The sequence below is a fragment of the Oncorhynchus mykiss genome, chromosome 2 (assembly GCF_057628025.1).
Source record: "Oncorhynchus mykiss isolate SJ-2025 chromosome 2, ASM5762802v1, whole genome shotgun sequence".
NCBI lineage: Eukaryota > Metazoa > Chordata > Actinopteri > Salmoniformes > Salmonidae > Oncorhynchus > Oncorhynchus mykiss.
In genome coordinates this window covers 47437693-47509781 of record NC_143023.1, presented here as the reverse complement: position 1 = coordinate 47509781, position 72089 = coordinate 47437693, and the positions used below count along the sequence as shown (strand labels likewise).

General features: G+C 41.7%; 1 protein-coding gene across 1 annotated transcript; it reads right to left on the bottom strand.

Moving 5' to 3' along the window:
• Nucleotides 1-42471: 42471 nt before the first annotated feature.
• igf2b (insulin like growth factor 2b) lies at nucleotides 42472-47976 on the bottom strand. The gene is given in 4 exon segments (NM_001124697.1): nucleotides 42472-43117; nucleotides 44637-44818; nucleotides 46711-46861; nucleotides 47815-47976. Coding segments are annotated over 4 exon segments (645 nt in total). The 5' UTR covers nucleotides 47890-47976; the 3' UTR covers nucleotides 42472-42880.
• Nucleotides 47977-72089: the final 24113 nt, after the last annotated feature.

The window sequence follows — 72089 nt, the reverse complement described above, 5'->3', positions numbered from 1 at the left end:
GACTATGCATATTTGATGAACAGAGAGTAGCAGTAGCGTAAAGGGGGGTTGGCGGGTGGTGGGTGGTGGGTGGTGGGACACAATGCAGATAGCCCGGTTAGCCAATGTGCGGGAGCACTGGTTGGTCGGGCCAATTGAGGTAGTATGTACAGTTAAAGTGACTGTGCATATATGATAAACAGAGAGTAGCAGCAGCGATAAACAGAGAGTAGCAGCAGCAATTTATGAGGCATTCTCAGTTCAATTCAGAATTGAGCACAACCCTGATGGTGTACAGGGTTCGATCAGTATAATGAAGTATATCGATGTATAGTGGAACCTCATGTCCCATTTCCCAGCTGTGTTTGTTGGTGCTTATCAGTTTTGACCAAGCAGATAGAGTAGATACTGAAAGATCCTCTAGACCCGAAACTATGTACTTCTCAATCACTTCGGTAGCGAAACAGAATCCCAGGTCATCTACTTAGTAAAATGTAGAATGGTCAGATGCTTTGACATGAGTAGTCAATGGCTGCAATCCATGGGATGCAAATGTTCAAATAAGAGACCATGTTTTAATATTGTTTTAATAATTCAAGTGCAGTCTATCTTTGCTTCAATAGCATTCTCAATATTGAAACCTTGTTCAAAGTATCTCTGTTTTTCCCATGGCTTTCTTGAGAGAGAGGTAGTGAATGCATCATGGCGAATGCTGGGTTCTTTGATGTTTTCACAGATCTGTAGGCTCTCCAACAAAATGTTCCCGAAAAGGTTATCATATAATTTACATTGTATTTATAAAAAAAATGATAGCTGGATAAGTTGAAAGAAACAAGGTGTACGTACGGGAGGAACTTGACCAGAAATGAGAAATAGATGAAACAATGTTTTTGATGGAGTACATTTTTTAAAACCTTCTGTACAAAGATAATTTTTGTTAAAGGAAAAGACAATAGATTAATTAAATAATAAATAAGCCTCATGGATATCCCTCCTCAGTGTTGATTTCTCAGCCTCCTCCCATTCATCATCTGCTGGACTTTAGACATGTCTGTACACTGCACGGTTATTGCTGCCAAAAGCACTGAGCAAATGTTGATGATGTCAATTGGCCCACGAAATATGGTACTTTATCATTTGATAATAAAGAAGAGAAATATAGGTCACAGCCAAGCAATACTTTCAGCTGGTTCATTTGAATGGGTTCTTGCATCACTGTTTGCCAGTGTGTATGTTCTCTGCAGTAGCACAGTTTACTCTCATACTTAAGGCAGACGATTAATTGCTTGGCGCCTCTCTTTAAAAAAATGCTAACAAAGAAACAGTTTTGTTAATAGCCTCTGTTGCAGTTGGCTGGGGATTTGGCCATTCTAGTAATGCCCATTTTTTTGTGGAACACACTCGCACACACAACATGCTGCCACCGATCATTAGTAAGCCTGTGTGTGTGCTTCTCTGGAACTGAAAAGACTTCATCAGCAGTGCGCCAGACTCCTGGCGCTTCTTCTAACTCTGTATTGACTGAGGCACACACGCACACACACACAAACACACACATACAGTCCTGCTGGCCATGCCTCTGTGTTGAAACATTTCTGGTCGCTCTCCTGTCCACATTACTGAAGCATGAGAATGAAATTGACAGTCTTGGGCTGAAGGATGGCACAGTAGAAACCAGCGAACACACACTGTCTGCCAGATTCTTCAGGCTGGTCCCAACGGACAATGGTTTTGACTAGCCAAATGGCAAAGTTGCATACACAGTTGCAATGTCCTTCTCGAGCAATTTCACCACAAATATGTGTGCGGTTGGATTTGGGGTGTGTGTGTGTGTGTGTGTGTGTGTGTGTGTGCTCTTACAAAAAAAAACATGTGAACCTTTTCAGTTTCACATGTGAAAATCTAATTTTCACATTTGAAATTCCATTTTTACATTTGCAATCACATTTTCACATGTGAAATAGCTATTTTCACGTTGATCTTAAATTTCACGTGAAACCATATTTTCACATTACATTTAGAGTTCACATGTTAATACGACCTTTTCACATGAGGAGAACAGTACGTTTTCACCTCACGCTGTGAAAAACATTCACATGTGAAAATCCCATTTGCCTTTTCACATGTGACAATCACTCAAGTGAAAGAAATATAATTTGCAGGTTCCCATGTAAAAACTCTACATGTAAAATTCACCTTTGCAGTTTGATATATGAAAAAGAGATTCACATGTGAACTTGCAATTCCACATGTGAAAATTTGATTTTAACATGTTTAAGTGTTTCACATATTAACCTGCAAATTAGATGTTTTACATGTGATTGTCTTTCACATGTGAACTTGAAATTCGAAAATGTGAAAATCAAATTTGCAGTTTCTTGTGTAAGAAACTCCACATTTACTATATTGTTTATAAGCAAAGTAGATATAAACAAACACTGTATAGCCTAAATGCATGGTTAAAACTATCATTTTTATATAATGTGTGGTCAGTCCTTGCATTCATAGCATAGTCATGGATTTGAAAATGGTTGCATTTCTCCAGCCCCATCCCTCAGCTTTTTACCGAAACTGTGGAGGGGACAACACTTTAATGTTTAAATTAAGTATTGCTTCTTTAAACTCCTCTAATAGCGTAATAGTGTTATTATATAGTGTAATCCTCTAGTGAGCGAGTTACTTTTTTTGTAAGGGTGTGTGAGTGTCAAACAAAATCATATTGTATTAGTCACATGCATCGAATACAACAACCTTACAGTGAAATGCTTACTTACGAGCCCCTAACCAACAACGCAGTTTAAAAAATACAAAAAAAAGAGAAATAAAAGTAACAAGTAATTAAAGAGCAGCAGTAAAATAACAACAGCGAGACTATATACAGGGGGTACCGGTACAGAGTCAATGTGCGGGGCACCGGTTAGTCGAAGTAATTGAGGTAATATGTACATGTGAGTAGATTTATTAAAGTAACTATGTATAGATGACAACAACAGAGAGTAGCAGCGGTGTAAAAGATGGAGGGGGGGGGGGGGTCAATGCAAATAGTTAGAGTATCCATTTGAATAGATGGTCAGGAGTATATTAGCTTGGGGTAGAAGCAATTTAGAAGCCTCTTGGACCTTGACTTGACGCTCCGGTACCGCTTGACGTGCGGTAGCACAGAGAACAGTCTATGACTAGGGTGACTGGAGGGGGCCTTCCTCTGACACCGCCTGGTATAGAGGTCCTGGATGGCAGGAAGCTTTGCCCCAGTGATGTACTGGGCCATTCGCACTACCCTCTGTAGTGCCTTGCGGTCGGAGGCCGAGCAGTTGCCATACCAGGCGGTGATGCAACCAGTGCTCTCGATGGTGCATCTGTAGAACATTTTGAGGATCTTGAGGATCTGAGGACCCATACTCCTGAGGGGGAATAGATTTTGTCGTGCCCTCTTCATGACTGTCTTGGTGTGCTTGGACCATGTTTATCCCACGTGTAACTCTGTGTTGTTTGTGTTGCACTGCTTTGCTTTATCTTGGCCAGGTCGCAGTTGTAAATGAGAACTTGTTCTCAACTGGCCTACCTATTTAAATAAAGGTGAAATTAAAAAATAAAATAATTTTTGAAGCGCTCATCCTGCTCTACTACAGCCCCGTCGATGAAAATAGGAGCGTGCTCGGTCCTCTTTTTTCCTGTAGTCCACAATCATCTCCTTTGTCTTGATCACGTTGAGGGAGAGGTTGTTGTCCTGGCACCACACGTCCATTTCTCTAAACTCCTCCCTATAGGCTGTCTCGTTGTTGTCGGTGATCAGGCCTATCACTGTTGTGTCATCGGAAAACTTAATGATGGTGTTGGAGTCGTGCCTGCCCTTACAATCATGCGTGAACAGGGAGTACAGGAGGGGACTGAGCACACACCCTGAGGGGCCCCTGTGTTGAGGATCAGCGTGGCAGATGTTTTGTTAACTACCCTCTGGTTGCACATTTAACCTCGGGACGGTTGAGCTAATGTGCGCTAATGTGATTAGCATGACGTTATAAGTAACAAGAACATTTCCCAGGACATAGACATATCTGATATGAGCAGAAAGCTTAAATTCCTGTTAATCTAACTGCACTGTCCAATTTACAGTAGCAATTACAGTGAAAGAATACTATTGCTATTGCTATTGCTAATGCTATTGTTTGAGGAGAGTGCCCAATTATGAGCTTGAAAATGTATGAATATGTGTGTGTGTGTGTGTGTGTGTGTGTGTGTGTGTGTGTGTGTGTGTGTGTGTGTGTGTGTGTGTGTGTGTGTGTGTGTGTGTGTGTGTGTGTGTGTGTGTGTGTGTGTTAATGATTTGTTCTTGTGAAGCTGATATTTTTCTTGTTGGTGCATTTGTCATTACCAAGAAAGGGTTATTTTTACAGAAGAGTGAAAGTTAATTATGCACAAGACAATGTAATATGACCAAGGCCACCACTGACACAGCCCAATACTACAAAACAATTTTTGTGAATATAACTTAATTAATAATCAAATAACAATAAATAAATAACTGGAAGCCATTATTAAACTTTTTTGAATCCTAAAGATCTTTTTTTCCGAAATGATACGGTACATGGTGAAGAAGTCCCTCCTAAAGTCGTCTCTTTATAGTCATGCCAGACAGAACAAATGTGAAAATATCGCTGAACATTCAGCCAAGTAGGCATTGTTTTGTTATGGCATTTCTGGCTAAAGGGTCAAGTTTTGGTGTAAATTTCAGACCTTTGTAGCACCGCTGGATGGTGATGACAAGCAGGGTTCCTCTAACAGACACGCCCAGGAAATACATCAAAGACTCACCAGCCACCATCATGTTCAACATTGTGAATGTTGTTTGCGGATTATTGCATGTGTGTGTGTGTTTCTGTGTGTGTGTGGGTGCATGCACTTAATCACCAGAAATGTGAATAGTGTGAAACACAGGATGGAATGGGGGAAGGTAGTGATTGAAAAAATGGGAGGGGATGCAGAGAGAGTGTGAGAGACCGAGGGAAAGAACAGAGAGATAGCAAAGGTGAGGTAGGGAACTCAATAACTGTTGAGTTTGCAGAGCCTTGGAGGGCCAATAGACTGGCCTTATCTTGTTTATGTGGGATAGATAACATGTTCATCTGTTCTGCTCCCCTCTCCTGCTGTTCCCCTCTCTTTCTCTAATTGGGGAGAGGAACCTTCTTGCAATGCTTCTGATTGACATTGAAATCTCTCCAGATTGTGAATATGTCCTGCTGAATCTACATACAGTGGGGCAAAAAAGTATTTAGTCAGCCACCAATTGTGCAAGTTCTCCCACTTAAAAAGATGAGAGAGGCCTGTAATTTTCATCATAGGTACACTTCAACTAAGACAGACAAAATGAGAAAAAAAATCCAGAAAATCACATTGTAGGATTTTTTATGAATTTATTTGAAAATTATGGTGGAAAATAAGTATTTGGTCACCTACAAACAAGCATAATAAGACAAGAATAATTTTGCACGCCCAATTTTTCAGTTTTTGATTTGTTAAAAAAGTTTGAAATATCCAATAAATGTCGTTCCACTTCATGATTGTGTCCCACTTGTTGTTGATTCTTCACAAAAAAATACAGTTTTATATCTTTATGTTTGAAGCCTGAAATGTGGCAAAAGGTCGCAAAGTTCAAGGGGGCCGAATACTTTCGCAAGGCACTGTAAGCAGGGGGACACGTCTGGCACTGCAGGATTTGAGTCCCTGGCGGCGTAGTGTGTTACTGATGGTAGGCTTTGTTACTTTGGTCCCAGCTCTCTGCAGGTAATTCACTAGGTCCCCCCGTGTGGTTCTGGGAATTTTGCTCACCGTTCTTGTGATCATTTTGACCCCACGGGTGAGATCTTGCGTGGAGCCCCAGATCGAGGGAGATTATCAGTGGTCTTGTATGTCTTCCATTTCCTAATAATTGCTCCCACAGTTGATTTCTTCAAACCAAGCTGCTTACCTATTGCAGATTCAGTCTTCCCAGCCTGGTGCAGGTCTACAATTTTGTTTCTGGTGTCCTTTGACAGCTCTTTGGTCTTGGCCATAGTGGAGTTTGGAGTGTGACTGTTTGAGGTTGTGGACAGGTGTCCTTTATACTGATAACAAGTTCAAACAGGTGCCATTAATACAGGTAACGAGTGGAGGACAGAGGAGCCTCTTAAAGAAGAAGTTACAGGTCTGTGAGAATCAGAAATGTTGCTTGTTTGTAGGTGACCAAATACTTATTTTCCACCATAATTTGCAAATAAATTCATTAAAAATCCTACAATATGATTTTCTGGATCTTTTTTCTCATTTTGTCTGTCATAGTTGAAGTGTAGCTATAATAAAAATTACAGGCCTCTCTCATAGTTTTAAGTGGGAGAACTTGCATAATTGGTGGCTGACTAAATACTTTTTTTCTCCACTGTATGCAGTACACTATTCTGCATTCTGCATCACAGCACAGCACACCACAGTGCACAGAAGAGTTCAAACACAGTGAAGCCTGCACAAAATAATATAATTTCCCTGCTGATGATGGGTGGAATTTGTTATTTCGATTTAATGCATTTCTTTTTTTTCAAAGGTGATTTTGAGCCAGGTGAGTGTGGCATGCTGTGAGCAAAAAATGTACATTATACATAAAGAAAAGGACTAGGGTGGACTGTAGGGCAAGGGAGAGGAATGGTGATTATCGTAGTGAGTTCAGGTGTGGTTAGTTGGCAGGAGACAGGGCATGTCCAGAGGGTAATTGGAAGTTGGTGGAATTGGCATGATCCTTTAGATTACAACAATAAACAATTGAGTTTCAATTCATTTCACTCTATCCATGTTTGTGCCTGGTTCGACATAGGTCCTTTGTCCTGATCTTGTCCGCATTATGATCGTGCCTACTTTATTAGACGGGTGTAGACGATTAAAAGATGCATTGTGATCGTCTACGCCTGTCTACAAATGTGGGCACAATCAGAATGTGGACAAGATCAGGACAAAGGATGCGTGTTTGTAACCGGTATAAATGAGGCTACTGTAAAGATTAACTAAACCCAGCGCAAGAAGGATCATATGTGTCCCCTGGATTGATAAATTGAATGGGGTCTAATCTTATTTCAAGTGATGCCTTAGGTATGGATAAGAGCTTACCTTGTGTTTAGGAAAGATTGCTATTTTCCCTCAGAATGAGCTTTCACTCTCCTGATCTTCAATTACACGCTGTTGAAACACAGAGGGGAGTGGGACTGTTGCATTGTTGCCTGGCACAGTAACATTTAAGTAATTTAGCAGATGCTCTTATCCAGAACAACTTACAGGAACAATTAGGGTTAATTGCCTTGCTCACGGGCATATTAAAATATTTTTTCACCTATTTCTTCATCTAAATGGCTTGGGGATTTGAACCAGGGAAGAGAGGAGACTTGAGTCGGAATCGTGCTCAAAAAGACTTGAGACTTGGCTCAGACTCATGCTCAAAGACTTGCCTCAGACTTGCGCTTAAAGACTCAATACTTAACTCAGACTCGTGCTCAAAGACTTGAGACTTCACTCAGACCTCATTAGTCCATTGTTGACAAAAAACGTTTTGCTTGTCAGCGATCAAGTTTTCAAGATATGTCAAATCAAATCAAATCAAATGTATTTATATAGCCCTTCGTACATCAGCTGATATCTCAAAGTGCTGTACAGAAACCCAGCCTAAAACCCCAAACAGCAAGCAATACAGGTGTAGAAGCACGGTGGCTAGGAAAAACTCCCTAGAAAGGCCAAAACCTAGGAAGAAACCTAGAGAGGAACCAGGCTATGTGGGGTGGCCAGTCCTCTTCTGGCTATGTCACTTTCAAATATAGAAATCATCAGATTATTTAGTCATTATAAGCATCTTTAACACAGGCTTAATACCTAACTCTTGGTACCTTTTTAAACAATTTTATCATAGGCCCGGCTCTGGACCAAGATGACGCCAAAAAACATGGCTGACGTTTTACATTCTCCCAACCAATTGTGCTTTTTTTTTTGCGTTATGTGTAACATATTTTTTTTACTTATTGTGTACATAATGTTGCTGCTCCATCTCTTATCTCCGAAAATAACTTCTGAACATCAAAACAGCGATTACTCACCGCGGATTGGAAGAAACTTTAACGAGTCTGACGAGAAGGATATCCTGCTTTCACTGGAACAGTTCCAGGACTTTTGTGTGAAGAAAAGACGCAGGAAAAGGGGACGCAGATTGGGCAGCCTTCTGAGAATCCGTAGGCAATCAAGTAAACTCCCCCTGCCATCCATACTTCTTGCTGACGTGCAATCATTGGAAAATAAAATTGATGACCTACGATTAAGATTGTCCTACCAACGATACATCAAAAACTGAAACATCTTATGTTTCACCGAGACGTGGCTGAACAACAATATGGACAATATAGAGCTCGTGGGATTTTTCATGCACCTGCAGAACAGAGACGCTACATCTGATAATAAGAGGGGTGGGGTTGTGTGAATATTTGTCAATAACAGCTGGTCTAATACTGAAGAAGTCTCTAAGTATTGCTCGCCTGAGGTAGAGTACCTTATGATAAGCTGTATACCACACAATCTACCAAGAGTTCTCATCTATATTATTCGTAGCCGTCTATTTACCACCACAGAACTAAGCTGACACTAAGACCGCTCTCAATCAACTTTATAAGGCCATAAGCAAAGAAGAAAATGCTCACCCAGAAGCGGCGCTCCTAGTGGCCGGGGACTTTAATGGAAGCAAACTTAAATCAGTTTTACCAAATGTTTACCAGCATGTCACATGTGCAGCCAGAGAAAAGAAATCCACACACATAGATGCATACAAAGCTCTCCATTTGGTAAATCTGTCCATAATTCTATCCTCCTGATTTCTGCTTACAAGCAAAAACAAAAGCAGGAAGTACCAGTGACTCCCTCAATACGGAGGGGTCAGATGACGCGGATGCTACACTACAAGACTGTTTTGCTAGCACAGACTGGAATATGTTCCAGGATTCATCCAATGGCATTGAGGAGTACACCACCTCAGTCATTTGCACAGTGACTGTACGTACATTTTCCAGCCAGAAGCAATGGATTACAGGCAACATCCGCATCAAGCTAAAGGCTAGAGCTACCACTTTCAAGGAGTGGGAGACTAATCCGGACGCTTATAAGAAATCCTGCTATGGTCTCAGACAACCATCAAACAAGCAAAGCGTCAATACAGAATTAAGATCGAATCCTACTACATTGGCTCTGATGCTCGTTGGATGTGGCAGGGTTGAAAACTATTAAGGACTACAAAGGGAAACCCAGACGTGAGCTGCCCAGTGACGCGAGCCTACGAGACGAGCTAAATGCCTTTTATGCTCGCTTCGAGGCAAGCAACACTGAAGCATGCACGAGAGAACCAGCTGTTCTGGATGACTGTGTGATAACGCTCTCGGTAGCCGATGTGAACAAAACCTTTAACCTCTTGCGATGAGCAATCCCGGATCCGGGAGCGTAATCATAGCCTCAAACGAATTAGCATAACTTAGCGGACATAAATACCCCTAGTAACTTTTCCTATTCATGAAAATCGCAAATGAAATGAAATAAATACATTCAAACACAAGCTTAGCCTTTTGTTAACAACACTTTAATCTCAGATTTTCAATATATGCGTTACAGCCAACGCTAGACAAGCATTTGTGTAAGTTTATCATGGCATAATGCTATGCTAGCTCTGCTGGCAGCAGGCAACATTTTCACGAAAATAAGAAAAGCAACCAAATTAAATAATTTACCTTTGAAGAACTTCGTATGCTTTCACTCAGGAGACTCCCAGTTAGATAGCAAATGTTCCTTTTTTCCAAAAATATTATTTTTGTAGGCGAAATAGCTCCCGTTTGTTCATCATGCTTGGCTGAGAAATCGACCGGAAAATGCTACCATTACAACGCCAAACTTTTTTCAAAATTAACTCCATAATATCGACAGAAACACGGCAAATGTTGTTTAGGATCCGTCCTCAAGGTGTTTTTAACATATATATTCGATAATATATCCGTAGAGGCAATTGGTTTCTCATAAGAAGCGATTGGAAAAATGGCTACCTCAGTATTTTACGCAAGATTTTCTGCGGGAGACACCATGTGACCACTTGCTAAATATGCTCCCTTACGGCTATTCTTTAATGGAAATGCGTAAAAAGACGTCACAATGCTGTAGACACCTTGGGGAATACGTGGAAAACGTAAGCTCATTCGTAGCTCATTCACAGCCATATAAGGAGTCATTGGCATGAGGTGGTTTCAAAAAATGCGGCACTTCCTGGTTGGATTTTTATCTGGGTTTCGCCTGTAACATCAGTTCTGTGGCACTCACAGACAATATCTTTGCAGTTTTGGAAGTCAGAGTGTCTTCTTTCTAAAGCTGTCAATTATATGCATAGTCGAGCATCTTTTCGTGACAAAATATCTTGTTTAAAACGGGAACGTTTTTTCATCCAAAAATTAAAATAGCGCCCCGTAGTCGCAAAAGGTTAACAAACAGTTTCTCATTTGTTCTATCTGATTATATCTTTAACTTCTATACCTACTTGTTAGCTAAAAAAAAAGAATCTTAGTTTATTATCCAGTAGGTCACATCCTATCCTAGAACACCATTTACCCATCCCCCCTTTGATACCTGGCTCTGCCCAGGTAACAACCTTGCCTACTCTAAACAATGACTTAGGTAAGATTAGTAAATTATCCTTATGTCTGACATCATCACGTAGGAGCGCCCCTTTCATTCTCCACATGTCCAATTCTCCCTTGGGTGTCCATTCATGTCAGTCTTGTACCAATTCTCTGTCAAGTGTCTTATCTAGTTTAATAAGTATCTGTGCTACTTATATATTTTCTTAAATATATTTTTATTGATTTAAACAGTAACCCTTTTCCCTCCTATCTCTCAAATACCACTAAGCGTCTCACTGTTGGACTTTATCTAAAATCATTGATTTTAGAAGAAACATGTCTATGAGTGGCAATCTCTAAAGTCCTTACATTTCCTTAATCAATCTATCTTAATCCTAACAATAATCCTAAATCATCACAGATGTCATATATCCCTTTCAAATGTAATACTATAAAAACCTCCTAATAGTCAAACAAAGCCAAAACAAATCCTAACCATATCAAATCCTTCCTACACTAATAAGCTCTATCCTTCAGGGATCCACAGTATTGTATCTGACAATAACATGAATTAACCTTAAAATCAGTTTCATCAATAATGTAATATATGTTGCATGGTGTGGAATACCTTATCTACAGTAATTTATCACCCCTAAGAACTGAAACTTATTTTTCTATGTAATTTCCTGCCCTATTGGCTTAATAAATCTCCTATCCAAACCTCAATGTATCTTATCTTCCTCTATTTATTCTCAATGATAAATAGGATTTTTTTCTGTTGTAATACCAAATCAATAATAGCTCATTCAAAAACTTCACAGCTAATGTTGCAAAACAGAATCCTGAACCACTTTCTCATCTGCGGTTCAAACTATAATTCTAACCCAAAACTATAACTCCATTATAATTAATTTACCTTAAAACTAGTAACCCAAATTACCACAAATTCATTATACAAATGGCTCTCCCCTGAGGCTGATCAGACCCTAAGAGATAGCCATGATAAGGTCAAAGGTCATACCACCCTTTTATAGTCATGTTCCATACCACATTAGACATATTAAAGAACCCTTTATCCTTAAAATCAAAAAAATTCACTGCCTTATCTAAAACACCCAAGAGCTCAGTTTCGTCGGTTCAACCATAGGTTAAAACGGGAACGTTCACAAATGAAAATACTGCCCCTAGAGTTGCAACAGGTTAACTACTTCATCTGTTTACTTAATCCACAAACCATTCCTTTCTTCCTAGTTAGAATGGTGTTCATTAACTTTAATTACTCCTTGTCCGTGTCACACAATCCCTTCTTATGAACTCATATTGTTAATCAGATATAATAAAACAGAGCATAAGTTTACTTCGTTACAGTTTCATTTAAAATAAGTATATTGTTCAGTCATTATATCATAATTTTCAGCCGTACCCTCATCCTACTCTTCCTCTGTTCCTCTGGTGATGTAGAGGCTAATCCAGGCCCTGCAGTGCCTAGCTCCACTCCTACTCCCCAGGTGCTCTCATTTGTTGACTTCTGTAACCGTAAAATCCTTGGTTTCATGCATATTAACATTAGAAGCCTCCTCCCTAAGTTTGCTTTATTCACTGCTTTAGCACACTCTGCCAACACGGATGTCCTAGCCGTGTCTGGCTTAGGAAGTCCACCAAAAACCCCTGAAATTTCCATCCCTAAATATAACATTTTCCGACAAGATAGAACTGCCAAAGAGGACAGTGTTGCAATCTATTGCAGAGATAGCCTGCAGAGTTCTGTCTTACTATCCAGGTCTGTACCCAAACATTTCGAACTTCTACTTTTAAAAATCCATCTTTCATGAAACAAGTCTCACCGTTGCCGCTTGCTATAGACCACCCTCTGCTCCCAGCTGTGCCCTGGACACCATATGTAAATTGATTGCACCCCATCTATCTTTAGAGCTCGTGCTGCTAGGTGACCTAAACTGTGACATGCTTAACACCCTGGCCATCCTACAATCGAAGTTTGATGGCCTCAATCTCACACAAATTATCAATGAACCCCCCAGGCACAACCCCAAATCCGTAAACACGGGCACCCTCGTAGATATCATAGATATCATCCTAACCAACTTGCCCTACACCTCTGCTGTTTTCAACCAAGATCTCAGCGATCACTGCCTCATTGCCTGCATCCGTAATGGGTCTGCGGTCAAACGACCACCCCTCATCACTTTCAAACGCTCCCTAAAGCACTTCACAAAGCAGACCTTTCAAATCGACCGGGTATCCTGGAAGGATACTGACCTAATCCAGTCTGTAGAGGATGCCTGGTTATTCTTTTAAAGTGCCTTCCTCACCATCTTAAATAAGCATGCCCCGTTAAAAAAAGTTAGAACCAGGAACAGACATAGCCCTTGATTCTCTCCAGACCTTTCTGCCCTTGACCAGCACAAAAACATCCTGTGGCGTTCTGCATTAGCATCGAATATTTTTTCATTTTTCTCATTTATATTATGACATTTCAGCTAGATCTACGGTCTCTATTATATTATGACAGACCAGCTAGATCTACGGTCTCTATTATATTACAACAGACCAGCTGTATCTACTGTCTCCATTTCACTTTGGCCATTGTTGTGGGCCTGCCCTCTCCTCAACAGCCTCAAATTGGCTATTTCATTTCACAAATAATATTTTATATTATTAATTTCAAACAACGGCATTAGCATGAGAAGAACTTACCAGTCCAAAACGATGTCCTCTCTGTTCAAAAAATATTCCTCCATTTGGGAATCGCTAAATGAATCGTCCTCGATCAATTTCTTCTAAAATTGTGTGTACATCTGTATATCTAGACTTAGATTTAGCTTTTCCTGACTTAGTCGCCATACTGATTGATATATAAACAGCTGAATATGTGCTTTACCAAAACAATGCTGTGAGCAACATGCGTGGCTCCTTCCGGTATGAATCGTCAATGGCGAATGAACGCTGGAGTTTACTACATGGGTTCGTCTTCCAACACATGAACATTACATATTGCCGTTTACCTCAGCTCATTGGCTATCTATCAAGCTAGATTTCAAGACGATCAGTGGTCATTGGGTTAAAATACTGTCAATCAACGAAACAGCAGGCAAATCATTGGTGCACAATGATGTCATCACTTGTTGTCTTCAAATCAGTTTCTTTCGGTCAATACGTCCCGCGAAATGACCCATCAGGTTTGGTTGTGTTACAAACAAACCAGTTGATTGCAATGAAACCAAACATGACTGGAAAAGTCACGTTCTGTGTGTATATTTACCTCAAATGTGTCGTCGAAAATGGAATTAAACGGAATTCACGACACAAGCGGTTCACAAAATGTTTCGTGTTAGGCTATAAAAATGTATTTTATCAAACAAAAAAGCATTCATTGTGTAACAATGAGCATTGGGTTTGCAAACAGAGGAAGATCGTCAAAGGTAAATTATTTATTTTATTGCAGTTTGTGATTTTGTTACACCTGTGCTGGTTGAAATAGTTGTTTTATATGTGGCTCTATCCTCAAATAATCACACCGTATTCTTTCGCAGTAATCCTTTTTTAAATCTGACAATGCATTTGGATTAGCAAGATTCTAGGCTTTCGAAACATGGGAGACACTTGTATTTTCATGAGTTTAATATGACCAATTATGTAGCGATCACCGTATGTTGTCGAATTTTAGCCCGCTACTGGGTTCCGTGCGCAGAGAGGTTAAACATCTCCAATCCAAAATTAAATCTAGAATCGGCTTCCTATTTCGCATCAAAGCATCCTTCACTCATGCTGCCGAACATACTCTCGTAAAACTGACCATCCTACCGATCCTCGACTTCGGCGATGTCATTTACAAAATAGCCTCCAACACTCTACTCAACAAATTGGATGCAGTCTATCACAGTGCCATCCGTTTTGTCACCAAAGCCCCATGTACTACCCACCACCGTGACCTGTACGCTCTCGTTGGCTATCCCTCGCTTCATACTCGTTGCCAAACCTACTGGCTCCAGGTCATCTACAAGTCTCTGCTAGGTAAAGCCCCGCCTTATCTCAGCTCACTGGTCACCATAGCAGCACCCACCCGTAGCATGCGCTCCAGCAGGTATATCTCACTGGTCACCCCCAAAGCCAATTCTTCCTTTGGCTGCCTCTCCTTCCAGTTCTCTGCTGCCAATGACTGGAACGAAATGCAAAAATCACTGAAGCTGGAGACTCTTACCTCCCTCACTAGCTATAAGCACCAACTATCAGAGCAGCTCACAGATCACTGCACCTGTACATAGCTCATCTGTAAATAGCCCATCCAATCTACCTCATCCCCATACTTTCTTTATCTTTCTCCTTTGCACCCCAGTATCTCTAATTGCACTTTAATATTCTGCACATTCTACCATTCCAGTGTTTAATTGCTATATTGTAATTACTTCGCCACCATGGCCTATTTATTGCCTTACCTCTTTTATCCTACCTCATTTGCACATGCTGTATATAGTATTGCACATGCTGTATACTGTATTATTATTATTATTGATTGTTTGTTTGTTTATTCCATTTGTAACACTGTGTCGTTGTATGTGTCAAACTGCTTTGCTTTATCTTGGCCAAGTCGCAGTTGCAAATGAGAACTTGTTCTCAACTAGCCTATCTGCCGACAGAGAGAGCTGCCTCACTTATAGTTCTAAGGAAACTTTGTTATATTTGTTTTTTTATGTATTATTTCTTACATTGTTATCCCAGAAAATGTTATGTGTTATTACATTCAACCGGGAAGAACTATTGGATATCAGAGCGACGGTAACTCACCAGTCCTACCAGTATTACAACCAGGAATATGACTTTCTCGGAGTGGATCGTTTGTTCTCACCACCCAGGACAATTTAACTGATTCCAGAGGCCTACCCAAAACAACGCCGGCGTAGAAGAGGGATTCGGAGCGGTCTTCTGGTCAGACTTAGGATGCACCCACACCACCCATCGCTTCCGAGTATATTACTTGCTAATTTTCAGTCCCTGGATAACAAAGTTGACGAGATCAGAGCAATGGTTTCCTTCCAGAGAGACATCAGGGAATGTAACATACTCTGTTTCACGGAAACATGGCTCACTCGGGATATACTATCGGAATCTGTCCAGCCATCTGGATTCTCAGTTCATCTCGCCGACAGGAATAAACATCTCTCCGGGAAGAAGGGCAGGGGTATATGTTTCATGATTAACAACTCATGGTATAATTGTAATAATTGTAAAAAACTCAAGTCCTTTTGTTCACCCGACCTAGAATACCTAACAATCAAATGCCGAGAGAATTCTCCCGAGAGAATTCTCTTCGGTTATTGTTACAGCCGTGTACATACCCCCTCAAGTCGATACCACGACCTCCCTCAAGGAACTTCACTGGACTTTGTGCAAACTGGAAACCATAAATTCTGAGGCTGCATTTATTGTAGCTGGGGACATTAACAAAGCAAATTTGAGGAAAAGGCTACCTAAATTCTATCAGCATTTTGACTGTAGTACTCGTGCTGGAAAAACACTCGGTCATTATTCCAACTTTCGGGATGCATACAAGGGCCTTCCCCGCCCTCCTTTTGGCAAATCTGACCATGACTCCATTTTACTCCTACCTTCCTACAGGCAGAAACTCAAACAGGAAGTACCCGTGCTAAGGACTGTTCAACGCTGGTCTGACCAATCGGAATCCACGCTTTGATCACGCGGATTGGGATATGTTCCAGGTAGCTTCAGAGAATCATGTTGATGTATATACCAAGATGATTACTGAGTTTCTCAAACAGTGTATAGGAGATGTTGTACCCATTGTGACTATAAAATCCTACCCTAACCAGAAACCGTGGGTAAATGGCAGCATTCGCGCCAAACTGAAAGTGTGAACCACCGCATTTAACCATGGCAAGGGGACTTGGAATATGGCAGAATACAAACAGATTAGTCATTCCCTCCACAAGGCAATCAAACAGGCAACATGTCAGTATAGAGACAAAGTGGAGTTGCAATTCAACAGCTCATACACGAGACATATGTGGCAGGGTCTACAGACAATCACAAGCTACAAAAGGAAAACCTGCCACGTCGCAGACACCAACGTCTTGCTTCCGGACAAGCTAAACACTTTCTTTGCACGCTTTGAGGAAAACACAGTGCCACGTGAGCAAGACATTTAAACGTGTTAACCTTCGCAAGGCTGCCGGCTCAGACGTCATCTCCAGCCGCATCCTCAGAGCATGCGCAAACCAGCTGGCTGGTGTGTTTCCGGACATATTCAATCTCTCCTTATCCCAGTCTGCTGTCCCCACATGCTTCAAGTTGGCCACCATTGTTCCTGTACCCAAGAATGCAAAGATAACTGAACTAAATGACTATAGCCTCGTAGCACTCCCTTTTGAGAGACTAGTCAAGGATCATAACACCTCCACCTTACCTGTCACCCAAGACTCATTTGCTTACCACTCCAATAGGTCCGTAGACCATGAGGAATACCTAAGTAAGAATGCTGTTCATTGACTATAGCTCAGCATTCAACACCATAGTACCCTCCAAGTTCATCATTAAGCTTGAGGCCCTGAGTATGAACCCCGCCCTGTGCAATTGGTTACAGGACTTCCTGACGGGCAGCCCCCAGGTTGTGAAGGTAGGAAACAACACCTCCACTTCTCTGATCCTCAACACTGGGGCCCTACAAGGGTGCGTGCTCAGCCCCCTCCTGTAATCCCTGTTCACCCATGGCTGTGTAACAGTTCAAGTTTAGACCGTCCCCTCGCCCATACCCGGGCGCGAACCAGGGACCTTCTGCACACATCAACAGTCACCCTCGAAGCATCGTTACCCATCGCTCCACAAAAGCCGCGGCCCTTGCAGAGCAAGGGGAACTACTGCTTCAAGGTCTCAGAGCAAGTGACGTCACTGATTGAAACGCTATTTAGCGCCCACGCTAACTAAGCTAGCCGTTTCACATCTGTTACACTCACCCCCCTTTTGACCTTCCTCCTTTTTCCGCAGCAACCAGTAATCTGGGTCAACAGCATCAATGTAACAGTTCAAGTTTTAGACCGTCCCCTCGCCCATACCCGGGCGCGAACCAGGGACCTTCTGCACACATCAACAGTCACCCTCGAAGCATCGTTACCCATCGCTCCACAAAAGCCGCGGCCCTTGCAGAGCAAGGGGAACTACTGCTTCAAGGTCTCAGAGCAAGTGACGTCACTGATTGAAACGCTATTTAGCGCCCACGCTAACTAAGCTAGCCGTTTCACATCTGTTACAGCTGCGTGGCCAAGCACGCCTCCAACTCAATCATCAAGCTTGTAGATGACACAACAGTAATAGGCTTGATTACCAACAATGACGAGACAGCCTACAGGGAGGAGGTGAGGGCTCTGGGAGTGTGCTGTCAGGAAAATAACCTCTCACTCAGCATCAACTAAACAAAGGAGATGATCGTGGACTTCAGGAAACAGCAGAGGGAGCATCCCCCTATCCACATCAGCAGTGGAGAAGTTTTAAAGTTTTACATTCCTTGGCGTACATATCAATGACAAACTGAAAGGGTCCACCCACATAGATAGAGTGGTGAAGAAGGCGCAACGTCATCCTCTTCAACCTCAGGAGGCTGAAGAAATTTGGCTTGTCACCTAAACCCTCACAAACTTTTACAGATGCACAATTGAGAACATCCTGTCGGGCTGCATCACCACCTGGTATGGGAACTGCACAGCCAACACCTGCAGAGCTCTCTGCACAACGCATCACAAGGCCAAAAAGACCATCAAGGACAACAACCAACCAAGCCCCTGCCTGTCCACCCCGCTATCATCCAGAAGGTTAGGTCAGTACAGGTGCATCAAAGCTGGGACCGAAAGACTGAAAGTAGCTTCTATCTCAAGGCCATCAGACTGTTAAACAGACATCATTAGCACAGAGACGCTGCTGCCTACATACACAGACTTGAAATCATTGGCCTCTTTAATAAATGGAACTCTAGTCACTTTAATAATGTAACTTTAATAATGTCACTTTAATAATGTTTACATATCTTGCATTACCAATATCATATGTATATATTGTGTTCTATACTATCTACTGTATTTTAGTCTATGCCGTTCTGATATTGGTCGTCCATATATTTATATATTCTTAATTCCATTCCTTTACTTAGATTTGTGTGTCTTAGGTATTTGTTGTGAAATTGTTATATATTACTTGTCAGATAATGCTGCACTGTCGGAACTAGAAGCACAAGCATTTCGCTACACTCGCAATAACATTTGCTGAACACGTGTATTTGACCAATAAAATTTGCTTTGATTTGATTCCTCCATACCTTACTGTGGGAACCACACATTCAGAGATCATCCGTTCATCTATTCTGCGTCTCACAATTACAAGGCGGTTGTAACCAAAAATCTAAAAATTGACATATTTCCACCAGTCTAATGTCCATTGCTCGTATTTCTTGGCCTAAGCAAGTCTCTTCTTCTTACTGGTGTCCTTTATTAGTGGTTTCTTTTCAGCAAACCATGAAGGCCTTTCCTGTGGCGGTCCTCATGAGAGCCAGTTTCATCATAGTGCCTAATGATTTTTGCAGCTGCACTTGAAGAAACTTTAAAAGTTCTTGAAATTTTCCGGATTGACTGACCTTCATGTCTTAAATAATGGATTGTCGTTTCTCTTGCTTATTTAAGCTGTTTTTGCCATAATATGGACTTGGTCTTTTACCAATAGGGCTGTTTTCTGTATACCACCCTTACTTTGTTACAACACAACTAATTGGCTCAAATGCATTAAAAAGGAAATAAATTCCACAAATGTACTTTTAAAAAGCACACCTTTTAATTGAAATGCATTCCAGGTGACTAGCTCATGAAGCTGGTTGAGAGAATGCCAAGAGTGTGCAAAGCTGTCATCAAGGCAAAGGGTGGTACTTTGAAAAATCTCAAATATAAAATATACATTTTTTGGTTACTACATGATTGTGTTATTTCATAGTTTTGATGTCTTCACTATTATTCTACAATGTAGAAAATAGTAAAAGTAGAGAAAAACCCTGGAATGAGTAGGTGTGTCCAAACTTTTGACTTTTACTGTACATGCTAAGAACAAACAACAACAATAACAACATCACATGTGGAGGTATATGATTGGGTAAATATAGCTGGCAATTCTGAATTATTATCACCATAATTAGCTATAATTAAATTAATTTCAAGGACAATGTTGCTAGCTAATATGGATGTCATTGGCACTCCACTGGCCGCATAAAAACACAACCCCTCCACTTCCTGGATCTGCCTAAACTATTACCATTTTAGAATTCTGGTACACCACCATAAATTTAAGCAAATAAATTGGCTGTAACTCATTGATCCTGATTTGTAACTAGACCTACACCATGTAGTTTAAGGGCTAGCCAGCCTGTAAAAAAATAACATAGTGTCATGTTCTGACCTTAGTTTATTTTTTATGTCTTTGTGTTAGGTTGGTCAGGGCATGAGTTGGGGTGGGTTGTCTATGTTATATTTTCTTTTTGGCCTAGTATGGTTCTCAATCAGAGGCAGGTGTCGTTCATTGTCTCTGATTGAGAAGCATACTTAGGTAGCCTTTTCCCACCTGTGTTTTGTGGGTGATTATTTTCTGTTTAGTGTTTTAACCACCTTACATGACTGTTTTGTTTTTCTCACGTTGTTATTTTGTATTTCAGTGTTCAGTAAATAAAATATCATAAACACGTACCACGCTGCGCATTGGTCCGATATTTCATACTCGTCGTCAGACGACGAAGACAACCGTTACACATAGTTACCAAGCAAGTGAAGTCCTTTAATTTGTGTGTGTGTGTATATATATATATATATATATGAGGAGGAGGAATGATGAAGTCCCTAACTTGGTTTCCGTATATTACTGTCAATTTCACTTTGCACAAAGGCCAATACATCATCCAAGTCCGTCTGGTTACTTCTTCTGAAAAGACAGAATCTCCGGCACAACCTCTTCAAGGTCATAACACTTTTAAAAGTGCAAGGATTTCCTTGTTACTACAGCTAATTCTAAAGTATAGTTTCACCAGGTCATTTACCTCAGGCATTTCAACGGTGGAGCAAAGCAACAGCCAAATGCTCTACTTTAATCTTGAAATATAACTGCGACTTTATTCTCCCAATTTCAACCTCATTCTAGAAATGTTCACTTTATTATTGTAACGTGTACGCTAATAATCAGGAAGCAAGTACAGGGAGTGAATTGAATAAATAAACGAACATGGAACAAATCAAGAACCGCAAGTAGCGTACAGACATGAAACATAGAAACAGAATCAGTAATGCCTGAGGAAAAAAACAAAGGGAGTGACAGATATAGGGGAGGTAATCAGAAAGGTGATGGAGTCCAGGTCAGTCTCATGAAGCGCAGGTGAGGGTAACGATTGTGGCAGGTGTGCGTAATAATGGCAACAACGAGCGCCAGAGAGGGGGAGCGGGAGTAGACGTGACAATTCTAGGAATTACGAGATTTTGAAAATCTAAGTACGTCACATTTTTTTTCTTCCCTGGCCTATTCTTAAGTAGAAGCAGGCACTCTTTCTCTCCAGTCTCAATTTTAACATATACCCCTTTCAAGTCCCAATTTGTTGCAGTGTTTCCAGGACTGTTAAATGGCTAATAACCAATACTCCCCCTCACACCTACGGTGCTTCTAAAATGATTATTGATTTTATTTATTACTACCACTACGCTGCTGTTCATTGATTATTGATTGACATTACTATTAGTATCTACTGTAACTATTTATCCTGCTACTGGTCACTATTCCTCCTGTTCACATGTACAGTGCCTTCAGAACACATTTTGTTATGTTACAGCCTGGATTAAATAGATTTTTTTCTCACCCATCTATACACAATGCCCCAAAACGACAAAGTAAACACATGTTTTTAGAAATGTTTGCAAATTCATTGAAAATGTAAATACATAAGTGCTTTGTTGCAAACAGGATTCATCTTTTGGAATATTTTATTGGTGCCCTTCATTGCGAGGCATAAAATCTATGCTTGAAATTCACTACTAGATTGAGGGACCTTACATATAATTGTATGTGTGAAGTACACAGATGTGTTAGTCAAAAAAAATAATGTTTACCACTAGTATTGAACATGGAATGTGTCCATGCAACTTAAATATAGCCTACCATCACCTAAATAAACCATTCTTTGTGTTTCGGCAGGTCTTAAGAAATATTATGATACTAAGAAAATGTATTTCAAAACAACAGAATAGCATACAGTACTTGAAGTTTAATTATGTTTCTGTGTTTAGTAGGCTATATGGCAATGTGCCATGCCAATTAAATCAACTAGATCATAAGTTATGTTAGCATGCTTATATTCCCCTTCCCTTATCACAGTCAATGCATATTTTATAGTAAGAATATGATGGAATACAACAGAATATAGTAGAAATAATGTTTTTCCCAAACAAACTATTGTTGAGTATCTCGAATGCTCACTTGTGGAAAGTGGGTAACTGCAGTTAATATAAAAAATCACATATTATTAGAGTTATTTGGCAAATGTAGGTGTGTTAGAAAACTTTCCAGTGGTGTATAGGAATCAAAACGTATCGAATGCAAAGTCACTTTGATTTTTAAATTAGCATGTGCTACGTTCCCTGCCTCTGTCAATTACACATGCTGAGCTGTTCATCAGTCTCATTCACAAATGTACAATTTATAGGTAATAAATCAAATCCAATCCAATTTTATTTGTCACATACACATGGTTAGCAGATGTTAATGTGAGTGTTGCGAAATGTTTGTGCTTCTAGTTCCGACAATGCAGTAATAACCAACGAGTAATCTAACCTAACAATTTCACAACAGCTACCTTATACACACAAGTGTAAAGGGATAAAGAATATGTAAAAAAAGATATTTGAATTAGTGATGGTACAGAACGGCATAGGCAACATGCAGTAGATGGTATCGACTACAGTAATATCATCACCCATAAGGTTATTGTCAATTTAATATTGTCTTTAGGTATCATCTATTATTATATTAACAAACAAAAATATAAATGCAACATGTTTCATGAGCTGAAATAAAAGATCTCAGAAAATGTTCATATGCACAAATGTGTTTGCATTGCTATTAGTGAGCATTTCTGCTTTGACAAGATAATCCATCCACCTGACAGGTGTGGCATATCAACAAGCTGATTAAAATTCATGATCATTACACAGGTGCAGCTTGTGCTGGGTACAATAAAAGGCCACTTTAATATGTGCCGTTTTGTCACACAACATAATGCCACAGATGTCTCAAGTTTTGAGGGTGTGTGCAGTTGACATGCTGACTGCAGGAATGTCCACCAGAGCTGTTGCCAGAGAATTTAATGTTAATTTGTCTACCATAAGCTGCCTCCAATGTAGTTTGAGAGAATTTGGCAGTACGTCCAATTGGCCTCACAACTGCAGCCCACGTGTAACCACGCCAGACCAGGACGTCCACTTCCAGCTTCTTCACCTGCAGGATCATCTGAGACTAGTCACCTGGACAGCTAATGAAACTGAGGAGTATTTCCGTCCGTAATAAAGCCCTTTGTGGGGAAAGACTAATTCTGACCGGCTGGGCCTGGCTCCCAAGTGTGTGGGCCTGTGTCCTCCCAGGCCCACCCATGGCTGTGCCCCTGCCCTGCCAGGCCCACCCATGGCTGCGCCCATGCCCAGTGATGTGAAATCCATAGAAAATGGCTTAAGGAATTTTTTTAAATTGACTGATTTCCTTAACTGAGCTGTAACTCAGTAAAATTGTTGAAATTGTTGCATGTTGCGTTTATATTTTTGTTCAGCATATAAGTCTGAAATTTGTTTTGATAGAGTATAGGTGCAGTTTCAATGGGCCATTATCAGCTTGGCAGGCAACTGGCAGTGAAAGAGGAGACGGAGGAGGGGGAATTACCTGTCTTCCTAAAGCTGCTTATAATATATACCCCGATTATTGAGCACACAGATTTATACAAGGCAATGCGTAACGAGCAGGTAAAGTCAGAACCATGGAGAAATAATTAGGTCTAGCCTACACCTTGTTCTTTAGAATAGTTGGACATAAATAAAATCACATCAATCATGTGAGATTAGGTAGACAGCGTTTTACAACATAAGCAGGAGACACATCCACATCAATTTGATATTGCTTCTGTAGTCAAGCACAAGGAACTGAATCCTACTACTTCACAGGAGAAGCATGTGAACGTAAACATGTACTTTTTATCAAAATAAAAAAAATAATAATTACAAGCCTTGGTTTAGCCATGGAAAAAGGCAGGAACCTCCCGCTACCCATGATGGCTGAGGTAATGGATGGGCTGGACATGCCGGGAGATCAGTTTGCATTCGTCTGCCATGTAGCTTCTGTCTATAACATGAGCTGCTCAGTATGTGTTGATAGTCCTTCCTACCGTGCTGTTTTTGAAAGATATAATGTAAGTCATCAAGAGCTACAAATGTTTTGCTACTTTTCTCAACAACATTGATGTCCTGAATTTAGCAGGTGCTATCGACAGATCAGTTGGTTGAAGTTATGGACTACTTTCTGCACATGCCACGGTCAGTGTGAACCGGAGTGACTTGACATAATGCTGGCCAAACAAGCTACAAACAAAACAGAGTTAAATGGTTCCAATCTGCCCTGAAGCATTCACCCATGTATACATACGGGTAAGAGTCTTGCTACATTTTCAGATAAGTTTCACATTTTGGCAGAAAGTCGTTTTCATTGCAAGTTAAAGCGTACTGTTCGCTAGCTAGTTTGCTAGTTAAAGTTACGTGAATGATCCGTGTAGTAAAATTATTCTAAATATAAATTAATTTGCATTGCTAGTTATAGCCTAATATTAGCTAGCTAACATTGAACCTAGTTGGTTAGCTCTTTAGCTACCTGCAGATTCATACTGCATGACAATGTTTGTATCGGTTGTAGTATGAGTTATGCCAGGTTCATTGTTTAGCTTGCCAGCTAGCTAGCTAAACGTCTAAACAAAAGACTCCCCTCCACAGACCACATGACCCATCCAGTTACCCATGTGTGTCTGGGGGTGATTATTTCTAGCTGCTGTATTTCATTAACATGTGTAGATGTCTAGAAAATAGTGAGCCATCCACTTAGCTATTTGTGGTTGGGGCGTGGTTATAGCATTTCCTTCACATGACCGTTATGGTGTCGGGTAAGCGCCATCTAACAATTATCTGGACACTTTCTGTTTCTGATATTGCTACTATGCATGTAACCATTTCATTGTACTGTTTACACCTTCTGTATCCTGTGCATGTGCCACATACTGGGGTGGCAGGTAGCCTAGTGGTTAGAGCGTTGGACAAATAACTGAAAGGTTGCAAGATTAAATCCCCAAGCTGACGAGGTAAAAGGCTGTCATTCTGCCCCTGAACAAGGCAGTTAACCCACTGTTCTTAAGGCCATAATTGAAAATAAGAATTTGTTCTTAACGGACTTTCCTAGTAAAATAAACATACATTTTATTTGATATAGTGTGTGTTTATCAGAGACGGTAATGTGAAGAACAACATGACCTGCGTCAATGTCAGATTAGGATATAGGCCAAGGACTAGATAGTGTATTTTTACCTGGAGATTTTTCCTTATTGTAGGCTCCTCTTTTACTCTTGAAATCTTTGGTTGTTTACTAAACTACTCACTATGTTCAGCACATGGCCTCATTTGAATCCTTAAAGAGAAGGGTAGGGTTAGGATTGAGAGGGTGTGAACGATGCTGAATGGGCCATTTTCTCAAGTGGGGTTACAAGCTTATCAATTTTCTAAGCAGAATTTATTTCCCATTGTTCCTCAACTGCAGTGTATGATGTACACTTTTCTAGTCTCTACTTTAACTTCAATGTAAAAAACACCATTTCACATTTTTGCTACAACGGACTGAATCGAGGCAGTCGGTCACATGTATACAGGATCTCAATTTGAGTCAGTTTTCAACAGCTGGAAAAAAATTATGTAGCGTCAGTAAATGTGAACTATTATGTGGATTATAATTCATGGACATTTTTTGTAGGGATTGATACATTTTACATTAGGGCAAATCAAGTGGAAATTACAAAAATAAATCTCATCAACAAATGATTGATCAAATTAAGATCCTACATCTGTAACACACATTCAACCTAATCATCTGATATAGAATTGTTTACCTTAGCTTTCAGATGCCTTTCAAAAACAAGTTCCAGGTCACTATATTCAGTCTATACTCACCAAAACTATTTGTCATGTTGTGGGAAAAAAAAGTAATTCAAAGGCAATCATGAAACAATTGTCTTTCAACTCAAAAACAATTTGCCCATAAGACACATTTCAAATGTTTTATTTTTTTATTTTACCTTTATTTAACTAGGCAAGTCAGTTATGAACAAATTCTTTTTTTCAATGACGGCCTAGGAACAGTGGGTTAACTGCCTATTCAGGGGCAGAACGACAGATTTGTACCTTGTCAGCTCGGGGATTTGAACTGTGACCCACCACCTTGATTCAGTTCTTTGTACAGAAGCTACATTTGAAATTGTGTTTTTTACGTGGGATAAAAGTAAAGACTCAGAGTTAGATGGTATATCATACACTGCAGTTGAGGAACAATGGGGAAATAATTCTGCTTTGAGAGTTAATAAACTTGAAACTCCACTTTTGAGAAAATGGCCCGTGAATATTTTGGTACATCTACTGGAGAGGTCTTCTTTGTCTACACCCATTCAGCACATTAATTCTTCATCATCGTTCTTAAGCCTAGCCCCACCCATCTCTATACGGATTCACGTGTGAAGCTTTGTGCTAAACAGAATGAGTAAGGTAGTGTAGTAAACAACGATTAAGATTAAGTGGTGAAGTGGTGAAGTGGTGAAAGTAGTAATAAAAATACACTTTATCTAGTCCTTGGCCTAGATCCTAATCTGACTATGGTGTAGGTAATATTATTTTTCACATTAACCTCTCTGATAAACACACACTATATCAAATAAAATGTAAGTTTATTTGTCAAATACACAGGATACAGAAGGTGTAAACGGTACAGTGAAATGGTTAGTCTTTTGTTTAGACCCATAAACCCAACCTATACTACCATGCACCATGCATGAATCTGCACATAGCTAAAGCTAATGAACTAGGTTAAATATTAGCTAGCTAGCTAACATTAGGCTATATCTAGCAATGCAAATGTCATTCTGAGATACAAATTATATTACTACACAGCTCAGACACATTAACATTAGCTAGCGAGCCAGCTAATGTTAGCTAGCTAACAGCATGCCTTATCTTGCAATGAAAATGACTTTCTGACTAAACGTGAAATGTATCATATCTGAAAAAGTAGCTAGGCTCTTACCCATATACATGGATGAACGCTTCTCCCTCTCTGTCATCAATGCCATGGTTTCCTTTACTTTGAAGATGTAATACGGAGACAGGTGTGTTATACAACAGTCTTCTGTGTTCTCTTTTCGACTCCCACTACATTCGCAGTCAAAAATAAATACTTTGCTTCCACCGGGCATTCCAATGATTTCAAAACACTGTTGATCGCCGTTTCTTCACTATTACAGACAACAGAAAACTCTACAATTTCTGTTTTATAATTTTTTAAAACAAAAAATCTGGGATTTCCTCATGGTCTGATTGATTTTCAGAGTCAGAGAGTCAGCATGGCATGACTGTCCTCCAGAAAGTAGTCCATCACAACCTTTTCCCATTGATCTTTGTTGATAGCGCCTGTTAAATTCAGGGCAGCAATGATGAGAGCAGTATCAACACAACATTTTTGCCGTTCTTCATGATACTATATCTTTCAAGAAAGCTGTGATAGAAAGGCGTATCAACACATACTGCGCAGCTCATGTTATAGACAGAAGTATGCTACATGGCAGACCATTCCGAACTCATCTCTCAGCATGTCCCGCCCATCCATTATCTCTGCCAATCATGGCTAGCCGGAAGGTTCCTGCCTTTTTCCATGGCTAAACCAGCTAGACTATGGGGCTAAACCAACAAGTGTATTTGTATTCACAGATGGCATACACATTTGTTATTAACCCTTTAGACCCCAATAGAATTCTAGAATGCTGCTGTAGATTACCCATTTTCTCACACATTTCAAACAAACAGACAGCTCAAAAACAAAGAACAAATGACAATTACAAGTTAACTAAGTTTTAAAGAGCACAGACTCTTCTATATGACACCACGTTCATTTAATTAGGAATAACACTAATTTTGTCTCCCATTGTGCAAAGACACTCACTATAAAACCTTTTTTATTAACACAACAAAACATTTGACCTTTCATGTGCCTTAATTTACCCTTACAAAAAAAGCAAGTTTTGAAACTGCAGTAAAAGTGAAGTAACTGCAGTCGACTGTGGTATTTTGGACTCAGTAATTGCAGAATGATAACTATTTAAATTTACTAAATGACTCACTCAAAATGTACCAACTCTAATATATTATACTTATAAATATGATTTACATAAATAATAAATAGAAAATACCAAGAGTGCGCAAAGCTGTCATCAAGGCAAAGGGTTGAATAATCTAAAATGTATTTTGTTTTGTTAACACTTTTGTGGTTACTACATTATCCCATATGTGTTATTTCATAGTTTTGATGTCTTCACAATTATTCTACAATGTAGAAAATAGTAAAATAATAAAGAAAAACCCTTGAATGAGTAGGTGTATAAGGGCACAGGGCGAGACCCAGATGCAGACTGGAGGCAGATGGTTCAAGTCTCTGATAATTATTATAATCTAACGGGCAGGCAAGAGAATGGTCGTGGACAGGCAAAATATCATAAACTAGGTCAGAGTCCAGGAGGTACAGAGTGGCAGGCAGGCTTGAGGTCAGGACAGGCAGACTGGTCAGGCAAGCGGGTTCAGAGTCAAGGAAGGCAAGGGTCAAAACCGGGAGAACTAAAACAGCGATAAGGGAAAAAGCTGGAGCACAGAAAAAATACGCTGGTTGACTTGACAAGACGAACTGGCAACAGACAAAGAGGGAACACAGCAATAAGTATCCAGGGACTAATGGGGAAAACAGGTGACACCTGGAGGTGGGTGGAGACAATCACAACGACAGTTGAAACAGATCAGGGTGGGACAAGGTGTGTCAACTTTTGACTGTACATATTCAAAAATGTATTTAAAAGGTTGACTAGAGGACAATATTGGATTGGCAAAGAGTCTTACTTATTTTACAATGTAGAAATGAAAACAACAATTTCAAAATGTAGATAACCTCTCCCAATGCAATTTAGTAGAGACCACAGGCCTGACACAAAAATGTGGAAATAGACGTTTTACAACAATTTTGTGAATGCAAAAAGTATCAGATAAAGATAAATATTAAGATAAACACAACAACTGTTCAGAGACTCTTTTATTTTAAAACATACACAATTTGTCTATTTGTAGATTTGTAGTAAAAATATGTCACACTGTCACCCGAGTGTTGCGTTTAGCCTACAACATGTCATGGAAAGCATGGCCCCATTCTACAGTGGCGCAAAATGTACAAATAATAAACCTGACAACAATTCAGTAAATGCAATAAGTATTAGATAGAGACAGATAAAAGAGAGAAAGTAAAAAACACAGTAAGTGTTAGGCTAGCTTCAGACTTTTTTTGCCTATGAAATTTGTAGGACAAATTCATATTTCAAACTATCACATTAGTGTTTGCATTTAGCCTACAACATGTCATGGAACTTCTGGAAACACAGCCCCATCCTGCAAAGTGGCACAGAACACCTAGAGCACCCAAAGGAGGTTTCTACACATCGCCCACTCTTTGCCCTGCGTCCACTCCGGATGCACACCACACACCCTCCAACATTATGGTAGCCCCTGAGATGGTCGAGGTGGTCAACCTCGCCCATTTTGTTGTTGTAATCCAGGACCAGCTCTGAAATAGACGGTATGATTTTGTTCTGCCTGTATTTTGATACTGGTTTTAGGGTATTTTCCTGAGCTGTTAGAACATAGAATGTACTGTACACATCTGTGTGCACACTGAAAGCAAGGAGTCACAGAGAGACCATATTTTTATCCCCCACTTTACTGTTTTTGGGGGCATATACTGCTTCCACAGTAGCTTACAGTCAAATTGTATCGTAGCCTCATCCACTGAGAGGGCTTGCTATGGGTGAGGTAGTTTAGGGAATTCTCTTGCAGTATTTTGATAAAAGGCCTGACTTTGTGTCATTTGTCTGTCACATTAGCTGAATTTGGATCGGAGAAGTACATGTATTTACATAGCTGCTCAAAGCGGTTGCGTGGCATTTTACTTGTGATGTATGGTACCCTGAGGGCAGAGTCAGAGGACCAGTAGTCAATGAGAGAGGGTAAGCGGTGGATGCCCATGAGAATATTGATTCCAATAACGCATTTAATCTCATCTTTAAACGTGCCAAATGGGGAGGGAGACATTGGATGTGGTGGCATACCGGTTGGTGTTAAACACCAGATCAGAAAATAACAGACTACTACCATTTTCAAAAACAATTTTCAAAAACTGCCAATGTCACTTAAGGCCAAGGCTGTGTGGTTCAAGGGTGAATGGTGGGACTTGGGGCAGATGCACTCCATAGAAACGTAGGCTGGGCTATTGCCCCTATAGATACCCTTCTCTGGTGTTCTCTCCCTCTTCCTCCTCCTCTCCTTCATCCTCTCCCTCTTCCTCCTCCTCTAATTCCTCTTCCTCTCTTCTTCTTCCTCCACTCCCCTCTCCATCCACTCCTCCCTCCTCTTCCTCTCTCTCTCCCTCCTCTTCACTCTCCTCTTCCTCTCCCCTTCCACTCCCCTCTCCCTCCTCTTCCTCCTCGCTCCAAATCTCTATCCCTTCAATCATCTTCAACTTTTCCTCCTCCCTGCCTTCTGGTGCTGAGCACTTATTCTCCCAATAACTTCTCTCACTGCTGTCACTTACCTAGAGGAACAGAGTAACAGACTGGGAGAGAGCGCGAGAGTTTGAGAGAAGCGGAGAAACAAATAGGATACAATTGTGGTCAGGAACAGCATCTCCCTCTCCCACTGTCTCTCTCTTCCTTCCGCTCTCTTTTTTTTTCTCAACAATACACATGCTTGCTTCCTAATAATCACCTTTTTGGGGTTTCCATAATATATTGTATGATACAGTTAGATGCCTTACTTTCCACTCACTCACTCAATCAATCACTCACACACACACACACACACACACACACACACACACACACACACACACACACAGTAAACCGTATCATCATGATGCTATACAACTCTTTCTCTCTCTCTCTCTCTCTCTCTCTCTCTCTCTCTCTCTCTCTCTCTCTCTCTCTCTCTCTCTCTCTCTCTCTCTCTTATACACACACACACACAGCAAACAGTATAATCAGAATGCTATACAACAATTTCAATCAATCAATCACATTTATTTTATGAAGCCATTAGAGGCCAGGATAGAGCAAACAAAATGTAATTCATGAATATGTTCATGGATGACCAGCAGGGTTAGATTATAACCGTAGACTATATAGGATAAACACACTTCAAGGCCCATGGCCAGATGATTCATTGGGCATCGTTAGCCAGTTATCTTTGTAGAAAATAAGAATTTGTTCCTAACTGACTTGCCTAGTTAGATAAAGGTACAATTTAAAAAAATAAAAATAAAAAAAGGGAGGGAGTGAGACGATCAAGTGACAGCGCTGCAAACAAAGAGTTGCCTCCAGTCAACTCTTGTTTTCTTGCCCGACAAACTAACTACAGAGTTTGCAAATGTTAGCTGATTATTGACAAAGCTTGGACAGTTTCCAAATAAATAGCATCGGTAGAAACAGGACAAAACAAGCAACTTGTTAGCTGGCTTTGCAAACAAATATCACTGCAACTCAATATCATACGAGCTCCACAACACGGGCTTCTACCATAACATAACAGCTAAGATGTCAAATTACCTAGAAAACATGACAAACCATAACCTAAGCCAAACAGATAAACAAAACGTACTCTAATCTCTATTTTGTCAGCTAGTTAGATGGTTGTCTGCATGGCTAGCTAGTGAAAGTGACAGCTAAGGTTGACACTTCGCAAGAGCAGCCCAAATTCAGAGCCACACAACATTTCTGGCCTGACAGACTAAAGCAAGCAGCTTGGGCAGTTTACATATGAATTACATCAGTAGAAACAAGACTAAACAACCAACTAGTTAGCTGACTGTGGACAGCTAAATACTGCAACTATTTCCATGACAGGATTGGCTCATCTGAGAGCTATTCCCCAAGTTTCACAGCTTCAAACTGTTTATTTATTTCACTCACCATGACATCATTATCGCTTTCTAAGTGCAAGGACGGGCCCGAATCCCTATCAAGTTAATTTTGCGGTATTGACACAGATATTATTGTTAGAAAAGCAAAGGCGCAATAGTAATTTTTAAAAAGGCAGTCAACGGCCGCTATGGGTTCAACCCTTACGACAAAAGATTGTAGTCAGAGTGCAGTATAACTGCAGTACACTGCAGTATAACTGCAATTAAGATTTCAGTACAACTGCAATATGCTGCAAATATTGCGTCCAAAATTTTTTACTGCAGTAATTGTGCAGTGTAACTGCAGTTAGAGTCCAGTTATTCTGCAATTACATATGCAATTACATATGCCTAGCTTCCTGGAATGGGTCTCAAATTATTACTCTTCGTACTGGCAAATTTTTTATTTAATATTTTTATTTTGTTATTCAATTATATGCTTACTATAAAATAGATGTGTGATAAGGGCATGGGAATATAAGAGCATATTTTCTGATAAATTAACAAACATAGCCATAATCACTGTAAAATAGGCTACATTAAACTCAGCATTTATTTTGTTTTCAGATACAGTATTTAGTTTCCTAATGTTTCTTAAGACCTGCCTAAACTAAAAAATTGATTATTTCTCTGATAGTAGCCTACATATTACATGGCATTATTTAAACTGTTTAAAATGCAAACAATAGGTGTAATTGGCTGCTTCTTATTACACCCGGAGGTGTAATAACTAAATAGGCTACACTCTTAGAAAAAAGGGCTCCAAGAGGTTTTTTTGTGAAGGGACAGTAGAATGCCAAGCTGTCATCAAGGCAAAGGGTGGCTTTTTAATGTAACATTTATTTAACTTTTATTTAACTAGGCAAGCCAGTTAAGAACAAAATCTTATTTACAATGACGGCTACTTTGGAGAATCTCAAATCTAAAAAATATTTAGATTTGTTTAACACTTTTTTGGTCACTACATGATTCCATATGTGTTATTTCATCGTTTTGATGTCTTCACTATTATTGTACAACGTAGAAAATAGTAAAAAAATTAAGAAAAACCCTGGAATTAGTAGGTGTGTCCAAACTTTTGACTGTGTCCAAACTTTTGACTTATGTCAAGCTCAAAACCACACACAAACAAACACATTCTCTTTCTCTGGGACACACAGACAGTATACTTTAGGGAATGGCAGTGTACCCCTCGTTCTCCAGTATGAGGAAATCATCATGCAATGACCCAGTGACCACATTTGAAACCGCTTGTCTCTTTGTTGTGATTATGTATGGCGTAACCACATGGTTTCCCATGGGCCTATCCAGCCTGTCCAACACACATTGTCCCATCCACTCACTTCTGTCTGTGTCATGTGATTGCATGACACACATTCACACTCCCCCCCCCCCCCCCCCCCCCCCCAATACACATACAGTCATTTTATTTGCTAACCTTTCTCTGACCTTTGACTAATTGATGCAATTGTACTAAACTGATGCATTTAGTACAACAAAGTGGTGGGGACAGATACAGATGCAGGTAACTAACACACAGTATACTCCGACAGGACGACAACCAACAAACAACATTCACTTTCCTGGTGAATTGGTCCAAACTCTCTTAGCACTCCACCACACAATTTCATACATCTTCGAACCACAAAACTAGTTCCCTTCCATTGATCACAAGTCAGAAACTATGGTTACATAATTAGGAAGGCCTCCACGCAGGGCCTGGCTGATTAGGAGCTGACAATTAGATGGCTTTGTGGGGCACTGAAGAAACACAAGCTCTTCTTTATGCCTTAGCCCTGCGCTAACTAACATAGCACAGCCGGGATGTGGAGTGAAAGTGATTTCATTATGAAATCAGCCCCTTTGGAAGGAGGAGACATGGGAGAAAAATAATTATTTAATTGTATAATGTAAATTACTCCACCTTCGCATAGAGATAGAAAGAGCAGGAGAAGGGAGGGAAAGGCAGGTGGGACACACACAGAGCTAGGCTAGTCCAGGGTGTTTGGGGGGTTGGACAGTTTGTCCTGGTCATAGAGAAATGGTGGTATGACCCCCTTTCCCTCTCTCTCTCTCTCTCTTTCTCTCTCTCTCTCTCTCTCTCTCTCTCTCTCTCTCCCGCTGTCTTTTGAGTCCAGAGCAATTAGGGAGGCATTGAGGGGACAGAGGAATGTGTGAGCACACTTTGCCCAGGAGAGAGCGAGAGAGGTGGAAAGAAAGGGGAAAGATAGTTAAAGGAAAGAAAAAAAGATAAAGGGTAGTAGAGCTTGATAAAGAAAGGAGAGATATAGAGAAAGAGAAAGAGAGAGGAAAGAGAGAGGAAATAGGAGGAGACAGAGTCCTGGCGTTGGCCTCTCGTGGCTGAGCCTCTGTGGCCAGGGATGAGATTGCCAAACCCTGTGTTTCAATAGTTGGCCTGGGCTTCTGTGCATCCCGTGCGTCCGGCCAACCACAACTAACACTAGTGTGCTCTTTGGCACTTTCCAATGTCAGGGGCCTGGGAGAACTGTGCCACCCACATCTCTTCTCTTTTCTTCTCCTTCCCTCCCCTCCCCTCCCCTCCTACTCCTCTACCCCCTCCTCCTCCTCTCTTCTCCTCTTCCTCTTCTCCTCTCTTTATTTCTCCTCTGCTCTCTTCACCATTTGTTTACAGAGCCCTTATCTTGATATCCAGAACCAAATCATACATGCCACTACGTGATTTCAGTCTTGGAGTAAAGGTTTTCAAATCTGGACTGACGAGCAGCAGACAAATCCATGTCCCCCTCTGAAAGCCACTCCCAATGCCCGTACCCAGCCCCTCCTCTCCTGAAAAGTCCACCTGTGTTTACAATCCAGGCTGCACCCACAAGATGTATGATCACATGGAAGAATCTGATGTGGCATTTAATTAATTTAAAGCCATTGCAATGCTTTTGTTGAGAACCTTCATTGCAAAAGGGACGTTCCTTACTTCAAGCACCTCCTCCGCAAAGTAATGATTTGTTCAGATATTTGGTGATGCTAATCCTTCGCACCTAAAGATTTTATCTCCTTCACCTCACCTCAAGAGAGGTTACAGACAGACGTGAACATTTATGTAACAGATACCCGACCTAGTCCACACCCTTAACCGATTCCTCTCACCTCAAAGAACCTCTCGTCCGGATGACGAAACAGCAATGGCCTGAAATGCCTGGACAGGTGCAGGCTAAGTTTACAGAAAGAGAAGGAGAAATAATCAATTGTTAATAAGTCTGTTGAGGTTTTGGTTGTGATGCCGTGCCAACTCCTTCTCCATCATGCACCATCCTGACAGCCCCTGAGGCCTGAGAGAACCACATCTGAGACTTTCCCTCATCACCAGCCTCTTAGGAATTCTTACATAAACATCTGCAGGGCATGGGCACACACCAAGGCTAGCTCCAGCCTGGCGCACACACCAAGGCTAGCTCCAGCCTGGCGCACACACAAAGGCACACACCTGTGGCACACACATTCATAGAGGTATGCAGTCATGCAGTCATGCATGAACACACACACACACCACACACAGAGACACACACACACACACACCAGACACACACACACACTCACCGGTGTGGTGAGTCCAGAGGAAGCCTGTAAGAGCAGGTCTGTCTGGTGCTTTGCTGCTGCGGACCATTCTAGAACAATGCTTCTTAAAGGTAGCTGCTTTTAGGAACCGTGCATGTATTGCAGAACTCTGACTCTTATATTGAGAACATCTGCTGTTCATTGTCATGCCATGTATTGTGTTGTTTGCATGACAGACAAAAGAGTTGGTGAAAGCCAGGGGTGGCATTGAGGGGGGCAAAAAACTCGTTTCACTGGTAATTCAGTTTATACAAAAACCACCATACATTTTTTCATTTTAAGATGTTGCTCCCATTTTCAATATACCAGTAGATTGTGACTGCAGGCTGTAAACTAAATTCGGAGGGACCAACAGGAAACTATAAGACCTGAAGACAGTGAGTTCCAGTCATATAATATAAATTACAAGATCCGGTGTCTTCGGCACAGTTTCTATTCCAACGTTTCCTGCCAAGGTTTCTGGCCCAGTGTGTGTGTGTGTGTGTGTGTGTGTGTGTGTGTGTGTTTGTGCAAAAAAAGCTAATATTTCCAATGTCTTATTTGTCTGTGTTTGCACATGCCTGTGCATATCAATTAGAAAATGTGTGTTTTAGAAAAAGTGTGCATGTGTGTGTTTGTGTGCGTATGTGTGTGCGCATTCATGTTGGCGTGTGTGCTTACAGTGTCTGTTGTCAGCATTATAATTCACAGACAAACTATTCCGTTCTACTCTCCTGGTTCAGTCCTGTTGTCAGCAGGTTTCTGGAGTAGGGTGAAGTTGCTCCTAGATGGTGATCTTGGATGATTTTAGCATTTTCTCCACTAATGGTTGAGGTTAGGATTAGGGCCGGGAAAGCTGATCCTATATCTGTACCTAGGGGCAACTTTACCCCTGAGCCGGGTTTATCCTGTGCAGGGAAATAGTCTCCTGATGAGCAATAAGGTTTCATGAGACTGGGGAAGGTAATTGAGCGGCTTACGATCATGTAAATGAAAAGAGGGGACACCGTTAGGAAGTCACAGAAACACTACACATGGACACACAGCAAACACGCACTTTTTACACATTTTGTTACGTTACAACCTTATTCTAAAATGGACTAAATATTTTTTTCCCTCATCAATCTACACACAGTACCTCATAATGATAAAGCAAAAACAAGTTTTTATAAATGTATACATACGTATTCAGACCCTTTACTCAGTACTGTATAAGCACATTTGGCCGCGATTACAGCCTCGTGTCTTCTTGGGTATGACGCTACAAACTAGGCACACCTGTATTTAGGGAGTTTCTCCCATTCCTCTCTGCAAATCCTCTCAAGCTCTGTCAGGCTGGATGGGGAGCGTTGCTGCACAGCAATTTTCAGGTCTCTCCAGAAATGTTAGGTCGGGTTCAGGTCTGGGTTCTGGCTGTGCCACTAAAGGACATTCAGAGACTTGTCACGAAGTCCCTCCTGCATTGTCTTGGCTGTGTGCTTAGGGTCGTTGTCCTGTTGGAAGGTGAACCTTCGCCCCCAGTCTGAGGTTTTGAGCACTCTGGAGCAAGTTCTCATCAAGGATCTCTCTATACTTTGCTCCGTTCGTCTTTGCCTCGATCCTGACTAGTCTCCCAGTCCCTGCTGCTGAAAAAACTCCACACAGCAAGATACTGCCACCACCATGCTTCACCTTATGGATGATGTCAGGTTTCCTCCAGACTTGACGCTTGGCATTCAGGCCAAAGAGTTCGATCTTGGGTTCATCAGACCAGAGATACTTGTTCTCTTGGTCTGAGAGTCTTTAGGTGCTTTTTGGTAAACTCCAAGCGGGTTGTCATGTGCCTTTTACTGAGAAGTGGCTTCCATCTGGCCACTCTACCATAAAGGCCTGATTGGTGGAGTGCTGCAGAGATGGTTGTCCTTCTGGAAGGTTCTCCCATATCCACAGAGGAATTTTAGAGCTCTGTTCTTGGTCACCGCCCTGACCAAGGCCCTTCTCCCCCAATTGCTCAGTTTGGCCTGGTGGCCAGCTTTAAGAAGAGTATTGGTGGTTCCAAACTTCTTCCATTTCAGAATGATTCGAGGCCACTGTGTTCTTGGGGTCCTTCAATGCTGCTGATTTTTTTGGTACCCTTCTCCAGATCTGTGCCTCGACACAATACTGTCTCAGAGCTCTACGGACAACTCCTTCAACCTCATGGCTTGGTTTTTGCTCTGACATGCACTGTCAACTGTGGGACCTTATATAGACAGGTGTGTGCTTTTCCAAGTCATGTCCAATCAATTGAATTTTCCACAGGTGGACTCCAATCAAGTTGTAGAAACATATCAAGTTTTATCAATGGAAATAGGATGTACCTGAGCTCAATTTTGAGTCTCATAGCAAATTGTCTGAATACTTACGTAAATAAGGTATTTCTAAAAACCTGTTTTCAGTTAGTCATTATGGGGTATTGTGTGTAGATTTGTTGAGAACAAAATATTTAATCCATGTTATAATAAGGCTGTAACGTTACAAAATGTGGAAAAAGTCAAGGGGTCTGAATACTTTCCGAATGCACTCTACCTGTATCCATGCATGCGCATGGACACACACTCTCTCTCTCTCTCTTTCTCTCACACACACACACACATTCCTTTTCATCAGAAATCTGTCCCACTTCCCAGCAACAGCAGCACATGTGCATCCCATCGCTAGACTACAGAGCTTCGAATTAAATGCTAAAACACAAAGGCCAAAGAAAACAAGATTACGCTCTACTTCTTAAGTTAAAAGCTTTTGATAGCAACCAAAGAACAACATTTAAAAACGTCAATACACGTCATTGTGACCATAGTATATCTTCCAATCACCATTTTCTGTTCTGGGAAGTCTCAGACCGAACCAAGATATTGCACCCCCCCCCCCCCCCCCCCAGGTGCATGTTTAGTTTTTTTCCCTAGCACTACACGGTTGATTTAAATAATCAAAGCTTGATGATGATTCTGTTATTGACATAGGTGTGTTTTGAGAGGTGTGTTTTGACCATAGTACGGCATATTTCTATCTGAACATTCCACCAACATTGTGTTCAGCTGAACGCAGCATTGGTGTGGCGTGCGGTATAGAGTGACATTTCCCTGTGGGTCAGTTTTGCATTTCCCCCACTAATGGTTACGGTTAGGATTGGAGGAGGGTGAGCTTATCCTAGATCTGTACCTAGGGGAAACTTCACCCCGGAGCATGATGTACTGTGGAGGGACAAGGCGAGAGAGTGAGAAAAAAAAAGTGAGATATTCTGCCGGCCGGTCCTTCACAGTCCTCTGAGTGCATGTTGGCACACTTTCACACAGCAGCCACGGCCAGAGTGAGAGGGTGCTAAAAGCAGCAATAGAGGAGGTATTCTTTGTAAGGCCTGGACACGTACTAAATCATTTACATTGAACATAGTTTAACTGATAAAAAAAAGATTATCCAAAAACATGCTTCGACTTCTTTTGTTCTCACTCTCACCTCTCCTTCTCCCTCTCGCAGAGACACACGCAGACACGCACACAGAACATGTACAGGCAATGGACACATCAAGAGATCGTTAAAAAAAAAATGTACTGAAGAGACTTCAGGTGTTTGATAAAATGTTTATTTTATTGATATTAAAAATGAAAGTACATGAATTGTGCATTTCAGACGTTCTAGCGTGCAGAGGTTAAATCGATAAAATATGCACAGGCTGAGTGGGTTACTGACACAAAAAATTTAGCCGATGCTCGGCAAGAGATCCCTTCATATCCAGCGCAAAGAAGTGGTCGTCTTCCACGCCATTCAAAAGAACACTATAGTAGCCTGTTTGAACAATACAATAGTGAATGCAGTCCTACCAGGAAGAACAAATTTCAAATAAAATAAAAAATAAACCATGTCGTTGTCACTGTCTGGAAACAAGATACATAACCGTCTGGGAAATATAATAATAATAATAATTGCACTGCTTTGTTACACAAGTGGAATATAGAGTCAAAGACAGGACATATAGGCATGGGGGTCATAAAGGTCGTAGTTCATAGGCTAGGTTAGGGCCCTCTTAAGGTGGAGGGGAAGAGAGAGGATATTCAGTATTGGCTCGATTCACCTCTACCCCTACTGGGACGAGTATCCGTTAAATATCCATCCATTGTATGGGCCAAAATCATATAAAATAGCATGGAAAAAAAAGTTGTGGCACAGACTTCCATGGAGCCTATAGTGCATGGGGAGCAGTGGTTTGTCACCTGGAGAGCAGTGTCACTGTTGCCAGATATGGCTTAGAGCTCTGTCGCCCTAATCCCACTATACTACTTCCTCCCTTAAACTCAACAACTCCACATCTCCCTCTTTAGAAACCAAAGATTTTCCTGAGTAGTTCAACTGCTTCAAAACTGGTCCAGTATGGTAGCCCTTCATCAAATACATGTTGATGATAGATCAGGGAAGGGGTGGTATGGGAGGAATGCTGCACTCCTGTTCCCATGGCAAAGGGCAGATAGAACATCTGGGGAATGTTGTTGAATAAGAAAGGGATTGAGAGAGGATGAGTGAGAGTTGAGATTGCTGTAGGTGACCTTTGTTTGACTTATGGCCAAATGTCACAGTGACATCATCAAATCCAGAGCAGGGTGCCCACCACACTTACTGACCACCAGCACATGCAAGTTACCCAGACTGCACTGGGAGGAAGGGTAGGGTGCTCTCCAATCCCCAAGAGCCAATCAGAACGGAAGTCTCTAATACAACTATGACAATAGACCCTCTTGTCATAGTCTCTGGCCAGCAATACTAAAGTGGTTTAAAACGTAGTGGGTTGTGTACAATCAACGCATAATGTTGTTGAACTGGTATTTGCAATCAGGTCAGTCATGGATATGTTCCTTTTTCCCATCCAGGCTTCTAAACGTCCATGCCGACCTGTGTAGTCAGAGTATGTGCCTATTTCTGTGACATAACATACCTAAGCAATCCAGGCTATTCTACTATTAAAATATTAATTTAAAGTAACTCTGTGGCAAATGAAAATGAAAAAAAAATGAAATTTTTTGGTACAAAGCATCTACAAAAAGAATTACAAGTCAAATGGGAAAAAAGAGATCATACAAAATAAATCTGTCAGTTGAGCATCAGTGCTATGTATATTATTTGGACCAATTTTTCATATATATTTTTATAACAAAATAAATAATGCCTTTATACAGTGCCCTTATTTGTATTTCAACAAACAAACAAAAAAGCTTGGCGGCTCATTACGCAAGATACAGCTCAGACTAAAAGAAAATAACACAACGTCCCTGGAAACTAATTTTATGTATGTATGTATGTATGTATGTATGTATGTATATATATATATGTATATATATATATATATATATATATATATATATATATATATATATATACACATATATATATATATATATATATACATATATATATATATATACACACATATATACATATATATATATATATATATATATATATATATATACACATACATGCATATATACACACTGTACACACATATATATATATATATATATATATATATATATATATATATATATATACACACATATATACACACTGTATGTATATATATGTATGTATATGTGTATGTATATATATATATATATATATATATATATACATACATATATATACATATACATATATATATATACACATATATATACATGTATAGATACACACACATATATATATATATATATATGCACATGTATATATACACACACATATATATATATACACATGTATATATACACACACATGTGTATATATATATATATATATATATATATATTCAAGTATTTGTTTTCAGGCAAAAGCATGAGAATACTACTGATATACAATTAAAAATAAAATGTTAGTTGACATTATTGCTGTTTTTTCCCTTTGAATTGAAATTTGTGCCTTTCTTAAAAACTGTAGAATAATATTATAACAATAACGATGGACAAAATGTTTAACCAAAAAATGCCTATTTCGCAAAAAGCAGGAATGTCACGGTACCAGAAACTGACAGGGTTGAACTTTTTTTCTCTCCTTGAAACACAGATGTAAAAAGAAATATGTCAAAACCCCAAAATATTATCATCATTATCCCACTCGTTCTGTGTCCATATTAACGTGTCACTTCCTTCCAGAGCAGGCCAGGGTTCTTCAAAGCCACGACAAAACAGGAAGTACTGTCCCGGAACAAGAAGTCAAACTACTGTTCCAATCCAGGCGGTCCATAATGTCCTGTTATGTCCCCACACTGCTTCCAGTTCTCGTAGGGCCTTGGGGGCCAACGGAGAGGGGAGTGGGTCTCAGGTCCCCCTACCACTTCCTCAAGGGAGCTGTTAGCGCATAGTGCTAGCACGCACCGTCTTTTATTCTCCTTTTTAAAGTCACACTTTCCTTAAAACGGAAAGTTTTAATATTCATTAAAAGCGGGAAAAAAAACGTGCTTTTCAACCCCTTCTTCTCTGAGTCCATTCTAAAAGCTAGCACCATGACATTTTTTTTAAGCTACACGTTCATTGTTCATAAAAAAATAGTGCTTTTTTTTTCTTTCCTTTGACGTAATCCGTGGCGATGTGCAATTTTGCAGACTTCTTTTTCTGCTTTTTGTTTGTGATTAAAAGGTGCTGGAACAGGAATCTAATTTTACAAAATAATTCCTTACAGTGTGGAAGTCCATTTATAGTTAGAGGTGCAAACTAATAACAAAAAGGACTAACAGAGAGATATTTTTTCTGCTCCGGGAAAGCGTTCTTTTATGCAAGCCGTTTCTTCACTTTCTGTTGTCTTCCACAAGGACAAAAAACATTCCGCCTGCTGTCCTCTTGACACTTGCAAGCCATAGAGCTCTTTCATCTTTCTTTTCTTCCTTTCTTTCTTTTTTTTTATTTAAGGATCCACCTAAATTGCATTCAGCCAAATAGTTCACTTTTTGTTCATTGATTGTGTTGGTGTCTTTTGTGTCGGTGAATGAAAGAGAGAGCGCAAGAGTGAGAGTCAGGACAGGAAGAATGTGAACGTATGTTTGAGTGTCTGGGTGAGGGGGTCTAGGGTAGGTTTGGGGTCAAAAAGTAGTAGATGGGCAGGGGAGTGGGTGGGGGGGTTGGTTGGTTGGTGGGCTCGGACGGGATTTGGGGGTGGGCTGGGTGGGGGGAAAGGTCAAACGAGGACTTGCCACAGAAATGACGTCAGAGACAAAGCTATAATCCCCTAGTCTTTTTTTCTTCTTCATCTCCCTCCAAACTCGTTGTCTGTGCAAAGGGCTTTTGATGGGGGAGTTGGGGTGCTGGTGAGGAGGCTCAATTGTGGCTGACGTAGTTGTCCGTGGGGGGCAGGACTGGGGGAAGCTTGCTGGGCAGGGTGATCAGAGGCCGGTGGAACATCGCCTGCTCTTGGGCCTTGATCTTCACCGCCTGCCTCCGGAACTTCCGGGCCCTGAGGATGGCCGGGACGCCCCTCCGGAGCCGCTGAGCAGCCTTCCTCTGCCACGCCTCATATTTGGAATACTTCACAGTCACATGTTTTCTTGGGACATCCTGTGGAGTTGGGAAAAAGAGGGAGAGAGAGAGTTTAAAGAATTGTTGGTACATTTGGAGCTCACCGTACCGTTGAAGGTCGCCGCTGATTCTGATTACAACGGCTATTTTCCCCTGACAACCCCTAAAGAAAGTTGTCAACAAGAGCTCGGCTCCGCCCCCTCATCATAATGTCTGAGGGAATGCAGGAGACTATCTCAATGTGACCACACATTCATTGTTCACTAAATGACCCCTCCCCCAACACACACCTATCTCGGCAGTAAACACATTCCGGTGAAAAAAACACTATCCCTGGCCAATTCCTTAAAACGGTGAGACTGGGAAATCCCCATGCAGAGGGGGAGGGGGGTTGTTTGTGTGTGTGTGCGCATGCATATGAGAGAGATAGAGAATGGGTGGGTGGGGGCAGAATTTATGCGTAACTAGTACTCCTCCTGAATGGCTTGATTGGGTCATGCCACTTTGAGAGTACTCTGTGTGAAAGTGTCTCTTTCTCCCTAGACACACACACATCAATTGCAGTTTATCTCCCCATTCACTCCCCAGCCTGGAAACATCTGGGCGAGAGAGAGAGCAGTCAACTCGTTTCACTGCCAAGGCACGACTGGGGATGTGTCCCAACATATCCCCCTCGCACTCACAACACCTAGTAGACATGTACCATTAGTCTTTAACATACCTAAACAGTCAAATAGTCCTAAACGGTCTTAAACAGTCATTAGCTGTCCTAAATAGTCCTATCGCCACCTTATTTCACAACCAACTGATGTTGACATTAAATGGCAGTTGAAAGTCAAAACGGAGGGATTATCTATCTATCCAGCCCTGAGGGGGTAGTCGTAAAGAACAGGAGATGAGAAGAGGAAGACATTTAAGAGTTTTGGAATGCTGCCCACAGTTGAGGTTGTTGTTCACAGAGTTAAAAAGCCTGCAGCTTCTTTTGAAGTTTTCGTGTGCACGCTTTTGACTTGATTCACAGTGACTGTTTCTCAGGGCTCGATAGCTATTACTGTTTCAGTGAAGGGTGCCAAATGTATGCACATTTTGGAGCATCTAGTGTTCCATGACTAATCGAGGCACATTGCAAATGTTGAAAAAAGGAACTTGATGTTCTTTGTTTGGGTTGTTTTGATGGGGGCTGAATGGATCTGACCCTAACAGGCAGGTGTAACGTGTTACACCAACATTTTCTAATCTGCTCACTTTCTCACCAGCTGTGACCAACCTGCAGTTGAACCTTACCCGCTCTACCCAAATGTACTCTCGGGCCCTGGTGTTTTCCACCTCGGTCAGCAGTCTCGGAAGGAGATACTTGCTTACCACCGACTATTTTCGCAAGATAACACAACCCTCAAACGGCTTTATCGCCACTCCCACAGACGGGGGCATACGGGTTCAGCACGCGGTGGAACGGAGACAAGTGAGATGTGGGGATAGATAGGGACACATACGGACAGGTCAAGGACAGAGGAGGACAGGTAGGGCTGGTTTCCTGGTTTTCCCATACAGGCCGTACCTGTTTGATTGTGGGCACCATGGGAATGATCTGTAGAGAGGTGGCCGACACGTCCCTCTCTGACTTGGCAGGTTTGGCACAGTACTGCTCCAACAGGTTGAGGTCACAGCTACGGAAACAACACTCCTCCACGATACCACGGTTCTGGGAGCGTCTGCTGTTAGACCTGCTGGTTGGCCTACCTGTAGAAAGAGAGAGGAAGGGAGAGTGAGATCATTAGGAGAGGAGAGACTTGTAACTCAATTACAATGAAAGTGAATCAAGATAGCAGCGTTGGCAGTTTGGCCAAATCCATCAAATCCATAATGTTTCCCCGCAATTGACAGATCCAATTGGCCCACTTCACTTTGACCAAACACAGGATAAAAGGCTATCTGAGCCCAACTCTGACAAAAGTTGATGTTTGTTTGTTGGTGTGTTTGTTTTTGGAAGTGGTCATCTTGTTATGGTATTTAATTAAGCCATCCAGAAGTCCTTTAGTGGGTAAATACTCCTTAAACACTGGAGAATATGCAGACGCAACACAGCCAAGCACAGAGAGACATAACCGAGCACAGAGACGAGAGACACACCGCCAAGCACATACTCACACAGCCAAGGAGAGAGAGAGACACACATAGCCAAATACAGACAAAGAGACACATAGATCTGAAACCCTCACTATTTGGGTGAGTAAACACACAACATGGACACTCTCCTTTGACCTTATCCCTTGCCAACTCAGCAGAGGGAAAGGGGGAGGGGGAGTCCACATACAGTACATCTGAATGGCTGGGGAAAGACAGGGGGAACGCTGATAGAGAGATAGAGGGAGAGGAACAGAAGACGAGAGGAAGAAATAGAATGGAGAGAAACACACCTAAAGACATTGAGAGTGTGAGTGCCTTGCATTATCTATCGGCAAAGAGGTAGATCATGCAAGGGAGGCAGAAAGGAAAAGAGTGAATGAGAAGATATGAGGGAGAAAGGTATGAGAAAAGAGAGACAGAAAGGGGGGTGGGGGTATGAGAAGAGGGAGAGAGGTGGAGGGTTAAGTAAGACGTGGCACAGGGGAGTACTATCCATGATCAATAACGGCCTTGTTTTGAAGTCCTTCTTCAACCCCTACACAATGTTGGAGAAACCTCAGGAGAGGCCAGACCAGTGTTTCATTGCAGGAAGAGAGGAACAGGAGAGAAAAGGAAAGGGTGAACCAGAGGGGGGAGGGGGGGGCATCTATGTCGGCCCAAATTGGATAATGACCTCTCTTAGCAAGCAGCAGCACAAAGATTTTTTTGTCAATGCCATTGGGTGGGAGAGACAAAAAAAAAAAAAAATTAAAGTGAAATTGTCCACCTTTAGTTTTTGCTGTGTGTGTCAGGGGGAGAGGAGAAGACGGGGAAGAGAGGACAGGAACCGTCTCAGTTCTACATACTGATAACTGCATGTACAAGTTATTGTAAAAATTCATTTTAGGTCAGCTAATAATAACAATCACATCATTGTTACTATATGCTATCGTCTAGATGAAGTCTACTAGAAGAGCAATGACAGGGCTATTAATAATAGTACCGTAGTAATCCTCCCTCAACCGAAATAATTGAATCCTTCAAATCTAGATCAAACGCAGTGTGGTTGCCTATAGCCTGGGAACATTCGTGGTGAGGTGACTGGTATGCCTCTTGGGTGCTATTACTTTCCCCCACGGAATGTGTGGTAAACAAGTGGCCCATTGTGTCGCATTGAGTTGTGTGTGCCTTCCCTGCTCGCCGCCCTTTCATATGCAATCTGAGGTAGGCTACAGCAACAGAATGCGTCCACTCAGTGGTATCGCAAAGGCTTTCGTCTTCAGACACATCGCAGCGAAACACAGCTGGTTGTGTGTGTGTGTGTGTGTGTGTGTGTGTGTGTGTGTGTGTGTGTGTGTGAAAGAGAGCGAACACAAGCATACCACACACAGTGACAGACACAAAGATGTGCTCTCAGTACAGAAACACGAGAGCGAGAGACAGTCAATGTAGTTGGGAAAGCCAGAAGAAAATAAAAGGGGAAACACAATGAAATAAATGTTACAGCGGGTATAAGTGGAACCTACTGAAATAGAATCCTCTATCTTCACAGACGAACTGCAGCGCGTCCACCAGTTCTCCTCCACATAGCGTTTCTGCCGAAGCCACTTCAACGATGTACAGAGTAAGTGCCAGCGCAATGACCAGCACTCGATTTGACGAAGACATCATCTTGACCTGAGGAGAGAACATAACACATCTCAAATCAAACATTCACTGCATACAATACAAACGGGCAGGCTAATTGGTGGTGCCTTCCATAGCCACTGTTCAGACGTGTAGGTTAAATATTTACCTTTCAGAATCAATACCCAAAAGTCAGATAATAAGCTTCTAATCAATATCTTGCATAAACGACCCTCACAAATAACATACGGCGTCTTGAAATGTATCCAATATGATGCGTAAAAGAAAATTATTATTTTTTACAGTTAAAAGTCTGGCGCAATTAAACATTTTAATTATGTGCTACTTTGTATTTGAGCTGTACTTTACGCAGTGATCAGCTATCGCCCTATTGCAACTCTAAGAGTTGCTTATTCTGTGGGAAAAGATACCATATCTCTGCTGAACTCTTACACAACCGGCTCAACAAGTTGCAAGACATGCTATTCAATCGGCAACCATCTCAATCCCCATACTCAGCATATATTCCCCCTAGCTCACCCTCTGGTAACAGGGAGATTGAGCTCTATCACCCGCAGGACTCGCCCCCTAGCGGTCTTTGAGGTCTCTCCTGTTTGTCCCGAGTTCAGCAAAGGGACGCACTAACAAGATGCGAGTGGAGAAGATCATGTTTCGGCACAACAGTGCCCAGAGTAAGGATCTTAAAAGTTACGGTATTGTAGCCGACTGAAAGGTAGCTAAATGCAAGAATCAACCCATCTCAATATCTGCACCTTCAACATTCTCACCTCGTCAAGTTATTTATATTTCACCGTGTTCTCAAATTGTCCCTTCTCACCAAAACGCGCAAACACAACAAAAAAAACAAGCTAGGGTAAAAGCCCCGAGAAGTTGTCCCAGCCAGCGTATTCGATTACGCATGTTTTTGCAATGTAGAAATAATTATTGTTTTACTTGCATAAAAAAAGCAGAAGAGCAAGAAGTGTTGGGTCTCCATAGATTACCTTCATTCTTGTGTTTTCCGTTCTCCGGCAGGTGTGACAAACTGAGTGGTATTCGTGTCTTTTCTGGGTTTCCATGTCAATTGGCAGTAATCTAACGTTGAGCGTTATTTGGTTGGAGAGGTTGCAGTTGAGTTAGTTTCCCAGTTGGTGAGGGCTATAGAGATGTTGAGTGAGAGGCTGTCCCAAAGACCAGGCGACAGGCAAAAGTTCTCAGGGAGAAGTATTATATACCAAAACCCGCCCCTTACCTCCCCCCCTTCTCCATGCCCACTCCCCGCGCATGTCTGAACCGACCGAGAGGGCTCGCGGTCAAGATAAGTGGTCCAACGACACTCTACGGAAAAGTGCAAGAGAGAGAGCGAAAGAGAGTGCGCGCGCGCGTGTGTGTGTGTGTGTGTGTGTGACAGAGAGAGACAGAGACAGAGAGACGGAGAGAGAGATTCAGTCATCCAATATGGAACAATTCCATAGTCATTTTCCACATTTAGTGTTAGTATTGGTAAAGTGGGACTCTTCCTGAAAATGAGCTTCCTGGAACACCTTACAGAACCATCCCATTGTCTCAACCCCCAACATGATATCATTCTAAATAGCTTAAGAACTCTAATACACTAAACAAAATAAAATAACAATTTAACACAGACTGGATGACTCTTCTTCAAACATAAATTGTCCTAAGACCACATTTTTTTCAGTCAATACTGGCAAATTGAGACATCTCAATTGGCCAAGTGAGACACTTAATTCTTTATTGTAAAGGATAAATGAGAGAGTAGGCTGCAAATGGAGTGTACAATGGCTACTTTTTTACAAGCATATGTAAATGTCAGGCGGCGATGGAAGTGAACAATACCGCAGTCACTTGAGGCAGCAGGTTTAAAAAGCACCTGTAGTTTCCTTCTATAGGTGGATGCTGCCAAGAGGTCTGTTGACTTAGCTCGTGACATGGAACTGACATTGACACTGTGGGAGCCGTTGGCCAGTGGTGCAGAGGTCAGAAAAAAAGCAGAGACAGAGAGACACGGAGCTCTGCAATGTGAAAGTGGACTTTGTTATCACCTGTGAATCTATGAACTAACTCTAGTAAAGGGAAGGACATGGTGCTTGTGGTTGAACAGGAAGATTTGATCTGCACAATGGACTAGGTCTGTATTTTGCTCAATTAGCTGAAATAATTCATATAATTCATTTAAAAAATTCATTTGAAATTCATTCAATTTCATTTCAATGGCAAGTGAAGTTCCCTCAGGAAAAAAATTGAATTGTTGTTGTTATCAGAGGGCAACCCAAACTCATTCAAAATGTAATATTGCACATCGATCAGAAAGAGCTTCTTCTTCTTTTTCCAGCCTAGTTCCACAGGTTTTATCACACAGCAATTTATGACAAGCTGCGCAACAAATTCATTGATTATTGTATCTGCACTGTGCCTACGGCTCTACTATGGCAATGACTCTTAAACAAGTTCCTTTTGGTTGTGCATGATTATAATGTTCTGTCTGTGTTCTCTGATGATTCTACCCTTCTAAATAATCATCTTAACAGCCATCAAAGGGAAAACTTGGCTGACGGCTGATGTCATTTTGGAATATTATACCAAACTTTTCTAATAGATTTTTAGGAATATTTCAACATAAATATTTAATTCTAAACATCCATTTATTTTATCACAAGTTGTTGGTTTAACATCAAATGTATATCAAAACATTGAAATTATGTGACATTACAGGTGCAATCAATGATGCCTTAAAGCATCAGCAATGCCTTATATACAAATAAATAAATAAATAAATAAATATGCATATTTTACATCCATAATTGTTTCAATACAGGCAAGTTAAAGTGTATGGACATAACAAAACCACATTCATAATATTCTCCCCAAAGTGTGCTGAATAAGTGGATAACATCATTGAAAATCTTGAAGTACTAATAACTGCAAAACATGAGTACTTACTTATTATAATATAATTATTAACTGTAATAATTGTCATGCAACTAGACTAAGGACTAAGTTTAAGTCCGTTTGCAATAATTTGCTTGAAATAATTCTCATTTGGTAGATGAGTAACATTTTCTGACAAGGTAATACGTCACAGACTGATATGTAATTCAGAGTCATATAGAGATGTATATGGCTCTGATGACACCAGCTTTCTGCATCATATTTTGATGATGTCATTGCCATTGGTGCCGTTGGTTGGGGATGAGTGTACGTGTATGTGTATGAGGGTGTACGTTCCCAAATAGGAGCGAGAGAGAGAGAGAGAGAAGGGGATCCATCAAGTACAATAAGGAGGGGAGTGGAGGATAGGAGGGGAGAGGATGGGAGGAGGTATTCTTCCTTCGAGACTGGTTTCCCCAGTGGCTATTACTCACTGGGCTCCGGAGTGGCGCAGTGGTCTAAGCCACTGCATCTCAGTGCTAGAGGTGTCATTACAGCCCCTGGTTTGATTCCAGCTGTGATTAGGAGTCCCGTAGGCCATCATTGTCATTGTGGCAGCAGGGTAACCTAGTGGTTAGAGGGCTAGTAACCGAAAGGTTGCAAGTTCAAATCCCTGAGCTGACATGGTACAAATCTGTCGTTCTGCCCCTGAACAAGGCAGTTGTTCCTAGGCTGTCATTGAAAATAAGAATTAGTTCTTAACTGACTTGCCTAGTAAAATTGTAAAGAAGAATGTGTTCTTAACTGACTTGCCTAGTTAAATAAAGGTTATATAAATACAATTTTAAAAAAGGAATAGGAACATAGGAACAACATATATACTACCTGTCAAACAGGTCCTTAAGTCCTAGGTTGTGTTCCATTTTCCCTTCTCTCAATTTACTCCCCCATGGATTGGTGTAAGAAATAGAGTGGAAACTCCTTCTAGCCCATGTAAACACCAATCCAATGCTTTTATATCCATTAGGGAGAGCAAACAGGTAGTGTGGGAAATCAGAAGACAACCCCTATGTTCTCTAAATATCTAAAGGCTAACTCCAGTTGGCTCAATCTATTGAACCAAATTCACTAATTCACTAGAACAATGAGTCAGAGGATTCCCAGTGATAGTGGGTTAGAATCCAATAGTGGGTTAGAATCCCATGTACACATCTTTAGACTGACACCTAGTGGCTGTGATAGGAATTTCTGCTTGTTTGTCTTACTGTGATTGCTGTCTGTAAAAGCCTGTGGAGAAAAGACAATAGCCCTGTTTGAAAAGACAATGGCCCTGTACTTTAAAAATGTGTCCTTCCTTCCTACTTTTCTTAAAGTAAATCACTACTCTGACATAATGTGGATTGGTGGAAGCTGTGTGGTAGAACCCTTACTTTCTCCTTTCCAATGGTGTCAAATCAGTGGTTACTTAGGAGGAACGCATTTTTTAAGTATTCGAACAAGGCCCAGGTCCACTCACTGGGAGCAGCAAACATTCTCTATAGTGGGTATTTTTTTAATGTCCAGCTCCTGTGGTAAGCTGGATGTAAAAATGTTCCCACATTGCTCCTCATAACCACTAAAACAGGGTCCAGTATTTAGCTATCCCAGCAGAGGTTACGATTGGGTAGAGCAATCTGATCCTAGATCTGTGGCCCGGGGCAACAACTACCAAGAGCGCAAAATGTGTTTTCACTAGAATCTGTTGCCAAATGACTTGTTGCTCTTAAACAAATTAGTCAGAAAGCCCATACATATGGATGAGACCTAATACAGTATGTGGTGATAGTACATTTTTTAGTTACTTGATGATGAATATTTTAACTTGTTGTTTGACTCGGTGAAAAAAACTGAATGGCGATAGATTTGAGGAGAAATCTTTAGTGGTTTGCTTGTAATGATTTACCAAGGCAAATGTTCAACATATCTTGTAAAAAAAAAAAAGTGTATCCTACAATGACATTCAAAAACATTTCATTTCAATTCAAATGTTTAGTTATTTGTTCTCTGTAAATTTAATCTCAAATAATTTGTAAAACAGCCATTTTACATGCATTCAGAAGTGTATTGACAGTAGATAGTTGTATTGACTGACTTGCAAGGCTGATTTGTGTCGAGATCCCTGTGCTGACCCCCCCCCCTAGCGGTAGACAGGGGCACTCACACCTGCGTTTCTTGTAACCAGGAAGGGGGTAGTGAAGCGACCATAAGCCAACACCTAGGACCTCGTCAAGAGAGGTTGGGATCTCTTGGTGTAATGGCTCTGACTCTACTGAAAAATGTGGTTGTCCCATCTAGCTATCATGAATGCACTAACTGTAAGCCACTCTGGATAAGAGGGTCTACTAAATGACTCAAATGTCAAATAAAAATTTGTTGGGATGACAGTCTCCCTTCCCCCTTAAAATCGCTATATGCTGATACCTCAAGTCCTGCAAGCCCTCCTAGTCCAACAGACAACTGTTTACTTCTTTACATGATTCGTTACACTGATTACCAGGGTTGGGATCAATTCCATTTGAATTCTGCCAATTCCTGAAAAATTGTCCTCATCTCATTTCCTCATTGCTTTTCAATGAGTTCTAAGACGATATAGGCCTGATGCATGTTCAACGTTTACTTTTAGCACATATTTTTCACATTTCAGAAAGTCAATACAATTCCATTCTGTCTGGACAGATGTGAACTGAGAAAACGGGATAAAGTGGCAAGCATTCTGTAACTTGTATTTACATACTGTATCTGATACAACATCATTAAATAGCTTATTAGGCTACATTGTATTTACCCTTTGCTAATGGTTAATTGCTATGTCATGTAAAGTGTTGCTAAAAGCTAAAAGCCACATTAGACATCAGCAGCAGCAGTAGAGGGAGACCTCGTCCCATCGTTCCCCTCAAACCTCCACCAATACCTCCAGCCCCTGCCTCTGACCCTCACACCCCAATCCGGGGAGCCTGCTGTGGGGGTAAGAATGATGCAGAGCAACCTGAGAGGAACATGAGTCCCTGTCACCACTGGTTTTAGCCCTGGTAGGGGAAGATAGCTTACAGCCCACCGACAAACCCCGTGTCAGGGAAGTTTCCATCACCTGAGAGACCTAGGCCAGAAGCAGCCCCTAGCCCCTGGCCTTCGATACACTTGTTGTGTAGATCTGAAAGGACTGAATAGGTATGAGCATTGCAGCAATCTATGGACCTAGCCTATGAGAGGGAAAAGTGGTGCTACAACCTTATTGTTGTTACCTACTGTATCAAGTTCTTTCAGATCTACTGTGCATACGTATATAATTTTTTTAACAGGGTTCCTCTAGGATGTTGTTTTGTACATAGAGTAAATTGCACCCGAGAAGTGAGAGGGAAAGTGATTTTCCCCTTTGTCGTTCTCTTTATTTACTGATGGAATTAAAGCTCTCCTTATTCTATTTACTGACAGATCAACAGATGCTCTTCCAAATATATGGACTCTCAAGTAACTTGTAAGAGTTATACATATTATTGAATACATTAAATACTTATTTCATTGAACCATTTAGCCATATTTAATCATGTGTAATAATGTTTAATAATGTTAAACATACAACATGTTATTCATACAACTTATGTATTAATCAATGTACATCATTTGTTTTTGTTGTTTAAAGGTGGTTATGAATAATGTACTTAATTTAATCCGAATTTGTTTTAGAAGCAGTTTTGGAAGCGAACCTTCAAATTAGGTGTAACTAATAGCTACTAGTCATGCAGTTATTCCATAGAGTGTGATCCCTCTGACACATAATACAGACACAACAATCTTCTCCAGCAGTGCTATATCAGCCAACACGTGACCCACTTGTGACAGATCTTATTACTAGATTCATAAACAGGGACATTTAATACCAATAGTCATCCAGCAAGACCAGTTTGTGATGGCTATTGCTTGTTGAAATGAAAATGTAGTAAACATGTTTTACATTGGAAAAGGGTAATTATCATGGGATGGTTCACTTTTGAAAAGTTTTAGCTTATTTTGCATAGGGTGTCGATGATTCATCCAAACTGTTTTTAAGTTAGTTAGGTGGTTACATCCAGAATCTTCTGACTAGCAAAGGAATAGGTTTCCCTTACCCTGTTCAGTCTATGGACAAGGTATGACAGCAATCCATGCTTTGGTTTTGTTTAGCTGTTTTAAATGCTAACTTTCTAATCCCAAATCCAATGCAAGACAATAGTACCTGTATTAGCATTTTCAGGCTTAAAGTCCAAATCATCCTAAAGTGTCTAAAAATGGATTGTGTAACTTAACTGTCACGTTCTGGCCATAGTTCTGTTATTTTGTCTCTGTTTTAGTATGGTCAGGGCGTGAGTCGGGTGGGCAGTCTATGTTTGTTTTTCTATGTTGGTTTTTGAGTTCGGCCTGGTATGGTTCTCAATCAGAGGCAGCTGTCAATTGTGGTCCCTGATTGAGAATCATACTTAGGTAGCCTGGGTTTCACTTTTGGGTGGTGGGTGTTTGTCTTCCGTGTCAGTGTTTGTCGCCACACGGGACTGTTTCGTTCATTTCACGTTTATTGTTTTGTATTTCGTAGTGTTCAGTTTTTGTTTTAAAATAAACATTATGGACACTTACCACGCTGCGCTTTGGTCCTCCGATCCTTCTCGCTACTCCTCCTCAGAAGAGGAGGGCGAGAGCCGTTACATTAACCCTCCTGTTGTGTTCGTTTCATGTTAACTAATTCTGTGTTCCCGGTCCAAAATGACCGCCCCATTATAGCTGATTATAAAGCCATAATAATACATATATTATCACCTAATGTTGTGCTAGATATTTTTATCAACTTAAGTTATTGTGAACATTACACGTTTTGAACTTCTATGTGCGATTTATGGCCTGTAGGCCCCATTGACCTGAGCTCATACAACTCGTTTTTTAATTTAAAAAAGCATAATGTGTGGATTATTTTGGCTATAACAAATACTCAGATGAAACATATTGTGCTATTTATCACAGACTGCTTTGTGTCAAACTCTAACAAGGACGTTTGTTTTAAACAATTTAAAACATTTAAATAGTGGCAGGATTTTATGTCATCACCCGGGATATGGCGTATCTCGTTGGCCCTGGGATCATTGGCCCTGGGATCATCCTGATAACATTTTCAGCCGACAGCAGACCTCTCCTGTCAGCTGGGGATGAAGACCAGGACAAAATCCCATTCTTTGACAGGAATGTAACAACAACCTCAGCAGGGCCCTCTTCCTCATCACTGGATTGTTCCACATCGGTTGTCTCTTGGTCTGGATCATATTCTGTGTTGTCTTCAACTTCTGACACTTCCTCCTCTAATGCATCTTCACTGTCAGTCTCCTGGTCTCTCTCCTCAATGGTCTCATGATCAAAGATATGATCAAGAGCCTCACATACGTATATCGTTTGGTCATTGTGCGGCCACAGAATGAATTGTGAGCAAGGCCTCAAAAAAGCTTTATATGTACCAGAGCTGCGAGAAAAGTTCTATATATTATTGAAACAATGAAGCAATTATTTGTGAGAATGCCAACAGGTGTGGTTCCCTTGGGGGAAATATTATATTGGGGAAAGTTTGTCCTGTGTGGACAAAGTCATGGAACCTTATGACAATCATATTAAATTAACTAAATTTTTTCAGAGAGAAAACTTGTAAATAGGTCCAAATCGAGCAGGAGGGTTAAATAAGTAATCTATAGATGATTTAGACATGAACTGTGAAAATGCTAATACAGTTACCATTGACTTGCGTTGGATCTGTGCCACCAGAACCCTAGGTCAGGTGTCGGAGATTTGCATTTGTGCCTGTTGATCTCACAGCTGATGTGTTTGTTAATGGGTCCTCCTGGGAGAGTGCACTAGAGCAGCAAAGAGGAAGGGGATGGAGAGGGGGGTATCACTGGAGAGGAGAGGGGTATCAGGGTATCAAAATGGGTGAAAAGTGGGTGGGGGGTAGGTGTGAGGTAACAGCAGGGATACCAGCAGCAGAGGGGTCAGAATATCGGTGGCTTCGTGGAGAGAGGAGAGCTGAGAGACAACCGGTGTGTGTGTACCTGTGTGCGCGCATGTGTGTCTGGATGTGTCTGAGAAAAAGAGAGTTGGTTTTGGCAGACCTGGAATCAGTGTATTGTTTTGGGGGGAACAGAGGGTGTGCTAAAGCAGGCAGGAGGTATCCTAGAGCAGTTCTGTTATGGGGACATGAGAGGGCCAGAGTCAGAATGGATCAGTCCAGTGAAAGGTTCTCTGAGCCTGGCCTGAACCATGTTCCTTGGGGCCCCCTTGGCGCTGATCCCTGGATCCTGGAGCCTACTATGGGACCTGCAGCAGTAGCAGAGGTGGCCCTGTAAGGCTGCCAATGTTTAGTGAGGGGCCTGGCCAGGACAGGCCACAGACCCAAGCCGAGAGAGAGAAGGGGGAGATTTGTGGTGGCAGGGTGGGGGTGGGATGGTTGGTGGGGTGGGGTGGTTGGGGGAGTGCAACACGACCCCTCTCAACCTTCAGCCCCGGTGGGGGTGGGGGGGATGCAACACGACCCCTCTCAACCTTCAGCCAAAGGTCTGCTCATACACCGTTGTCCAACTTTGCCATTTATAGACGCAGAAGGCCCTGAATGGCCAGTCTGTTGTGTCCAGCAGTAGCTCTCTGTTAGACTGTGGGGAAATAAAATGGTAAAGTGGATTATATTATCTCATTCGACTGTTTGTGACATCAGTAATATGTGGATGGGGTTGTTGTAAATAGTTTTTTAAGCTGTGCGGCACCATTTTATCAAATCGGGGTTTCAACCAATGAGCTTCAGCCCCTCGCCATTTGAGTGACAGCTATTTTCGGGGACCACTTTTGGCTCGTGGGCGGGCACTGGTTAAAAAGTATACAAAAGTACCAAAGAATATCTTTATCCTTCTCAACTTCATATTCATAATCTCCAGCACCACCCCAACATCAACATATGTGAAAACAGCAGGTTTGTGTGTTTTGTAGTCAAAACAACGAGCATTAGATGATGTAAAAAAAAAAAAGTTTCCTGATGTCATCAGAAATACTTTTGACATCTGCTGTGCATTGTGATTTTAACCAACTATGTGCAGGCAAAGACCCAGATAATGTCAAAAGTGTTTCCAGGTGACGTCATCAGAAACACGTATCTTCCTCTATCTTCCAATGTATGATGGTCCCATGTTTCATGAGCTGAAATAAAACATTCCAGAAATGTCCCATATGCACAAAAAGCTTATTTCTCTCAAATGTTGTGCACAAATTTGTTTACATCCCATTTAGTAAACATTTCTCCTTTGCCAAGATAATCCATTAATCTGACAGGTGTGGCATATCAAGAAACTGATTCAACAGCATGATCATTACACATGTGCACCTTGTGCTTGGGGACAATAAAAGGCCAATCTAAAGTGTGCATTTTTGTCACACAACGCAGTGCCACAGATGTCTCAAGTGTAGCCTAGGTGTGAGTGCAGAATATTTCCTTGCATTTAAGCCCTTGGTGTGCCAAAGTAACTTTAAATAATACCAACAACTTCTTCATTTCCGCGCTCATGTGTGTGGAATGTGGTGTCAGGGTTTAGGCATTGTAAAATGCCTAAAAAAAAGGAGTGCGAAAGAGAGCGGGAGAAAGAGAGGGAGAGGGAAAAAGGTGGAGATCTCTTTGTTTCTTGGGACCTAGAACTAGCATCTCTGTTTTGTTTAAAAGTAAAAAATGTGCCGCCATCCACTTCCTTATGTCTGAAACACAGGCGTCCAGGGAGGGAAATTTTGGGGCTTCCTTGTACAGCTGTGTATCGTCTGCATTAGCACTGAAAATTAACATTATGTTTATGAATGATATCCCCAAGAGGTAAAATATATAGTGAAAACAATAGTGGTCCTAAAACGGAACCTTGAGGGGCACCGAAATTTACAGTTGATTTGTCAGAGGACAAACCATTCACAGGGACAAACTGATATCTTTCCGACAGATAAGATCTAAACCAGGCCAGAACTCTGTATAAACCAATTTGGGTTTCCAATCTCTCCAAAAGAATGTGGTGATCGATGGTATCAAAAGAAGCACTAATGTCTAGGGGCACGATGACAGATGCAGCGCCTCGGTCTGACGCCATTAAAAGGTAATTTACCACCTTCACGAGCGCAGTCTAAAACCAGACTGAAGCGTTTCGTATACATTGTTTGTTTTCAGGAAGTCAGTGAGCTGCTATGCAACAGTTTTTTCAAAAATTGCAACAGATTTTTCTAAACCGCTATCACCCAGAAGGCGAGGTCAGTACAGTTCCATCAAAGCTGGAAGTCGGGGCACCAAGGAAAATCTTCAGTTTACAAAGTTATAATTTTCCTAATATACAGTGTGGCAAAAAAGTATTTAGTCAGCCACCAATTGTGCAAGTTTTCCCACTTAAATAGATGAGAGAGGCCTGTAATTTTCATCATAGGTACACTTCAACTATGACAGAAAAAATGAGAGAAAAAAAAATCCAGAAAATCACATTGTGTCACGGTCGTCCTCTTCTTCATCTGAAGAGGAGAGGCGAGAAGGATCAGAGGACCAATATGCGGCGTGGTAAGTGTCCATGGTAAATCTTTAATCAAGAAAGTACTGAACACTGAAAACTATACAAAACCAGTAAACAAAATAACAACCGTGAGGCTAATGCGAGCTGCGCTGAAACAAGCCATCAACATAGACAATCACCCACAAACAAACAGTGCAACCCAGGCTACCTAAGTATGATTCTCAATCAGAGACAACTAATGACACCTGCCTCTGATTGAGAACCATACTAGGCCGAAACATAGAAATGCCCCAAAACATAGAAAAACAAACATAGACTGCCCACCCAACTCACGCCCTGACCATACTAAATAAATACAAAACAAAGGAAATAAAGGTCAGAACGTGACACATTGTATGATTTTTAAAGAATTTATTGGAAAATTATGGTGGAAAATAAGTATAAGTACATATGATGAAAATTACAGGCCTCTCTCATCTTTTTAAGTGGGAGAACTTGCACAATTGGTGGCTGACTAAATACTTTTTTGCCTCACTGTAACTCTTCAGATATTTTAACATCTGATCAATTAGTCTTCTTATTAATGAATTAATATTTACCTCACATCAGTCTCATTCCAAATGTCGTAAATTGTTGGTTATCTGCATGAACGCAGCCTTTACTATGAATCATCTATACACAAATTGGCTTAATCATTTATTTACTAACTAACTACATAATCACAGAAATGCATAAACAAACAAACAGGAGATATGGTTACAAGGAAATGATAGGGGAGGTTCCTTAGTGGGCTAAGCCGATATGGCGGCTTGGTGGACAAAGGGAAGTGGGTGTGGACTGAGAACATGCGGGAAAGACGAAAGGGATCACTACACAGTTAATAATTATATGAATTGAAATGCTAATCCTTTACACATGAACGCTCACTCATTTGGGAATAATTGCAATATTTACGCCCAATGTGTCGTCGTGATCTCTGTTGGAATCATCAGTCCGTCTGTTGGAGAGTTCATCCGAGTCTCTTTCTCTCTCTCTCTGATTCCCTGAAGATCAAAGTATTTCGTGGTTAGAATGGATACTTCAGAGTATCATTCAGAAATGGTCTCATAGAATAGATGTTTTGGCGGTTGTCGGTAATAGCATCCCAGGTTTACATAATTTCTAGCTGCAGACTAGTAATTAGTATCTAAGATTTTCTCTTATTTTGTCGGGATCGATAGTCTCAGAGTTGAACCATTTCCCGCTGTGTAGCCAATACTACGTGTGGTATGGTTAGGAATTCAACAACCATTGCAACCTTAGCTTACACTGAGATTTTTGTGGTCTGAAGAGGATTTCCTCAGGACGGGTTTTTACTCGTAACAACAGGAAAGGGCAGTTCCATGATGCCAGATCATGTCTGTGCTCACGGGGGCGGGCCAATGACTTAGTTTAACTTGAAAGGGAATACAATTCTCTCACATTAAAGAGTTATTAACATCACATTACATCATTTCACATATAGTTTCATCTTTACTCATTCATTTTATACAATAATTTGATGCAAACCCCATAATTGAGAAATGTACACATTCAGATATATAGTTATGTGTGTTTCCTGTCCTCTCTGAGGTCACCAAATGAAACACACTCGTCATAACCGTACCTTAAGAGTCCACGGAGTCCACGGACCATTCCCACCTTCTCACAAGTGTACATTTTGTTTCAAATTCCCAAATTAATTTGTTGTTTGTCTCTCTGTGTCTCTCTTTCTGCATGACCAGGGGGAGAGAGTCTCAGCCAGGAATTTACGACCTGAGATAACAGAACCTGGATGTAGGAGAGTGTGAGAGAGAGGGAGAAGCCACTATCTATACCCAGAAAGGGCCCACGTCATGACAGTCCCCCCCTGGTGGTTTGGATCTTGTGATTATCCTGCAAGTTACTAATCAACATAAAAAATATTGACCACGTGATGTCCTGTTTGTAGATCATCGTTGCAGTCTGGTGGTTGAACTTGGTAGGCTCTCTGAAAGCAGAGCAGTCCACCACAAGGATGGGCAGTGGCGGTCCGGTTGGTGATCGCCGTTGCGGTCTCCCTCTAGTGGTTTACCTTGGTAGGTTTCCTGGAAGCTGTAAAGTACCACAGGAATGGCCAGGGGATGTCCTGGTTTGTGATCGCCATTGCGGTCCCCCCCTCTGGTGGTTTACCTTGGTAGGATCGCTGACAGTGGGGCAGGCCACCACAAGCATGGGCAGTGGGTGTCCAGATTTAGGATCGCCGTTCTGGACCCGTCGTCTGGTCGTCCAGTCTGGAAGATCTTGGCAGTAACTTATGCTGATGTTAACAATGCACACACACCCACAACGCACACACACTCACACTCACGAAATATATATACACACAGTAATTCCCCAATGAGCGGTGTTGTGCCACTAAGTGATGGTTGGATATGGACTTTGTTTATGACTTTGTTTATGGCTCTATCTGAACCGAAAAGGAATGAAAGCATAAACAAAATATATACAAAATATAGGTCTCACACCAAAATCATCTAATTGGACTGTATTCTATATTTGTCCAATGTCCTGGCAAAATGACTATCATGGCATTGTCTCTAATGTCACGTCTAGGGTTTTCCTACTTGGTGTGTTGCTTAGGCACTATCCAAAGTTGATAACTACATGATAAGTCTACAGCTGTAAGGCACTAGTTTTGCTCAGTCTACAGGGATGACCTATGGACTATTGGTAAAAAAAACTGGTGAGTACTGTAGCTGTAGAGTTAAAGGCCGCAAAGTTGATGTTCAACTTCACGAAGGCTGGTATTTTGCTCGGACCCTGAAGTGATCCTAGCATTAAGCCCAATTGGATGTTTCGTTGTACACGTGCGTTTATGCTTACACAAGCGCGCATGTCAAGGGAAGAAAACCAAGTATCCTGGCAGATTACAACTTGTTCAGAATGAGTCTGACGTAATCAGGTAATTTTCAGGTCAATGCCTGGAGGTCAGTCAGAATTGGTGTTGAGGGAGTCTGTAGTGGTTTTACTACGAGTCACTGCATCTTCCACTATTATAATGGCGATAGGTATGTGGAGATAGGTATGAAGAAGTCTATTACATAACTATGTTATCCACAGAGGAGCTAACCTCAAAACGGAAGTACCTTACACGTGTTGCACTCTGAGTGACTCCTAACTACTATGTCAATATTGTCATGGGTAATTTGATTGGTTAGTTCTATAACCTTCTTACTGATTGCAGCTGGTCTGACTGTTGCTGGCATTGGTACTGGTACTAAAAGGGGACCAGTTATCCTACCGATTTATTCAGGAATATTATCCTACCGTAACACCCCCTTTTGTGTCTCGGGAGCCCCCCGAGATGCTGGTGCTGGTATCCGAGGCACAAACTAAAAGTTTGGACCCTGTGTACGAGTTGTCAGCGGCCCCGTTGTTATGAGAATGGCTGTAACCTTTCAACCAAATCTCCTGGTGTTTGTGCTTCAAAACGCTCAGTGGCTGTCGAGGGCTGTCAGTCATCATAGCTTCCGCGTGTGGCAACCTCTTCAGAACCTGCGAACTGAGACAAGGATATCTGTCTGTGATATCGTAAAGTGTTTCACCAGTGGGAGGCATCGAGTCAGTTGCTGGACTGATGCAATTAGTGTCATTGTAAGGGGTGACAGTCCCCCACAAAGAGGAAGGTGTATCATCGGAAGCAGAGTAAACTCTGTGCATCAATGTTTTTCTTTCTGAGACGCCTGTAGTGCTTGTCCGAAGGGCAAGAGAAGTTCATCTCAACTACTGTATTGCACGACTGCAAGGAGGAGGGAAGTTGCTCATTCACAGAGACAGCTGGCTCGAAATCATGAAAAGAATGGTCAATCAGGTTGGCTGATGGAATGTGTCAAGATATCGTAATATCTCCTTGGATTGGATTCTGCACCAAGAGGTTTCTAAACGTCGTTTCCCCAAGGGGTGCTTTTGACAGATACCCCTCATGAATGACTGCGTTGCAGCTAGTGTTAGGGGAAGACAGTGTGGTCAGTGGAGAAGGCCCTGTGGCCTGTGACCATACATGGTTGGTTTTCCAATCCATCAGTGTGAGTAACCGATCCATCAAGTCTGCTCCAAGTAGAAGGGGTTCAGATTCGAGGCTGGTAACATACACAGGGTGATCGATCGAACGAGCGAAACGTCCTAGAAGTGTAGTTTCAGCATGACTTTCAATATGTGAGGCGAGGTAGTCTGAGCCCTCGAAGTGTAGTATTGCATCGCTCCACTTTTAACCACCGTTTAGTTGGTTTCAAAGCTCTTTTGAGATCATAGAACAATGTTTGACAAATGAGCGATATTGTCGCGCCCGAATCAATTAGTGCATTACAAGTTAAGCAGTCCTCCAGGACTTGGCTTTAACGAAGCGTTTGACCTTTTTCTTCACAACCTTTGTATCAGAGTCTATAGACAAAGCCTGTGGGCTTGTTTCTTGATCAAGCGGGCCCTGGATAGGGTCTCAAGAAATTCACATTTTTAACGTCCTTGCTATGGGTGTTAATTCCTGCGAACCTGGTGTCCGTTAATTCCCTGTCTTGTCCTTGTGACTTCTCTTTTACCCTTTTCTCAAATTTTTCTTGCTTTAGTTCTTCACGTAGTGGAACTTCTGGAGAACATTGGTCTATGTTTTGATAGTCTTTTAACCCTTTGTTACCCTTGTGCTCTGACACTTTGTGTGGGTACAGGTCGACTGTAGCGGTAGTCGTTTCGAAGGCAACGTACTTTACAGTTATTTAGACCGCGGAGGTTATTGGAATTGTGGTTTTGTGGTAGAAACCGTTGTTGTGCGTCATCTCTCTACACTCCAATACCTGATAATGCACCCTCAAACTGGAGTGAGTGCTCCTGGTCAAACTTCAAAACCGACTGGTCAGGGCTCTTAGCATTGCGAACTTTTGATGCCTCAAAAGCTGTGCTTGCAAGCTCTCTGAGTTGTAAGATAGGCAAGCCAACGTGGGCTTCAGGGTCCAAGTAGGTAATGAACGTGGAATACATGTTTGACAGAAGCATTTGTTTGAATTGTAAAAACTCTTCCATTCCTGTTTCAGTGAGTAGGCCAAAGTAAACTGAACGAAGCCTATGATAGTAAGCTTGTGGGTGTTCATTCTGAGCTTGGTTGACGGTGTTAGCCAGTGAGATATCGTGTTTGTGAGTCGCAGAACCACTGGATTCTAATTTCAAAGCTGTGGCATGTTTAGCGTAGTTATTTAGCACCTGTTGCTGTTGTAGACAACAGGTAAACCCTGTCAGAACCCGTAGCGTTCAGGTAGCCATCCAATGCGTCCTCTATTTCAGCTAGGAACGTCTCAGTATCATTTGGCTGACCTGGAACGGGGTCAAAGTTGGGAAATTCTTGACAAGTTTGACAAAGTATTCCACGACAAGCGGGAGGAGAGGGTTGCCTTCATCCTGTGGGGAAATTGGGGCCAAAGGACCAAGAGGAGAAGCCAAGCTTTGGCTTTATTGGCCAAGAGGCGCCATATTACTCAGACTGGGGGACACATGAGGGAGGCAAAGTCTGAAACCTATCGTCTTTACTACTTTGAGTACAGGGCTCTGGTTGCTTGGATGGGTAGTCACGCTGTAGAGCGTGACCATTCTGGAATTCCTCCAGATGGTACCTAAGGGTGGTATTCTACTGCATTGAAGAGTCCACTTGACCACTTAGAGAACTGATTTTGGATACGTGAGTGTCGCACTTGCTCCTTTCGGTCTCAAACTTTTCTGTCATGATTTGCAGATAGAGTTCCTGAGTACGGAGTGAGAGATTCAGTGATGATATTTCCTCCGCTTGCCTAGAAATCAATATTTCCATCTTCATCACCCGAGTTCTCTCATCATTCATTTGGTCAGCGACTTCAATGAGATCTGCTTATCTGTCATCCAACTTAGTCATTGTGTTCATTAACTGATCGTCTTTGGTCTGCAGCATGTTGAGTAGAACATTATTACTTTGAGTAGCGTTCAACAAAACTGCATGCACATTATCAAGTTGAGCCTCCCTGGTTGTAGATAACTCTTCAGATTTATCTAGTTTGGCGTGGACATCATCGTATTTAGTTTTGGCTAAATTGAGTTGTTCCTGTACCATACAATTTTGTTCCTGTAAAAGACGATTTTGTTGAAAAGTTTGTTCTTGTTCATCATCATAAGTTTTTGCAGTTACATTTAATGGTTCAGTTTTCAAACGCAGTTCCATAGCTAACAAAATGTTTCCCTTTTCGGGCATTTGTCATTGGTTTCCAGGTTCTCTCCACCTGTCCCTTTATGTCTACCATTACCTGCTCGTGCTTCCGCTATGCACTCCGGTATTGGACCGATGCCAACCTCGGATGGCAAGACATCAAGGCTAGACTGGAGAGAACCTTCACAAGGCCTGTGCCCGATGGTTGATTCTGGAGAGCGTTGTTCGCCATGTCTGCTGCTTTTCCACTAATGGCATAATTGGGGTTAGTATCGCTGCTAAGCTCAGAGATCAATCCATTTATGGGTGGAGGTTCACTAATTAGTGGGGACTAACCCCTCTGATAGCTTGCACATTATTAGAACATTTGAAAGGAAAAATGTTTTTCCTCATTTTCCAAGGTTTGGTTTTGGAATACGTTGGAAGCTGCAAAGATGATTTTAATCTATTTATAGACGTTAATGAACCATCAGTACTGTACCAGTAATGTGGGAGTTGGACGTGAATGATGGTAATCAATGATAATGCTTAATCATACCTAGATAGGCTATCTGGGAATTAAACTTTACTTAACCTGGGAAGTTGGTTCATCTAGGTTACTATTGCAAAGTTTAAAATGTCTAATTGAACCCCAGAGGGGTAACTGATCGCAGAAAGCTGAAATCCCGGAAGTACAAAGGGTGGGACATTCGTCGCACAAGGCGGAGGAATTTCAAAGTGACACAGGGAAAAGAAAATGTTGTTTACCTTTATTAGCTTTGCATCTCATGTAAGCAAATCCTACTTTGTACAGAAATCTCACTTCCAAGCACAAAATAGGGTCGCCTTCACCATGGAAAGGGGGGTTTACTAGCGACATCTCACATTAACCCATCCGGCACACTATTTGCTTACATTATATTACCGGAACAACACGGTAAATAAATACAGATACGCCTGTGGCCTACCTGCACTGGCAAAGCGCGGTAGACAGATAATACTATTCTCTAACTTCTAACACTACAGGCACAATGCCCTTGCTCTAGAAATGAATATTGACTGACAGAAACAGTACCGTTTGGCCTAAAGGACTAAATCTGGAATTTACAACTCATTGCTCTGACTCTATCGACCACGAATGGAGCCGCTTCCAAATAGCTTGTTCAAATAGAAATGCATACAACCAATATCTTTTTCTATTCACATACAACTGTCTGTTTGCACAATTCTGTTTGCACAATTTATATATACAGTTGAAGTCGGAAGTTTACATGCACCTTAGCCAACTACATTTAAACTCAGTTTTTCACAATTCTGACATTTAATCCAAGTAAAAAAATCCCTGTTTTAGGTCAGTTAAGATCACCAATTTATTTTAAGAATGTTACATGTCAGAATAATACTAGAGAGAATGATTTATTTCAGCTTCTATTTCTTTCATCACATTCCCAGTGGGTCAGAAGTTTACATACACTCAATTAGTGTTTGGTAGCATTGCCTTTAAATTGTTTAACTTGGGTCAAACGTTTTGGGTAGTCTTCCACAAGCTTCCCACAGTAAGTTGGGTAAATTTTGGCCCATTCAGGGCCTCCCGGGTGGCGCAGTGGTTAAGGGTGCTGTACTCCAGCTGTGCCACCAGAGACTCTGGGTTCGCGCCCAGGGTTCATAACCGGCCGCGACCGGGAGGTCCGTGGGGCGACGCACAATTGGCCTAGTGTCGTCCGGGTTAGGGAGGGTTTGGCCGGTAGGGAAATCCTTGTCTCATCGTGCACCAGCAACTCCTGTGGCGGGCCGGGCGCAGTGCGTGCTAACCAAGGTTGCCAGGTGCACTGTGTTTCCTCCGACACATTGGTGCGGCTGGCTTCCGGGTTGGATGGCGCTGTGTTAAGAAGCAGTGTGGCTTGGTTGGGTTGTGTATCGGAGGACGTCTCTCCCGAGTCCGTACGGGAGTTGTAGCGATGAGCAAGATAGTAGCTACTAAAACAATTGGATACCACGAAATTGGAGACAAAAAGGGGTCAAATTAAAAAAAAACGTTTTTTGGCCCATTCCTCCTGACAGAGCTGGTGTAACTGAGTCAGGTTTGTAAGGCCTCCTTGCTCGCACACGCTTTTTCAGTTCTGCCCACACATTTTCTATAGGATTGAATTCAGGGCTTTGTGATGGCCACTCCAATACCTTGACTTTGTTGTCCTTAAGCCATATTCCCACAACTTTGGAAGTATGCTTGGGGTCATTGTCCATTTGGAAGACCCATTTGCGACCAAGCTTTAACTTCCAGACTGATGTCTTGAGATGTTGCTTCAATATATCCACATAATTTTATTTCCTAACGATGCCATCTATATTGTGAAGTGCACCAGTCCCTCTTGCAGCACAGCACCCCCACAACATGATGCTGCCACCCACATGCTTCCCTTTTTCCTCCAAATATAACGATGGTCATTATGGCCAAACAGTTCTATTTTTGTTTCATCAGACCAGTGGACATTTCTCAAAAACGTACAATCTTTGTCCCCATGTGCAGTTGCAAACAGTAGTCTGGCTGTTTTATGGCGGTTTTGGAGCAGTGGCTTCTTCCTTGCTGATAAGCCTTTCAGGTTATGTCGATATACGACTAGTTTTACTGTGGATATAGATACTTTGTACCTGTTTCCTCCAGCATCTTCACAAGGTCCTTTGCTGTTGTTCTGGGATTGATTTGCACTTTTTGTACCAAGGTACGTTCATCTCTGGGAGACAGAACTTGTCTCCTTCCTGAGTGATATGACGGCTGCATGGTCCCATAGTGTTTACACTTGCGTACCATTGTTTGTACAGATTAAATCAAATCAAATCAAATCAAATCAAATTTTATTTGTCACATACACATGGTTAGCAGATGTTAATGCGAGTGTAGCGAAATGCTTGTGCTTCTAGTTCCGACAATGCAGTAATAACAAGTAATCTAACTAACAATTCCAAAACTACTGTCTTGTACACAGTGTAAGGGGATAAAGAATATGTACATAAGGATATATGAATGAGTGATGGTACAGAGCAGTATAGGCAAGATACAGTAGATGGTATCGGGTACAGTATGTACAAATGAGATGAGTATGTAAACAAAGTGGCATAGTATAGTATAAAGTGGCTAGTGATACATGTATTACATAAGGATACCGTCGATGATATAGAGTACAGTATATACGTATGCATATGAGATGAATAATGTAGGGTAAGTAACATTTATATAAGGTAGCATTGTTTAAAGTGGCTAGTGATATATTTACATCATTTCCCATCAATTCCCATTATTAAAGTGGCTGGAGTTGAGTCAGTGTCAGTGTGTTGGCAGCAGCCACTCAGTGTTAGTGGTGGCTGTTTAACAGTCTGATGGCCTTGAGATAGAAGCTGTTTTTCAGTCTCTCGGTCCCAGCTTTGATGCACCTGTACTGACCTCGCCTTCTGGATGATAGCGGGGTGAACAGGCAGTGGCTCGGGTGGTTGATGTCCTTGATGATCTTTATGGCCTTCCTGTGACATCGGGTGGTGTAGGTGTCCTGGAGGGCAGGTAGTTTGCCCCCGGTGATGCGTTGTGCAGACCTCACTACCCTCTGGAGAGCCTTACGGTTGAGGGCGGTGCAGTTGCCATACCAGGCGGTGATACAGCCCGCCAGGATGCTCTCGATTGTGCATCTGTAGAAGTTTGTGAGTGCTTTTGGTGACAAGCCGAATTTCTTCAGCCTCTTGAGGTTGAAGAGGCGCTGCTGCGCCTTCTTCACGATGCTGTCTGTGTGAGTGGACCAATTCAGTTTGTCTGTGATGTGTATGCCGAGGAACTTAAAACTTGCTACCCTCTCCACTACTGTTCCATCGATGTGGATAGGGGGGTGTTCCCTCTGCTGTTTCCTGAAGTCCACAATCATCTCCTTAGTTTTGTTGACGTTGAGTGTGAGGTTGTTTTCCTGACACCACACTCCGAGGGCCCTCACCTCCTCCCTGTAGGCCGTCTCATCGTTGTTGGTAATCAAGCCTACCACTGTTGTGTCGTCCGCAAACTTGATGATTGAGTTGGAGGCGTGCGTGGCCACGCAGTCGTGGGTGAACAGGGAGTACAGGAGAGGGCTCAGAACGCAACCTTGTGGGGCCCCAGTGTTGAGGATCAGCGGGGAGGAGATGTTGTTGCCTACCCTCACCACCTGGGGGCGGCCCGTCAGGAAGTCCAGTACCCAGTTGCACAGGGCGGGGTCGAGACCCAGGGTCTCGAGCTTGATGACGAGCTTGGAGGGTACTATGGTGTTGAATGCCGAGCTGTAGTCGATGAACAGCATTCTCACATAGGTATTCCTCTTGTCCAGATGGGTTAGGGCAGTGTGCAGTGTGGTTGAGATTGCATCGTCTGTGGACCTATTTGGGCGGTAAGCAAATTGGAGTGGGTCTAGGGTGTCAGGTAGGGTGGAGGTGATATGGTCCTTGACTAGTCTCTCAAAGCACTTCATGATGACGGATGTGAGTGCTACGGGGCGGTAGTCATTTAGCTCAGTTACCTTAGCTTTCTTGGGAACAGGAACAATGGTGGCCCTCTTGAAGCATGTGGGAACAGCAGACTGGTATAGGGATTGATTGAATATGTCCGTAAACACACCGGCCAGCTGGTCTGCGCATGCTCTGAGGGCGCGGCTGGGGATGCCATCTGGGCCTGCAGCCTTGCGAGGGTTAACACGTTTAAATGTCTTACTCACCTCGGCTGCAGTGAAGGAGAGACCGCATGTTTTCGTTGCAGGCCGTGTCAGTGGCACTGTATTGTCCTCAAAGCGGGCAAAAAAGTTATTTAGTCTGCCTGGGAGCAAGACATCCTGGTCCGTGACTGGGCTGGGTTTCTTCCTGTAGTCCGTGATTGACTGTAGACCCTGCCACATGCCTCTTGTGTCTGAGCCGTTGAATTGAGATTCTACTTTGTCTCTGTACTGGCGCTTAGCTTGTTTGATAGCCTTGCGGAGGGAATAGCTGCACTGTTTGTATTCGGTCATGTTACCAGACACCTTGCCCTGATTAAAAGCAGTGGTTCGCGCTTTCAGTTTCACACGAATGCTGCCATCAATCCACGGTTTCTGGTTAGGGAATGTTTTAATCGTTGCTATGGGAACGACATCTTCAACGCACGTTCTAATGAACTCGCACACCGAATCAGCGTATTCGTCAATGTTGTTATCTGACGCAATACGAAACATCTCCCAGTCCACGTGATGGAAGCAGTCTTGGAGTGTGGAGTCAGCTTGGTCGGACCAGCGTTGGACAGACCTCAGCGTGGGAGCCTCTTGTTTTAGTTTCTGTCTGTAGGCAGGGATCAACAAAATGGAGTCGTGGTCAGCTTTTCCGAAAGGGGGGCGGGGCAGGGCCTTATATGCGTCGCGGAAGTTAGAGTAACAATGGTCCAAGGTCTTTCCTCCCCTGGTTGCGCAATCGATATGCTGATAAAATTTGGGGAGTCTTGTTTTCAGATTAGCCTTGTTAAAATCCCCAGCTACAATGAATGCAGCCTCCGGATAAATTGTTTCCAGTTTGCAGAGAGTTAAATAAAGTTCGTTCAGAGCCATCGATGTGTCTGCTTGGGGGGGGATATATACGGCTGTGATTATAATCGAAGAGAATTCTCTTGGTAGATAATGCGGTCTACATTTGATTGTGAGGAATTCTAAATCAGGTGAACAGAAGGATTTGAGTTCCTGTATGTTTATTTCATCGCACCATGTCACGTTAGTCATAAGGCATACGCCCCCGCCCCTCTTTTTACCAGAAAGATGTTTTTTCCTGTCTGCGCGATGCGTGGAGAAACCTGTTGGCTGCACCGCTTCGGAAAGCGTCTCTCCAGTAAGCCACGTTTCCGTGAAGCAAAGGACGTTACAGTCTCTGATGTCCCTCTGGAATGCTACCCTTGCTCGGATTTCATCAACCTTGTTGTCAAGAGACTGGACATTGGCAAGAAGAATGCTAGGGAGTGGTGCGCGCTGTGCCCGTCTCCGGAGTCTGACCAGAAGACCGCCTCGTTTCCCTCTCTTTCGGAGTCGTTTTTTTGGGTCGCTGCATAGGATCCACTCCGTTGTCCTGTTTGTAAGGCAGAACACAGGATCCGCGTCGCGAAAAACATATTCTTGGTCGTACTGATGGTGAGTTGATGCTGATCTTATATTCAGTAGTTCTTCTCGACTGTATGTAATGAAACCTAAGATGACCTGGGGTACTAATGTAAGAAATAACACGTAAAAAAAAAAAAAAACTGCATAGTTTCCTAGGAACGCGAAGCGAGGCGGCCATCTCTGTCGGCGCCGGAAGTAAACGTTAACGTGGTATCTTCAGGCATTTGGAAATTGCTCCCAAGGATGAAAGACTTGTGGAGGTCTAAAATTTTTTCTGAGGTCTTGGGTGATTTCTTTTGTGCCTTTTTGTCAAGCAAAAAGGCACTGGGTTTGAAGGTAGGCCTTGAAATACATCCACATGTACACCTCCAATTGACTCAAATTATGTCAATTAGAATATCAGAAGCTTCTAAAGCCATGACATCATGTTCTTGAGTTTTCCAAGCTGTTTAAAGGCACAGTCAACTTAGTGTATGTAAACTTCTGACCCACTGGAATTGTGATACAGTGAATTATAAGTCAAATAATCTGTCTGTAAACAATTGTTGGAAAAATGACTTGTGTCATGCACAAAGGAGATGTCCTAACCGACTTGCCAAAACTATAGTTTGTTAACTTCTTGAGTGTAGGCAGTATTTTCGTTTTTGGCTAAAAAAACGTACCCATTTGAAACTGCCTATTTCTCAGGCCCAGAAACCATAATATGCATATAATTCAGATTAGGATAGAAAACACTGTAAAGTTTCCAAAACTGTCAAAATATTGTCTGTGAGTATAACAGAACTGATATTGCAGGCGAAAAAGCTTTATCCTGAAAGCTCCCTGTTCCATTGGACGCCTTGCCTCCATTTAAAGGGATATCAACCAGATTCCTTTTCCTATGGCTTCCTCAAGCTGTGAACAGTCTTTAGACATAGGTTCAGGCTTTTATTTTGAAAAATGAGTGAGAAAGAACCCATCGCGTCAGTGGATGGCTGGGTGCCAGCAGAGTTTTTCATGCGCAACAGCCATTTTCTCTCTCTCGCCTATGGAAGAAAGCTACATTCCGGTTGACATATTATCGATTATATATTGTAAAAACAACCTGAGGATTGATTATAAAAAACATTTGACATCTTTCTACGCACTTTACGGATACTATTTGGAATTTTCGTCTGCGATGTCCTGACCCCTCAAGCCTGTGGATTTCTGAACATAACGCGCCAAACAAATGGAGGTATTTTGGATATAAAAATAATCTTTATGGAACAAAAGGAACATTTATTGTGAAACTGGGAGTCTCGTGAGTGCAAACATCCGAAGATCATCAAAGGTAAGCAATTTAATTTATTGCTTTTCTGACTTTCGTGACCAATCTACTTGGCTGCTAGCTGTTTGTAATATTTTGTCTACTGAGAGATGTTCTTACATAAACGCTTGTTATGCTTTAACTGAAAAGCTTTATTGAAATCTGACAGGCCAGGTGGATTAACAACAAGCTAAGCTGTGTTTTGCTATATTGCACT